Genomic DNA, 64,852 nt, shown 5'->3' on the forward strand with positions numbered 1-64,852 from the left:
TAAATACTAAATAATATATTAACCCCTTTTCCTTATTTTGCCTTAATTAATTTTACTGTCTTAATGTCACGTGAACATTAAGAATGAGATAAATCTATTTTAATATTTTCTTTTTGTTGTTTAGTCCATTTTAATTGTCACACATGACTTCTATTTTTTATTCAATTGATTGAAACTGTGTAATTGAATTAAATAATTAAACTTTAATTGAATAATAAATATTATAAATAATTCATAACATATGTTTGATTTATATAATTTTTCTTATTTTTTAAGAGTAAACTATAAAAATAGTCACTTTTATTCGTCTCAGATTATATTTTAATCATTTATGTTTGAAATGTTATGTTTTAGTCACTTACGTTATCGTTTTGTTGTATAATGGTCACTCTACCGTTAAGCTTCGTTACCTTTCTAAATGCAGTCCTACGTGAAAGTCCAAATGGGTTTCAAATGCCAACTTTAATGTCTTGCATAATAGTCCAAATTAAATTTATTTAATTAAAAACATATTTTCATCCTAGCATCTGGACATCTAAGTTGGTATTTAAAACTCATTTGGACTGTCACGTAGGACTGCCGTTAGGGAGATAACAGAGTTTAACGGTAGAATGACCACTTCGTAATAAAACGACAACGTAAGTGGCTAAAATATAATCTGGAGCAAACAAAAGTAACTATTTTTAAAATTTACCCTTTTTTAATTGTCAAATAAAATTAGATTAATGTTTTATAAAACCATAAAAATATTTACAAACAATAAATAGAAATAAAATTCGGTTATATTAAAAAGGAGGTGTGGAAAAGGTTTTGGAAGGATGGCAGAGAAGAAAAGTAGAAAGGGGGAGAAGTCAATAGTGGTCAACGCAGGTGATGTTGGCGAGATTAGCTCAACTGAGGGTCCATTACCATTGTTGTACTTCTACTCAACGGTTACTTAACTTCTACTATTATACGTCTCCTGCTTTTTCATTGATTTAGTATTGATTTTAAAAAAGTGCTTTTACAAAATATTTTTAAATTTTTTTTTAAAAATTTTAGTTTAAGATTTGAATGTTTAATATTACTGTCAAAAATTATTTTTTTAAAAATAAAATATTCATTTCTATATAATGTATTTAAATAATGTTCAAATTAATTAATATTATTATATTTTAGTAAGAATATAAAAAATAATTTATTATAAATTATTTTTAATATTTTAATATATTAAATATAAATTTTAAATATTTTTAAGCAATAAACATTAAATATTTATAAAATTTAATTAGAATATATAAATTATATTTTAAATAATTAAATATTTGTAATTAGATATTAACATATTTGTATTATTTTAAAAAATATTTTTTTAATTTTTAATTAATGATTTTAACACATTTGTAATTAAGCACCAATAAAAAAATGTGAAGTACCATGTTAGAGGAGGTGAAACAGTAATTAAGCACCGAAAGTTCTTTTGAAAAGCCAAAAAATTCAGCCAAAAGCAGCTTGTTTAGCACAGTTTTTTTTAAAAATGATTTTCAAGCCAAAAGTGTCTTTTTTAAGCAATACGAAACAAGGCCTGATATGGCTCACAAGTAGACCTGATCATAGTCAGGTATCTGTTCAAGGTTGAAAGTCCGCCTGAAAAGGGACTTGGATAAAAAATAAGACCTGTTTTATAAATGGGCTGAGCCTCGGATAGGATTTTTTAGTTCGGACCCAATTCTGCCCTAATCAACCTAAACTTCCTTTTTCGTTGTTGTTTTGCTGCCATTTGCTATTATATTGCTACTATTTTATCATTATTGTTTTGATATTGTGTAACTCATGTTTTATTGTTAATTTTGCTACTATTTTAGATGTATTTGTTTGCTAAGTTATAACTATCTTAGTGTTCTTTAAGTATAAAAACTTTTTTAATGTATTTTCAATTTGTTGGGAAATATTTATTTTAATGTTTTTAGTATATTTAATGTATTATATTTTTTAATTTTGTTTTTATAAAAAATAATATAAAAAATTTAATACGAGCGGGTCAGGTTAAGCTCGGTTTAGTATTTTTATCTAGGATGGACTTAGACAGAATTTTAGTCTCATTTTTCAAGCCAGGCTTGAGCCTAAAAAATGGACCTAAAATTTTACATTGGGTCGAACTTGGCCCAACCCATGTTCAAGTCTACCCATGAGGATATATTGTAGAATAAGATTACAATACTTTGATTGTTAATATTTTAGTTATTTTGTAATTTCAATTTTCGAAATAGTATCAAAATGTCATAATATAGAATACAATCTCATTACGGTTCACCTTAAAATCTAGACCATAATAATTTATTTATTAATATATTAATTATGGTTTCATGCATTATTATAATTATGATTTATAAATTTATTTTGGCATCATATAATACTTATTAACATATATATATATATATTGTAATAAAAAGTACAATATAAAAATTTATCATAATTCTATGGAAATTAAGACTAAAAAATATTGAATGATCTAAACTTGTCAAAAAAAACAAATTCTATAACAAGGATAATTGAGTAAGAAGTGTTTCCAAATAATTTTACATTCCGTCAACTGAACACTTGATCTTACAACCTAACCAAATGAACTAAACAAGTTAATCTCGCATTCCATCCGTAATATGACATTTCCGTAATCCTATTACGAAACGTAATCTAAGATTCGACTAACCGAACACAAAATTTTAAAAACATATTATCGTGGCATTACTCCAAAATCAGCACCAAATCAAAGATAATTCGAGTAGTGAGTAAAGAAATTGAACCGTAGCTACAACGACAATGTGAATAGGATACTGGATCAAGATATCTAGGCTGATTGTAAGACTCTTAGATGCTCTCCTGGGGTGACATGATCTAGTCAAGACTCAAGCAAAATCAAATTTCATTACAGTAAATAAAAACCTACAGATCTTTTTGCTATAGTCTTAATTGCAATGTTGGATCCATAGTTTATAACCAGTTTCATGAGTTTTTGATGCAGAGAATTCATCAAAGTGGCAACTACAAAGCATATGACTCGTGTTATTGATTATTATAAGCGACAGATAAACAAAACTTAAGCTAAGAACGAAGAGAAAGCAACCAAAGAGAAATTTAGAAACTCATATTCACCAATGGGTGCAATGGGATTATTGAGACTTTAATTTGAGTGATAAAATATACTTTTTTCTGAAAGTTTCACTTAGTACAACTACAATTACAAGTACAAATTGTAAGAGACAGCTAATAACTTGTTTAGAGCTTGCTCAGAGGAATATTATCCCATCTAACACTTGCTACTGCCCATTGTGTGATTCAGAGGAAGAGAACAAATCACTGGTTTTTTAGTTGTCTCGAGTGTTGGGCTATTTGGCAGCATTGTGCTTCGTTATGGGAGATCCTGCGGTTGGTCCCAAACAATCCTGTGATATGTTTTTCATGGCATGGATTTGTGCTATTAACCCTAAATGTTGCAACAAGATATGCTCTATGCTATTCTTTGATGTTGTTTGGTCCATTTGGTCTCACAGAAATGAGATGATCTTCAATAATAAAATATGGGATAGGGTTCAAGTTATTGATGTTATATTTGCTAGGGTTGCTTGGTGGTTCAAAGCTAAGTGGCCTGACTCTTAAGGCATCATTCGATGACATTTTACACTTCCCTCTTCTTATTCAATCTCCTATTCGTAAGAAGCTTGCTAGATCATCCAAAAGATGGCACCCTCCGCAGTCTGGTTTCCTTAAATTCAACATTGATGGTGCTGCATCAGGGAGGGATGGCCTCGCTGATATTGGAGGTGTTCTTATTAAAGAACTTGGTGAAGTTTTGATCTCTTTCTCAAGAGCAGTCGGTGAATCTTATTCCATCACGGCAGAACTGCTTGCAATATGAGTCGCGGTTATTTCTTTCACTGAATAGAGATGGTTCATCTCACATAAACTTATCATCGAACCAGATAGCTTGAATTCTGTCAATTAGATAAAAAATCCCGTTTTAACACCCCGTCATTAAAAGGTAACGTGGACTCCACTCTTATATTTAGAAATTCTGATTATACTTGGGATATATAGTTCACATCAATAGGGAAGCCAACAAATTTGCAGGCAAGTTGGTGCACTTAGTGAGAGCATCTTGAGCTTATTTCACCAATTGCTTTGAGCATAACTTGCAATTGAAGGGAGAGTGATTAGAAGCTCGCTTATTTTGTTTTGTGTCTTTCTGACCTTAGTATTTACAAGATGATTTTATGCTTTGCCTTGATTTTTTTTTCTAGAGTTGATTTATCAGTTTATTTTATGTTAAGTTCCATGTTGTTATAATCGCATATTGATTAATATAAGACCTTTTCCTTTCAAAAACATGCGTAAATTATAAGTAGAAATATAAATACATGTTCGGTCAACTATAATAGTATGTAGAATCAATTAATGCACCGTGTAGAAAACTAATCAAATAAAGCCAAACAAGAGAAAAAAAAAACCAATCATCACAAATGCAGATAGTGATAAACCTCAATCTAACCATAAATGTCATTTTCTTTTTTTAGTATAAAATAATAAACGTGTTTTTAAATTTTAAATGAATTTTATTTTCATTTATTGAACTTTAAATTTAAAAAAGAAATTAGAAAACCCTTAATTTTTACTTAAATCTAGTTCTGTTATTATATTTTTAATATTTTATTATTTAAATGATAAAACGGATAAAAAGAATTGGACCTAATTAGGGTTTTAGCATGAAACTTTTTTTTGAAACCGAGAATAAACCACAGACAGACAACGCCATGTGAGAGCCACAGAGACCACGCTGCAAGTTATATAAAACACACAGCCATTGCATGGGAGTAATCTATTTCTTTCAATTTCTCAACATCTCTGTGTGTTTTTTTCTTTCTAAATTCTTCATCTCTCTTAATGAGGATAAAAGGAATCACTGTTTCAAAAAAACAACTATGGAACCATGCATGTCAAAACTGAGAGATAACCTTTGAAGGTCATACTATAATGACTTCCAATGGAACAAAACAGCTGCTAACAGTAGCATTGTTGTTGTTCCCTTTGTCTCGTATAACTATAGAACTGTAACCATTGTAGCTGGTGTTTGTCTTGTTGAAATGATACAAAGTATACGTTGTTTGCTCTAGTGTGCCTTCCCTGTAAACGAACACACTATCGTCTTCTTCCATACATCTCCATTTCCGGCTCCGATCGTGACTCCGGTAAAGCGGCATTCCCCTAGACACGAATAAGAAAGCACAGAAAGTTCGCTTATATTTGCTCCAACTCTTCATTTTTCTCCGAATGTATTCTTATCGAGCTAATATCCAAACATGGGTACAAAGATATAACGATGGCAACATCGAGACAAAAACTTATCGAGCTCGAAATTTATTTAATACCAAGGATTTAATTTGCTAACCATAGATATTCAACCTCAGTTTTCTCATTTTCAGTAATAGAAAAAGACTCTTAAATTTATAAGAAGTTTAACTCTGTATCTCACACGTACTTGGATATGAATGTGGAATAATGAGCCTTCGAACATCCTCAAAAAACATATAAACAAAATAAACTTACCCCTACACGCATACATCACACAAACACCAAAATTCAAGTCACAGAGAAAATATTTGGATTCAAATTCAAGACATGTTAAGATTTCAGAGAAATCCGAATTCAAGAGATATTAAGATTCCAGCTAAATTAACTATATATGTCGGAAAAAAAAAAGTTAATTGGTCAAATAGGTTTTAAGAAAAATTTAGGGAAACAGGCACAGTTGGCAAGAAAGCTCATCCGGCGGAGTGAGATTTCTGCTGCATGTTAGGAAATTGTGTCCAGCTAGATGTGTTTTATTTGAAATTTTCAGAAAATACTTTCAGCTGAACGCACTTTCTCAACATGTCAACAAAAAACTCTTCCAGCTAGATGAGCTTTCACATTCTCTCCACAAAAATGATTTATTTTCCTAAATTTAAAAAAAAAACGACCTATTTATCTATTAACAAATATTTTGTTGTTGTTGCATATATCACATATTTAACCTAAGATTCCAATTTAAGAGAGCTAAAGAATTGAACTATGCCAATTATGTTACTCGGATTTGGGTGTCCGTTGAATACAAATATGATTAGATTTTGTTTATAACATTCAAGCAGCATCATCGACCAAAAACAAATATTAAACTTCAAAGAAATGAACATCATCCTAATACAAATTGCATTGGAAACTATAATCTTTGTCTAGTTGCTTTTATTGTTTTTAGTTAAAATCATCACAGAATTTAAGAATGAATTAACACAATAAATGTGGAGCAAATATTTAAACCTTGATTTCCCAACAAACAAGCTTTAAGAGTGTAAAAAGAAAAAGGCAATCCGTACCTAATGTGGAAGAGTTCAGAAATATCGCACATCTCGAGATAAAAGTAAACGGCGTCTAGGAAAGCGCGGTAAGTGTAAATGTGAAGCCCATCAATCCTTGGGTAAGGCAGTTTCGGTCTAGGCGGCTCCGTCGTCGGCGGTTCACCCAGACAGGACGAAGACTTCGTCGACCACCACCATAAAAAGCCCGGAGACGCCCGATAGACATATTCCTTCCAAACGACCGGCGAAGTTCCGTGGTCCGGCGGGAGGCCGACGAAACCCATGGTGGCCATAATGGGTTCGAGCTCGTCGTGGGTCATGAGGGGCTTGAACGTCTTGGTGTACCAAAGCGCTAGCTTTCTCATGCAGAGTCTCATGCAATCCTCCATTGTTAATGGGTTATTGGGAGAGGATCGAGAAATGAGATTTTCCGGGAAATTTTATTTTTCTGAGGTTTTTGATTGTCGTAAAATGTGAGGGAAGAAAGGGAGCTTGGTTGTTGAATAAGAAAAAGTGTGGATTTTTTTGGAGCGTGAAGTTTTGAAAAAGGTTTCTTAATTTTGACACCTTAATTACAGCTAATTTACCAAATTACATCCATTAAACCTTTGTTGGTAAAAACACCTTTTTGGTCCTTCTCAATATCGATATTGAAGCAAATTGATCCCTCTAAAAGACGTAGAACTATTTAATCCCTATCAAATTTTGAAAATGAGCAACTAAAAATAATTAATCACAACTCTAATATTTTTAGTCAATTGTACATATTTTCTATTGGTATAATAACAACTTTGGTCTTCAAGGTTTACATATTCTATCAATTTGGTCTTGATTTAACAAATTTAACCTGGAATATTTACACCTTGTCAACATTTGTACATAATATATAAACATCAAGGGCTAAATTTACTATCATACCAAAATTGAGAGGGATTAATTGCCCCCATTGTTTTTTGAGAGTGACTAGTTTGTTCAATATTGAAATTGAGAATGATGGAAGAGGTGTTTATACCAATGTTTTTAAAATCGAGCCAGTGGTTTAAACGGCCAGGCCACCAGTTTGCTAGTCTGATTGGTCTAATCAGTCCGATTAAAAACTTATTCAAAATTTTAAAGATTAAAAAAATATCGATTCGTATCGGTTTCGAGTCTAACTGATTCAAAATCACTCTCTTAACCAATACTCTGGTCGATTCCTAATCTAACTAGTTGTAACTAGCTCAAACAAGACTGGTTTGTACCCTCTCCCCCTATTGTCCAATTATGTGATTTCAAACTCGTGAACAAGTTTACTGGAGGCTAATTCTAAGCTTTTTCACGCTCAAGCTTCCAATCGACAGGTTCGCTTTTGTGTTCTTCAATGGTATGTATGTTCAATTTAGCCTAAAATATTTATTTTAATATTTTTAATGTATTTGATATATTTTATTTTTGAATTTTTTATATAAAAAATAATTTAAAAATATTTATTAGAGTTGAGCCGAGTTGAGCTCAAATTTAACATTTTTAATATGAATCTGGTTTAAACAAAATTTTAAATCCATTTTCCAACTTGGGCCGAATCCGAACTTAAAAATCGGAACTAAAATTCTGCTAAAAAGAATTTATTTAAAAAAAGTATATTTAAAAAAAGTATTGTAAAATGGTTATTATTTTAAAAGGTAATTTATAGATGACCGATCACCTAGCTAAAAAGAATGATAGCGATTCCTATGTTCTTAATAAAACCTAATATTTTAAGAATTAAAATTTTCATGTTTTTTCTCAAATATTGCTAAGCTAATTTTTATTCATGGTGTCAACATTGATAATGACATGCTTGTGGCCCCTTTCTCTGCTTGCGGCCTCCGGGTTGAACGGTATGAATCCAACTTTTTTTTCAAAAATTGTAGCCCATGTTGAGTCGGATGTTGCTTCCTATTGCATTTCATGGCTTGATGCTTGTAAGTTTCCGCCTTGTCTCAATGATACTAATGCAAGTCTGATTCTGTGAAGGATAGCATCGTGTAATGTTGTCTATAAAATTCTTGCAAAAACTCTTGTCAATTAGTCGAAGACTATTCTGCCTAAGATTATTTCATCTTTGCAATTTGCAATCAGCCTTTGTTCCTGGACGACTTATCACTGATAGCAGATTTTGAGATCATTAACTATTTGAAGAACAAATGGCATATGAAGTGGGTGAGGTTGCTATAAAGTTGATATTAGTAAGGCATATGATACTGTTAATTGGGATTTCTTCTGCTATGTTATGTCTAAGCTAGGGTTTACTGGTAAATGGATCAATTGAGTGAGGCTATTTGGGTCCTCTAATTAGATATTTGGTTGTTTTCACCGGTAAGCAGATTTGATCACATTGTTCTACCTCGGCTAGATGTTGTTCATTAGCTCTTCTCGGTTGGGCACGTAAAGATAAGTCCCATCCCAGCTCCATCTCCTGCATTCCATGGCGTAATTTTACTGGACAAAAATTATCACCATGGCCTAAACAACCACGTAGGAAGCAAAAAAGGGTTAACTTTGATGAAGAGATCATAATTTTCCTTTTTCCGTTTTAGCGGCTTACGAACATCCAACTGTATCCAAATACGCAGAAAGTTTCAAAAACCCCGAGATAGTTGCTCTGTATCATACTCCAATAATTTTCCTACTATAATCCGTACATAATAAAGAGACAATCGGTTTGCCTTTGAGCTTAAATATTTGATTTAATGTACACTTTAGACTTTAAAGTATATCGTTTTTTTTTTTACTTTAATCTTTAAAGTTTTTTTTAGTCCATTTCAATTTCTAACATTATCAAATGTTCCAGGTTCAGTCCTTAACATTATCAAATGTTTTTATTCAGTCCTTTAAACTTTAAAAAAATCAATTGGAGTATTTAGCTAATCATAAAATCGCCACATGTCATACACTAACATCACAATGACATCATAATCCAGAAAAAAAACTTTAAAAATATTTTAAAAATACAAATTTTTTTATAAAAATACAAAAAATATATATAAAAAATGTATATAATTATCAAAATAAAAATAAAAATATGTTAGAATTTTTAAAAATTGTAAAAAAATATATAAAATATATAAAATATTAGAAAATGTAAAATATTGTAAAAATTGGGCAAAACATTAAAAAAAAGCCCATTTTTTAACAAATTTACCGAAATGGGCCCGGTAATAAAATAATTACCGGATTGACCCAATTTCCCGAAAGCGCGTCCACGTCAGTGCGATGTCAGGGGACGTGGCAGGAACAGTTGCAACAGCTACTTTTTTTACCGTTGGTGACCTCCCAATGGTAAAAAAAAAAACTATAAAACCCCCCTTTCATTTTTTTCACAAATAAATCCTTTCTCTAAAATTCTCTCAATTTCCTCTCAATTTTCTCTCAATTTGCCCTGAAATTTCTCTCAAATCCCTATTTAAAAGAGCTTTAATTTTTTAATTATTTTTAAAAAAATTTAAATTTTATTTTTTTGATTTTTTTTAAATCGTAAAAATTTGTACAAATTTAGCAATGGCCGAAGAATTGATTCGTCTTGATGACAAGCACATATCCGTCAAACAAATGAAAATTGTAAGTGTTAAATTTAATTTTTAAATATTATTTAATATTTTTTATTTATAAATTTTAAATAATTATTAATTTATTATTTGTTATAAAAGTCTGTAGATCGGATATTGCAATGCTATATCCATAATATGCATGGTCCTCCATCACCGTTGGTAGAGAATTACCTGCAGAAAGCGGGTTTTTGGCACATGGCGACGGTAGGCCGGGGATACAAGTTGGACCCGAAACTTATCAGTGCGTTGATTGAGAGGTGGAGACTTTAGACGCACACATTCCATCTTTCATGTGGAGAGTGCACTATCACTTTGGAAGATGTGAATCTGCAATTGGGATTGCCGATGGACGGGTACCCAGTCACCGGGTTTGTTCAATCTGGCGATTGGGGAGCGGTATGCTACGAGCTTTTAGGCGCTATTCCGGAGAATATTATCGGAGGTTAGATCGAGATGAGCTGGTTACGAGACACATTCCCAGATCCGGATGATGATTCAACTGAACTAGAAAGAACCCGATATGCTCGGGCATACATTCTTCAGATAATTTGAGGTTATTTGATGTCAGACTTGTCATGGAACCTCGCACATCTAAGATGGCTACTGAAACTCATTGATTTTAGAGCAGCTGGTGAACTGAGTTGGGGGTCTGCTATTTTAGCCACATTGTACCGGGAGATGTGCAGGGCAACGCGACCAAGTAAAGCGAAAATCGGAGGTTGCCTGTCACTACTGCAGTTATGGGCACGATTTCGCTTTCCATTTTTACGTCCTCGAGTGGACCACTCATATACATTCCCACTCATAACGAGGTAAATTTTATATTAGATTTTACAATTATTACGTAGATTTAAAATATAATAGTATGCTAAAAATTTATTTAATTAGATGGAATCATTCGGCAAGTTATGCTGGATTACCTAGCTCTCTTGAAGATATACGACTTCTATTAGACCAACAGTCGGAAGCACAAGTAAGTATTAAATAAAATTGATATTTCCATCATGAGCTAGTCGATTGGTATTTAGTATTTAGTATTATGTATTATGTATATAACTAATATTTCCATCATGTTCATATAGTTTCAATGGACACCATACGAGGATCTTACAATTCGGGTAGTAATTCCAAATGAGTACTTCCAAAATCCAAAGCTTGGCACGCGAAAGTCGCATTGGTCAACTATGCGACCGTGGAGATGCACCAGTCGGACAGAGTATTACGGCAATTTGGATTCTGACAACTGATTCCCGTGGCACCTGAGGTGTTGGATGACCATCACAAAATCGACCTACGTCAACTGCATACAGATTGGCCGAGATTTTGGTCATACTACATCCAAATGTGGAAAGATTGGTATGATTATATACCAACTCTGGAATCGATCATCGTTCCAGAGTTAGCGTGCGTACCGGAATACATACCATGGTTTAAGATCCATGGCAAGCCGTATTTATTATCGATAGAGGAGAGGCAGCGGAAATTGCGTGTCCAAAGGGAATGACGGGGCCCCTTTAAATCCAAGAAGAATGGACGACAACGCAAACCTATCACCAAGGCCCAGACATTCACCTGGCCCATCATCAACGCCCATACAATCACCAGGCCCAGCAACAGCACCGACACAGTCATCCGACCCAGCAGTTCAACCGACGATACCTACGGTACAGCCTTTTCAGATGATGCCAGATGCATATCCTAGCCCTTTTATGTATCCTAACCTTTATATGTTTCCTTTTTCGAGTCCTATGGCAGGTTGGAGTCCATAGCTCGGTTCATCTCCATTTTCCGTTATGCCGAGTGGACAGCCGATGTATAGGCCAGCATCGCACGATGGATTGCAATAGGGGCCGTCAGGGAGCTCTTCTTTTTACCAATCTCCGTCACCGTATAGGTTTCAAACAGTTTCGCCGTTGGTGATGCAAACACCTCCATAGTCACTATTCTATCAAAGTGGCTCATCGTCCCAACACCGACAACCAAATACTATACCAGAGGAACCAGAATCCCTGCTGGAGCAACCACAACCCTTACTGGAAGCTGGACAAAGGAGGAATTCAGCGCGTAACCGTCGACGGCAGCCATGTGGCACTAAATCTGGCAGGCACGGAGATTATTTTTATTTTAATATATTTGTACAAACATTTTGAATAATTTGATATTATTTGATGTAATAAAATAGAAATTCTTCTATGTTATTTCATGTACTAAAATAGAAATTTATTTTTATATTTTTAATATAATAGAAATTCTTTTAAATAAGGAAATATGTTAAATAGATTTTCTTTTAAATAAGTTAATATTCTAAATATTTGTACCAATTTTTTATTTAAAAAAAATTAATAATACAAATTTTTTTACAATAACGTTCAACTATTGCGATTTGTGCATGATCGACTTGTATGGCCTAGGTTCCTACACCATCCGCACAACTTATGTTGACTGGCCGTTTCTCGAATATCCATATTGGTACGTATTCTAGTCGAGCAAGGTCGACCCTTTGGTTTGCAACGCAATTCTCTATCCGGTAGCAGCTTAAAAGGAGTAAGCGATACAGACGGCTACTTACGTTCATCTGGGACCGGTGGGAATACGTGTCTCCAGACGTTGTACATGTTTTCTAATTTGTACACTTCGTCGACATAGCTCATCGGATCCAGACAGAGATTCTGACAAGCTGTAATTACATGAGCGTATGGATAACGAAGTGCGTCAAACATCACACAGTTGCAAGTCCTATTTCGTAAGTGTACCCGATATTGCCCGCCAATAACACCTTGGTGTGGTCTGTCAAACTCTGTCATGCAAAACCATAAGTTATCTCAGTCGTGACAGACTGTGTACATGGTGTTCGTCCGCGCCTTGGCCTTGTTAATTTCTTACACTACCTTATTGCACCATACATGGCCTCCCTACATCTGGCCTGTATAACTCCCTACTCGCTTTGGAAATAGCGCCGCTAAACGAAAATATGTCTCTCGTACAACCGATGTTATCGGTAGATGGAGCGTTCCTTTTAGAATGGAATTTATGCATTCAGCCAGGTTTGAGGTCATATGACCATATCGTAGGTCGCCGTCGTATGCTTGTGCCCACTGTTCGAAAGGTATGTTGCAAAGATAGTCCGTACCTTCGCCGTTAATTGAACGCAAAACAGTCAACATCTCATGAAAACGATCTTTATTTATTTCATAGCAAATATTACATACAACTCTTTCAATTAGAATAAATTTAAAATGACAAATGAAATTATATTAATAGAGACAAAATACCCATGTTGGTCACTTGTCGTTGTTCACTCTTAGATGGGTATTGCTTATAATAGTTGGAAGCAACGTGCCTTAGGCAATACCAATGTTGTGTGCGCTGCCATAAGCTTCCCTGTCAATCAATTGTGGCTAGTTTGCCGATGCCCCGATCTGAAATAACACAGATATCAGGTTGAGGGAACACATGCCTCATTAACCTAGATAGAAAGAAATCTTAGTCATCAGTTGACTCTCCCGCTGTTATTGCAAACGCAAGTGAAAGAATTCTCTCACTATCATCATGTGCCACTGCTACCAATAGCTGATGGGTATATCTACAGAACATAAAGGTACCATCAATTTGTACCAATGGCTTGCAGTATGGAAATGCGTCTCGACATTGCTTAAAGCTCCAAAACAGGCGTTTGAACACTTGGCATCCACGTAGCAATCGGTCGTTGTAGTACGCATGTTCGGTTTGAAAGTATGTTATGCAACCTAGGACGTATCTCTCTAGCACTTGACACCACTGCCATATTTCATTATATGAAGAATCTCACCCACTATGCATCTTCTCCAACGCCTTCTGCTTAGCTATCCAAGCCTTGCGGTAAGAGGGTATGTACCCCATTTGGCTACAAATATTGGCAATTATCACCGACATTGAAGTCCTGGGATCTGCCTTCACCGTGGGCAGTATCAAGCTAGCTAACATAGCTGAATCCATCTTGGGATGATCTTGTGAAATACCTATAAACGGAGTACATTAAATAATGCAACATTACATAATAACAGTATTATTTAGAAACCTTAAATACTGTACCTGCAGCACATGTATGTGGACTTTTGTACTTTTTAATCTCCCACAACCCTGTCCTTTTCCTTAACGAGGCGTAGATTTTCCATGAGCATGTACTATCTTGCACTGCACACATTGCCTCAAACTTATCAATTTTGGACTTAACGACGTGGTAGTTAACGCCGATATTGATGCTATGTAGTTTCAAAGCACCAATAAAACTATCATTGTTGGAAAACTGATTACCAACTTCAAATTCACCCGAATCCAGTACCGAACTTGTACGATCACGCAACCGATATGGTAGGTCTAGAAACTCTAACGCATCATCTGCAGACAGATCGACATTATGCATATGGGTTGGATGTGAGTATGCCCTGAATCGTGGATCTTTTTCTTCATCTGAACCCCCTTCAACATTTTCAAGTTCGGTTGGAATAGGCCTCCGTTCAGAAAATAATCCAACTTCTGCACCATCGGGTCCGGACTCTCGAGATGGATCCACATCAGAGTCATCTTCTAACCCACCATCATCTGCAACGTACGAGGTCCCCTCACCGGTGGACGTAATAGGGAGTACATCATCCCTTCTTTTGGGCATTTCATAATGTCCTTTGTTGGATGTAGATTGCCAACCAGTAGAAGTTGATGCCGTTCCCCAGTACGTATTTCCAGCATCAAACATCGACCCACTGAGGTGCATGTCCCATCCACCGACAGAGTGTCGTGCAGGGGTTGTGTATTTCACACTGCTACCAAACATGGGTTGCTCCATATTTTGTAACCCACTAACCGAGTGTCGGGCAGGGGTCATGTATACCTTTCGAACACCAGTCGCAAGTGTATTATTTGGCGATGTAAATTGTACATATAACTCAATGTACGGTGCTCCACTAACGAGATGAGTCTGCACCATTGCCTCCAAGCTACGAGCACCTTTTATGTCGAACGAGTCATATGTCACCGGATCAACAAAAGAACAAAATTGATACGTAATAGACAGAACTTTTATTGGCGTCGTTCCGATTATTTTACGCCTAATTTTTTTACGAAGTTCTGTCAAATCTATGTTCTGGTTAAAAACCAGTCGCACTGTATTCTCCGATAAAAAAACAACATCGTTCTCGGTGTGACAAACCTCACTATCATAGTAAATAACAGCACCAATACGTTCACTCATCTTCAATTTCTATCCTTCTTAGCCTTTCTAAATTTTTTTTTGCTGAAAGTAACTTATGCAATCTGAGGGAAAATTTTGCCTTATTTATAGCCTCAAGCCATACACCACTGTAGCAAAAGCGCGTCCACATGGGAGCTTTTTTCAGGAGCTACTGTAGCAAAAGCGCATCCACGTGGGAGCTTCTTTCAGTACTTCTACTGACAAAGCATCCTGCTTAAAACGTTTTTGACACTGTTTGCTCAGAAACATCTACTCGAAATTATTTTTTCAGGAGCTACTGTAGCAAAAGCACGTCCACGTGGGAGCTTTTTTCAGTACTTTTGCTGACAAAGCATCCTGCTTAAAGCGTTTTTACACTGTTTACTCAGAAACGTCTACTCGAAATGATTTTTTCAGGAGCTACTGTAGCAAAAGCGAGTTCAACCCTAATCTGATTTTTAAATTTTTTTTAATTAAATTACTCAAGTAACCCTAAACCTTAATTTAATTGATTTTTTCTTAAAAAATAATAAACACGAGAACTAATCCAATTTTAAAAAATTTATAATTAATTTAATTGACAAACCCTAAACCTTAATCCCTTATTTATTTAATTTTTTCTCTAAAACCCTAAACTTAAAAACACCAAAACCCTAACCCTAACCCTAAACCAATAACTCAAAACCTTATTGCAGGAGACACGGGTAAAATGCGTCCTTGAGGAAGCGTTTTGCCTACTTGGACACAAAGCGCGCCCTTCAGGGAGCGATTTCTGTCCACGTAGGCAAAATGCTTCCTCAAGGACGCGTTTTCCTGCCACGTCCCCTAACATCGCGCTGACGTGGATGCGCTTTCGGGGAAATAAGGCCATTCCGGTAAATAATTATTTACTGGGCCCATTTCGGTAAATTTTTTAAAAAAAATAAACTTTTATATGTAATTTGCCTGTAAAAATTATTAAAAATTTATAAATAGTAAAAATATTGTATCTTGAAATAAAATATATATTCGCTAATCACATTTAAAATATTAAAATTTTTATATAAAAATTGTATGTAGTTAGAAATACAATCAATTTTTATTAAAAAATGCATTTTAAAAATATTTTAATAAAAATGGAATCAATTTTTATTTAACTTTTTTAATGTTTTAAATTACATCAATTTTTAATATTTTTTTGGTGTTACTGATAGTATGTTTATTTGACTCGATTATCTATTTAATGTCTAGAATAAGCTTTCTCCATCTATCACCGTTCACATGCTCTTTTTGTTTTATACTAAAGTTTTTTAGAATGGTCAATTGACAACAAGGCACGTTTGGTTCGCTGTAATGGAATAGAGGCGTAATGGAATAGAGGCGTAATAACAATTCAATTGTTTGATTGAATGTAATGGAATAGAGGCGTAATAGGATTCTTGTGTTTGGTTGAACGGAATGGAGGTGTAATAGCATAAGGGAAAAAACTAAAATGACTAGAATACCCTTAGCAGATTTTTTTTAAGTTGATGATTATTGTTTTGTTATAAAATTTTAATAAGATTATTAATATAAATAATAAATATTTTAATCATATTTTAACATAATTATTATTAAATATAATTTAATTAAAAATATATAATTTAATAAAATTCTTAATATAATTATTCTTATATGAATTTACTAAAATCATAATATATAATAGTATAAAAAATATATAACTTACTTTATTAATTTTAAACCGCAATACATATTTAATGTGCTAAAATATCATTAATGAAACAAATAATTTAATTATTCTACAATTAAAAAAATATTAGAAGTAATAAATAACTTAAGAATTAAATTTTGCATAAACATAAATATTCATATATTTAAGAATTAAACTGAGAGGTTCGTCCATGCGAGATGGCTATGACGGAGGATCTAATAGATCTCACATTAATTTTGAAAGAGGACATTAATATACATGGTTCTGTAGCTTGTTTATTTCCTCATCTTTGTTGCCCAGTGAAATCTTAAACCCTGAAATAGCTGTCTGGGGTGAGATTTTCTCTCTTCGGTACGTGGAATGTTGTTTTATTTTCCCTTGTATACTTTTAAATAATCATATTTCTCTGTTATTTTATATTTGGTCGATTTCTTGTCCCATGATCATCTATTTGCATTTCATGAAATGGTATAATCTATAGAGGATAGTTGCTTCTTCTCATTTCCCTTTCTGTTCGTTGATAGTTACTTAAAAAAAGTGCGGAGATTTATTGTGGCGTTTATGAACTTCTCTAGAACTTCATCTTGCATCTTTGAGCTGCTTAGAGCTAGAGCAATGTGTGATATTGATTATATCTCCTGGCACTGGAATTACAAGTAATTTTAGTACATTGTTACAGTGCCTTAAATGGAAGCCATTACTGAAATGATGAGTAAAATGTGGTTAGTACAACAATTATAAATGAAAATTTGGATTTGCATTTCTTCTTTAACAATTGACCATGCATCTTATGTGAATTTTTGGACTGACCCACAACATAGAAAGCCATACATTATTGTTTACAAGAGAGCTTGAAATATTATTAAAAAGTTGGAAAGAGGTCAACGATTCAAGAGATTAAGAATGTTCAAAACAATGATTAACAACACTGCATTTAATAAATAAACATATCATGGTTAATCCCCTTCAAAGAATTAGGGATCACTTCCAGAACTCTGTTTTCCCCTAGCAACATATGCAAACTCACAAGCTCCAGACAACAAGGGACTGGAGATGTTACCGTTAGCATACTACACGCGTGATTGCAAATTTATGAACATTCAACTACAACAGTCCAGATCCTACCAAAATTTCTAAGCAAATACCTCAGAATCGATTTGCTGAATATTGGGGAAAATTTGTTTCAGGGTAGCATTGTAGTTAGGAGACTGCGCCTGCAATAAAACAGTACAGTTGATCACATATGAGAAAGGTTAGGAGAGAAGAATGACTACTAGGCCAGTATAGAAGATTGAGAAATGTCAAACGATAATCACCAATTGTGCAAATAACTCTATAGCTAAAATGAATGCAATATGCCAAGGGGAGGATGATGATATAGACTTAACTGAACTCAGCCCAGGAAGGTAGAAAACTACTTTAGATGGATGCCACAAAACAGCATGCACCAAAGACATATTTTATCAATAATTAGAGTCTTCATTCAAATATTAAATTGGAAACATAATTGAGAATAGATTACATATATGAAATCAAGAAAACACAACAAGAAAACGGAGCTTCGTATCATATAAAGTAAGAATTAATCATGTTCCAACTACGAATTTGAACCAGACAGAGAACCAAAAATATCAAGATAATCAACCAATTAGCCATAACAAAACATTTGGGATCGTAAGGATGCTGCAATCGCAAAAACCAACAAAAACTATAGTCTCTAAATACTGCAAGTTACAAACCGTACACATGGATTATTTTCAAGGTAGATAGTAGTGAGCTTTTCTCTTGAACCAGAAACACCCTCAGCTATGTCCTCAAGTGATTGATAATAGCACTGACCAAGAAATCGAGTTAGATAGAATAGAAAAACTTTAGGTCCAAACAACATGAGTTTAAAAAGGGGAACCAGTGGAGCATTTTTCAAAATCCAACAAAATAAATACCAAAAAGGGGAAACCCCTCCTCATTTGCAAAATGAGACAAAATATGGAAAACGTTTAAAAGTTTCAAAGAAGAGATTTCACTGGGATGTCCAAAATAAGTACCAGAAAGTTGATTCATCAACAGTACTAACATAAGCTCCACCTTCTATAATTAAGCCTATGGTAGCTCTAGTCAATAATCTTCTTCCCTACAACCATGAAATAAAAAAATATAATATATTATAACATAAAATTCATGCATACAACCAAATAAACTCAATTCAATGTTTTAAACTATCACATGAAATAGAAAATCCGGTTAATTAGTAAGAAGTCAATGCTTTCAAACGTGCTTCCCTTAAGTTGGTCAAGCAAAAGAACCCATTTTGATCCTCCTAATTACAACTTTCCAAAATACAATCATCATTTTGACTCAGATAATATGCATAACTAACTTGCATATATAGCTCTGGCTACCTAATCAGAAACAAAACCAGAAAAAAATGAAAAGAGAATGTGACATATTATTCAAACATTTAAACCTTGCATATATATTACAGAAGTATCTATCATGATTTATAACATACTTGGAACATTGGTGTAATGCCAGAGCCTCCAGCAATCATCCCGAATGCTCTAACTTCACCAGGTTGATATCTGAACCGTCCTTGAAAGAAACAATTCACAGAACAACAACATAAGGAAATGCAAACCACATGTCAAATGAAAGAAACCGTACTGCCAAGACCAGTTTATGCGTTCATATGAAAAAAATTGTATACCTTGGGTCCCTTCACAACAAGATAATCACCAACGCGCAGCTCTCTGAAATGGTGCGACATTCTCCCTTGAGGATACATCTACTTAAAAGCAAAGTCCGCCAATAGATATGAGCACCTGGATAAGTATAATATCACACAAAGTCAACTCCAACCAGCAAGAAGTTTCAGGCAAGTACCTTAATATGTAATTCGAAATAACCAACATCAGAATCCAATGTTGTAGGTGTATATGGTTTAATAACCTCTTCACCTTGGCTATCATTGCCCCTATTAAAATGAAAAGCATCCAACTTATATGATATTCCCGATCAGAAGTGTTTGGAAATTCGACAAAGATAAATCAAAATCGATTCTACAGAAAAGAAAAGAAAAGAAAAACAGGGAAAAAATTTGGAAGAAGAAGCAGAAATCTGGAGAAAAGAAAAGAAATGTGAGAAGAAAAGAAGCGTACTGTACCAGAAAAAGAAGTAGAAATCTGGAAGGGAAAAAATTGAGAAACGTCGGGAGAGGATGAGGGAAAAGAAATTACCTGTGCAAGGAAGCGTGGGAGAATCAGAGCGTTGAGAACGAGGGCAGAAAACGGAAGAGAAAAAAGGGAAAGACGCGGAATGGGTAATCGGCGCTGAGGGGGCGTAATGCCTATTACGCGCAATCAATGTAATGGGGGAGTAACCGATTCGGGGGAATGGGAAAACAACGAATCAAACAGCCGTTTCCTGCTGGGCTCGCTGCATAGGGGGAATACGCATGCATTCCCCCAACCAAACACGCTGTGATAGATTTATGGAGAATGATGACATATTTATATATTTGCGTGCACTTAATTTATAATTGTGATCATAAACATAGAGAATTTTTTTAAAAAAATTGGATTTAAATATTTTAAGGCAATATATACGTACCTTAATATTTAAATATCTACCTCACTTTTTAAAAAAAAATTATTTGCCAATTAAGATATTAGTTTAGTGGCAAATAATTTTTCTTGACATAATAAAAAAAATATTTGAAAAATATTTATCCAAATTTATCACAAATCTACCAATTATAAATGACTTAATTCACAAATTGGTACTTAAACTATACTCTTTTTCCCATCTTGGTACTTAAAATTTTATTTGGTCACAAGTGGTACCTAAACTACTTATTTTTCCAAGTTGGTACTTCTATTGGTCAAACTGTTAAATCTATTTTAAAATGGTTCCAACCCACAATTTTAGTACTTAAATTATATTAATTTTCCCAAGTTGGTATCTAAACTTTTTTGGTTCACAAGTGGTACCTAAACTATTATTATGTTACTCAATTTACACCAAAATGTTATATTCGTTAAAAAAAATTCTAGCCAATAATAAACCACCATATCATATAAACTTAAAAAAATATTTTTTTTATTTTCATTTTTTTCTACTTTTCTTTCTTTTCTTTTATAATGTCTGACAATATTAGTAATGCTTGAAATTTGCCCTTCCGAGGCCGAGACACTGACTATTAATTATATTTTTGAACTTCACCACCTGCATGATCTACCTGATGAGATAAAAAAATTTATTTCATAAATCAAAATTAGTGTACTATTCCGGAGAAAGGGGTTGAACTGATTGATTCTCAATCTGATACAAACCGATTGAACCAAGATAAAAAAAATCAATTGAATCAATTTTCTCTATTTTAAAATATTTATATTTTTATAAATATTTAATAATCTATTTGATCGAATCGGACAAACTAATCAAATCGAAAATTGATGACTTGATTGACAACCACCTTAGTTTGCATTTAAGGTTGAAACTTCTGATAAACCTCTCAAACATTGTCACCCCTCATCTCTGTTTTCCCTTTGTTTTTTTCATTGTCGCCCACATCTCTGTTTTCCCTTTGTTTTTTTTTTCCTTGCAATTTTCATGTTTCTTTGCACGTTTGGTTGCTTCGCCCGCAAAAAAGACAAATTACTTTAAGTTTGAAACAGATCTCAAATTTGTCTCTCTTTTTTTAGTGTGTGTGTTTTTTTTTTGCTTTTTTATAAAATTAACTCTAAAAAGTTAATTACTTAAATGATCTATTTTTTGATAAAATATGAAAATAGCTTAAAATCTACAGTAAAAGTTGGTAGAACCAAAGTGTATGGCGCTATTAACATGCCACGTCAGCAATTTAGATAAAAAAATTAATTTTTTGGTGGAGCCATGTAAAATAATATCACTTATATAAATATCAGAGAAATACTACGATTCTTGAAAAATAGGAGTTTAAATAATTTTAACTTTTTCTAGTGGAGGTCACCGCCTATCTTGTCTATTCTGCTGCCTAGTCAAACACCTTGATTTTTTTATTTGTTTTTCATTTGTTCCTTTTCCTGACTCTTTTATTTGTTTGTCATTTTTCGTTTTTTTTTGTTTTTCATTATTTACTTTTTCAGTTATTTATTTATTTGTCCTTTATTTGTTTTTATTGGTTTTATAATATTTTTAATGTATATTTTAAATGTTTTATAATATTATTTTTTAAAATTTTAAATATAAATTTTAAATTATTTTAAAAAAAATTAAATATAATTTTTTAAATATTATAAAACATTTAAAATATATTATTTTTAAAGATATGACCTTTCAAATTTATTATTTGTTTTATAATATTTTAAATGTATATTTTAAAAATTTTAAAAATTATTTTTTAAAATTACTTTTAAAGATATTCAAACTTTTTAAAAAATTATATTTAAAATTTTAAAAAATAATATTTTATTTGGTGGAGCAATTACAAGTGTAATTTTTTTTAAAATATGTTTTTTAATATAAAAATTTAAAATTTAAAATTTAAAATTTAAAATTTTGTTTTAGCTCCACCTCTTGGTTCTCTAACATATGTAGAATGGTGAAATTGTTGTGTTTAATAGGAGAGTTCAAAAATTCTGTTGAAGATGAATAACGAGATATTTTTGGTGTACGTTCTTTTTTTATGGTGAAATTGTAGAATGTAATGTTGGTTGTATATTTTAAGGTCGGCAAAAGGTAGGATTGCGGTTTAAAAAAAATGTGAAGCTAGCAGAAATGAAAAGGAAGATCAGTGCGAAAATAGTTATCCATTGTGGAAGGGCGATGTCCAGATTATTTTACAAGTTTCCAATCTATACAGATCCGTTGAAATTTTGTAAGACACAACTATTAGATGATAATGACTTGGGCACTATAATGGAAATATGGTGGTCGACTGAAGTGAGAACCCCCAACCAGTTGAGTTATTTGCTGAGTTAGCGGACTCAGAGAATGTTGAGAATGTTAATCCAATAAGTCTACATCGTGGATTTGACGTTGATCTTAATGTCAGATGGACAGACCAATTAGAATGTGAAGGGACATCACGGATACCCAAAAATCTAAATTATGGTGAGAGTTCGTATAACAACCCTACCCCCGGTCCCCGTTTACAAATACATCCGAAGGTGATAATAAGCACATAGGCAGACATTAGAGAAAGGACCAATAATGGTGAAGATTCTGATCAGGACGTTGAAGATTTTAGTAACCCTGATGCTGATGAGGTTTCGGACAATATCGATGATGAAGGCTCGGAGGAGGTTGAAGATGTTCACGACCATTCATTTAGTAATCTGAGTCGTGGTATTGTTTTATGAAATGAACCTGAATGCAACATGTTGAACATAAATCCAGATGCAGCGCATGCATACAAGTTCCCTGAGTACGCCGATATAATATTTACTCATAGGTTGGCGTTAAATTTACAGTTGGAGAAGTTGTTCGTTGGGCAACAATTTGAGAACAAGGCGAACTATGTGGTTGTCATCAAACAGTACATCATGAAGTTGTCGATTGATTATAAGGTTGCCAAGTCTAAACTAACATTATATGTTGGAGAATGTTAGAAAGCTGGCGATAGGTGTGGTTGGCAGGTTCGGGCTGTATTTATACAGAGGACTCAACAGAGGCAAATACAAAAATTAGAAGGGCATCATACATGCACTGTCGCACATATGTATCAAGACCACCGAAAATTGGATGCCAAAAGTATTTGCAACTGTATCATGCCACTAGTGAAAGATAGCCCATTCATTCTTGTGCCGACATTCATTGTGGACATGCAAGCCTGATTCCATTACAAAGTGTCGCACATGAAAACATGGTGGGCAAAACAAATGACCATGCAACAATTGTACGACGACTAGGATGAGTCATATAATGAACTTCAGGGTTGGATTTCAACAATGATGGAGTATGTCCCAGGAACTGTCGTGGACTTGTAAACGTTGCCTTATAGAGGCCCGAATGGACAATTGGAAATGGAGAGAAGAGTTTTTCGTCGACTGGTCAATTTTCACGGTCTGAAGGAAATTAAATGTTGTACCCGATGTTTGCATTTTATGGTCTTTTAGAAATAAAATTTGTATTGTTACAACTTTTAATACTTTAAAAGATATTATAAATTATACAAAAAAAGACTAATACATAAGTTGTGGAATTATAAACCAATACAATAAATATTACATGACACTTGAAATTTACATAACTCAAAATTGAAAAGAACCGGAAGTGATATTGTCATTTGGGGTATAGCAATTTACGAGACTCCGTTGATGGGGTGGACGTTGGGGTGTATTGTATACATCAGGACGATTGGTAGCTGGATCAAACGTGGCCTGAGGCGGGGTGGAGTATAGTTATTACCAAACATATCAAATGATATCGATGGTTTCTCTGGGTGATATAAACCCAAACCGCCCATGTCCGGGTGATATGAACTGCTCTGCGACCCATCATAACAAGCGTCAACCCATTGGTTCAATGTGTTCCAAAGTTAGTCATTAGAGTTGGGCACCGTCATATATTGATCCCCTAGCTCCCCCATAGGTTGACTTCCACGTTTGTAGCTGTGATCTGATACTATTATAAGTTGCCAACGACATAAATAAACACACCATTGAGTCATGTACCACTGCATGTATTCAGTCGAGGGACTGAAGTCAAACATGCAGGAGTGCATCTCAGGTCGCCTGTCGTACCGAGCATTCCATAGTGCTACATAACATTGATGTTCCACGCTCCAATCTGTTGTATGTTCTCCCTCATAGTCTTACTGTGGGCATCAGCAAATTGTTATGGCTCGACCGACACGAATTGTCTACACACAAACTGTCACATAACTCGATCGGCATTGTACCACTCAACGGTTGAGAAGTTGAGCACTAGCGTGTTAATGCACCGTACATTAAGTACCCCCAATTAGCTGCACAATATAGGCTCGAGCAGCACACATCACCTTGTGTTTAGTGGCGGTGCTCGATAACTCTTTAAAATTTACTCTCAACCATGCCAATGTCAAGCATGTGAAATTCTGTTCCCCATCATTAGGAGACCGTCCAAGAAATCTGTGGCATAGTACTAAAGGTTCCAACACTTTGCTTCGGCCTGTGACCACAGCATTGTCAACTCGTAACCCAAGTTGCATAGCGACATCTTCCAATGTGATAGTGCACTCGCTCAACTGTAACACCCCTAACCCTTATCCGTCGTCGAAACAGGGTTACGAAGCATTACCGAAATATACAAATCAAGTAAACATATATTTCATTTTATACAGTATTCATGTCAAAAATCAAACATAAAGTCCCTTATATGAACCATCGAGGTCCAAAATATGCATTAGAAACGAGTAGGGACTAAACCGGGTACTCAGAGAATTTTTCGCAAAATCTTAAAATTTTTTCCTAGGTGCAGGGGTCACACGCCCGTGTGGTTCTCACAGCCAAAGAAAACGTACGTGTCTCAGGCCGTGTAACTCTCTGACTTGGGTCACATGGTCAAGCCACATACCCGTGTACTAGGCCGTGTGTAAATACCTGGGCATTTTCTTTTGAAATTTTAAAGATGCATATGACACACAGCCAGGTCACACGCCCATATATTTCATAAAATTCAGAATTTTTTTCCATGAATTTTACATCTTTTCAATTTAGTCCCTATATCATAATTTCATCAAAATTCTCTTTATAAAAGTTGTTTATCTATCAAGAACCTTTCATTTTCTACCATAAAACTTCATAATTCATCTATGTTCATCCATGGAAAAACCCTAGTTCTTTAATAAATTTACAAATTAGTCCCCGAGATAGCTAGATTAAGCTATTATGATCTCGAAAATATAAAAATTATTAAAAACGGAACAAGAAAACATACCTAATTGGTCAAAGTAAGCTTGCTTAAGCTACTTTCTCTTAGCTAGGGTTTCCATGGAAATAATTTGGGAAAGATGATGAAAAAGATGATATTTTTATTATTTAATTTATTATCATCTTTTATTTTTTAACTTTCCAATTTCATCATTTTCTTTATGTTATTTTCCATAGATGAATCATCATCATTAACCACAAAGCATTTTTAAATGGTCTATTTACCATATAAAGACCTCCACTTTAAAGTTCTGTAGTTATTTAATCCCTTTAGCTATTAGAACTCAACTTTTGCACTTTGTGCAATTTGGTCCTTTATCAAATTAAACATGTAATCGGTAAAATTTCTTTACGAAATTTTTATACGATATTACTATCATACTATAGACCATAAAATAATATAAAAATAATTTTTCTTCCGAAATCAGATTTTTGGTCCCGAAACTATTGTTCTGATTTTACCGAAAACGGGTTGTTACAACTCTCTCCATTAAGAATTTTTGTCCTCGAAAATCCTACCAGTAAAGAGATTCAGATATTGCTTTCTCATAGTTTCCTCCGGTTCCCAGGTAGCTTCTTCTATATCGTGTCATTGTCGGAAAACTTTTACTAAAGCTACCTTTATTTCTCAGTCCTTTCACTTCAAATGCCAGAATTTTGATCAGTTCTTCATTATAAGTCATGTCAGATTGAATTTTAATATCCATTGGAGAAATAACATGTGATGAATCTGATCGATATCGTCGTAACATAACATATGAAAAACATTATGAATTCTGTCAAATTCTGGCAGTAATGCTAATCTATACGCAACAGGTCCGATCCTTTCAATAATTTCATACTGCCCAATATATCGAGGACTCAATTTGCCTTTATGACCAAACCAGAAAATTTTCTTCTAAGGCGAAACTTTCAAGAATACCTTGTCGTTAATTTGAAACTCTATTTATTTTCGTTTTAAATCCACATAGAATTTCTGACGATCAAATACTGCTTTTAAATTGTCTCGGATCACTTTCACCTTTCTTCAGTTTTACGAATCAGATCAACTCCATATATCTTTTCTCACTGAGTTCAGTCTAATACAATGGAGTTCTACATTTACGACTATACAGAGCCTCGTACAGTGCTATTTTATACTTAACTGATAACTATTATTGTATGTGAATTCGACTAACGGCAATTATTTCTTTTCCAATTGCCTTCGAATTCTGAAACATAGCACCGAATATATCTTCAAAAATATGAATCACACGTTCAGATTGACCATCCATCTGAGGATGAAATACGATACTAAAATGTAACTGCTTACCCAGAGCTTCTTGTAATTTGTTCCAAAATCAGGATATGAACCGTGAATCTTTATCAGAAATAATAGAAACTGGCACACCATGTAATCTAGCAATCTCAGAACCATATAATTCAGACAATCTATTAAGTGAGAAATTCATTCATACTAGGAATAAATATGCAGACTTTGTCAAAAGATCGATGATTACCCAATAGCATATTTTTTTTTCAGAGGTAGAGGTAATCCCGATACAAAATCTATAGTAACTTTATCCTATTTCTATTTCGGTATCGTCACTGACTGTAACAGTCTCGAAGGTATCAGTACCTAATGTTCAACTTTAACTTACTGACATATCAAACAGTTAAATACAATTTCAGAAATATCACATTTCATTCCGGACTATCAGTACATCTGTTTTAAATCGTTATGCATTTTATTATTCCCCAGATGAACAGATATAGTACCACAGTGAGCATTCGTGTAAAATTTGCTGTACAAGCTATGAATCCTTCAGTACACAGGCTATACCTCGAAATAACAGACAATCATCGGGTCCTATTTGAAATTCTAAATCAGAAGTTAATTCACACTATACTCGTTTAATTTGTAACTCATTATCACTTTTCTAAGCTTTACTGAACTGTTGTAGCAACATCAATTAGCTTTAAGCTCAGCTAAAATTGAGCCATTGTCAGACAATTACAATGTAACACCCCGAACCCGAGACCGACACCGGAGTCGGACACGAGATGTTAACAAACTTTGAAAAATTTTTCCAGACACTGCCCAGTCTGAGTACTAGTCGCTTCAAAAATCATATCTTGAGTTTCACAACTCGAAAATCAGTTTTGTGATTTTTCCCTGAAACTAGACTCATGTCCCCACCTATGTATTTTTTTCTAGAATTTTTGGTCGGGCCAATTAGTACAGTTTATTAGTCAAAGTCTCCCATGTTACAGGGGTCGACTACACTGACCTTTTCCCATTACGACTTGGATATCTCTCTGCACAGAGCTTCAATACTGATGCTGTTTGTTTCTATGGAAACTAGACTCAGAGAGGAATCCATACATATATGGTATGACCCCTAATTATCTCTGGTCAATTTATAGTGAATTTCCAAAGTCGGAACAGGGAATCCAGAAACTGTTCTGGCCCTGTTCCACAAGAACCTGAATATCTCTTACTGTACTGTTCATATGATTGTTTCGTTACTTTCATATGAAAGTAGATTCATCAAGGTTCGATTACATAATTTATTCACTATTTAATTCCACTCCTACGAATTCTTGTGATTTTTCCAATCCACACCACTGCTGCTGTCAGCCTCTGTTTTCAAAGTAAACCTTACCTATTTTCGGGGTTTCATGGACCAACTAGGGCCTTGTCATACATATGCCCACATATGATCATACTTAGCCATTCCAATGGCTGATCATTTGCTCAACACTTCCATTCCAACTATAGTTACATCATGAAACCATCTATACATTCATAAACACGAATGGTCTAATGCCATACTCCACTTCTACAAGCCATTTTCGCATGGCTGTACACTTATACATTTCATAAAGTACTCGAAAACAACAATGGGTAGTCCTATACATGCCATATCAAAATTCAACCAAAATAGTACCCAAAAGAGCCTTTGATAGTGTGGGCGACTTCGACTTCAAGATCCCGAGTCCGATAGCTGGAGAACCAAAAATCTATAAAACAGAGGAGCAGTGTAACGAGTAAGCAATTTATGCTTAGTAAGTTTTGAGCAAGGAATTCCAGCATAAACAAAGAATAACACACATTTAGCTAAACGGAATATTTCACAATACGCAATTTACCGATATCAAACTTGCTTCACAACATTAACAACCCTTATGTACATACACAATAGACTAACTTAGCCGAAGGCCGGTAGCTCGTTTATCAACTGAGCGAACATTTATTTGTAAGGGCTCGATTAAATTCAACACATACGTAACATATCCCCATATTGGGATGTTTTTCGAGTATTCGCTGGAATTTTACAGCAAGCTCATTCATTACCAAATCACGTACCTTCGGGATTTAACCGGATATAGCTCCTCGTTCAAATGCCTTCGGGACATAGCCCGGTTTTAGTAACTCACACAATGCCTTCGGGACATAACCCGGATTTAATAACTCGCACGAATGCCTTCGGGACTTAACCCGGATTTAGTATCTCGCACAAAGGCCTTCGGGGCTTAACCCGGAATTTGTATCTCGCACAAATGCCTTCGGATCTTAGTCCGGATATATTCACTTAGCACAAAGCCTTCGGGACTTAGCCCGGACAGCATTCAATTAATCATGCACATCTAACAATAATTCATGGCACATTCATATTTCATTTTCATTTGCGAAACTCAAACACAAGGCACATATCGTCCTTGCACATTCGGCTCAATAGCCTCACATAGAGCATGATTTAATCACATCGTAATTTAAGCTCTCTTACTCAAGAACTTACCTCGGGTGTTGTCGAACGATTCCGCTAGCTATTCAACCACTTTTTCCTTCCCTTTATCGGATTTATTTCCCCTTTGCTCTTGAGCTTAATTAAACAAATAAATTGATTTCATCATTTAGGCATCAAAAAGATGAACACAAGGCACTTAGCCCATATTTATACATTAGACATTAAAGTCTCATACATGCAAAAATCATGCATCAACACAACATATTAGCTAATTTCTTTCCCCTTGGCCGAATATGCATGTCTATTTTTGGGGTCGATTTCAACACTTAATGCACACATATACACACTAGTAAAGCATCCTCCCCCTTTTCATCAATTTAACACATGCATTGCTCATTAACATGCAAAGTTACATTCGGCCTTAGCACACATCTTGCTAGCCGATTCTTCTCCATTTAGCAGCCAATGCACATATGTGCTCACACAAAAATGCTAAAAAGGAGGTTCAAGAATCATCAAGCCATCATCACATGCATCATTAACAAGCTTCATATTTTGCATGCAATGGCATTAACACAACCTCCACCTAGGCCGAATCTTAACTCATCCTCATGCCTCATCACCACAACATCAAACACCAACCAAGAATGATGCATCCATGGTCAAGTGCCATTTCCATCACATAGCAAGATTTAGACCATGGGCTAGGTAGAACTCAAGCTAACAACTAAAACATGCATGCATCTCATGGAACATCATCAAACATACCTTAGCCTAGCTACATGCATGGCCGAATCTCTTCACCTTTCTTCTTCTTTCCTCCTTAAAATTTTTGGCCAAGGATGAACCAAAGGATGAGAAATTTTTTTCTTTGTTTTTCTTTCTAATTTAGGCTAAATGAAGGTGAGAAAAGGATGAACAAAGATCTTCTCCTCTCTTTTCTTTAGCTCACGGCAATGGGGGGGAAAAGAATCAACTACACACCTTTTTTTTGTGTATTCATCATACTCCTTTTCATTATTTAATTTCCATGCCTATTATTTTATTTTTTCCACCCATGATGCACCAACAAAACATGTCTATGACATGTCTTGGCCATCAAACTTGGTCTACCATGCTTGTCATGGCCGGCCACTACTAGTAGGGGGGAATTTGACATGCAAGTCCCCCCTTTGTCCTCATGCACTAATAGGTCCTCACACATTGACCTATCACATTTTAGAATTTTCTCACATAAGTCCTATTGACTAAATTCACATGAAATCAACCAAATTGAAGCTTGAAATTTTCACACATTCATAATTACATATTCTAGACAATAAGTATCACATTCAAACATTTCGGTGACTCGGTTTAGCGGTCCCGAAACCACTTCCCGACTAGGGTCAACTTTGGGCTGTCACATACAATCAGGTATCCATGGCTCGCAAGGCAAACAGAGACTTTCTACTCAGAGTATCTACAACCACATTCGCTTTTCCCGAGTGATATTCAATTGTCAAATCATAATATTTCAACAGTTCAAGTCATCTTCGCTATCTCAAATTCAAATCTTTTTGCGAATCAGATAATTTAAACTTTTATGATCAATAAATATATGATATTTTTCACCAAACAGATAATGTCGGCAAATTTTTAGTGCAAATACAATAGTTACAAATTCTAAACCATGTATCGGGTAATTCTTTTTATGTGGTTTTTAACTGTCTAGAAACACAGGCTATTATTGCCTTCCTGCATCAAAACATAGTCTAAACCATTCAATGAGGAATCACTATAAATCACAAATTTCTTACCCGATTCAGGCTGAACCAGAACTAGTGCTTCGATCAATAGAATTTTCATCTGGTCAAAACTTTACTGACATTTATCAGACCATTCAAATTTTACATCTTTCTGTAATAACTGTACCACTGACGTGGCTATCATAAAAAACCCTTTCACGAAAATTAAAAAGGGGTCATTTAATAAAGCTATTTCAATTATTAACACTGAAGCTTTGAATCATTCCAAAGCCACAATCATCAGATAGATTAAAAACCATAGTGCCATAATAAGACCGATGTTTTAACAGTATAGATGGAACAATACCTCAACATCAATAGTACTCTCCAAATAGAAGAGAAAAATTGAAAGTAGTGTCAATAACAACCAGTACAGTAATACAACTTTTATAATATGAGATCCATATTACTGAACTCTTATGATCGAGTCAAGATTTATAACAGTAATAAATGTAATTACCTCCGACCAATGAATATCTTTCATAGATAAATCATGTTTACTAGATAAGACTAGACCATAAAAATAACAAGAAAACCGAGATAATGAAATCCAAAATGTGAAGCTGTATTGAATTTTCGAGAATAAAAACCACATTGAATAATAAAAAATTGATGATATCCCAAAGAAAATCCAGAAGAGAAATATTGCACATACGCACTAGAAACAGCTGTGATAGAAACAATATAAATTGCATATTTGCATTTCAGAGCTTCAACCAGTAGAAGTAGAAAATAGTATCTTATGAATCTTATCATCAAGTCTTCTCTCAAACATAATTGATTAGAAAACCAAAGAAAAATAGAGTAATACCGCTCATAAATCAACCAGACTTACAATAATTCCGTCTATTGTTATAATTAGTCAATCTTTCTATATGATAAGTGTCGTATCTGAACATGAACAATGTCATATGTCTCTGAGAATAACAGAACATATAGAATACCCAGAGGAGATCGTTGTAAGATACCCGATTATAACAGCTGTATTCAAATATCTTTGCAACTTCATCACTATTCCACTGACTACTAAAGTCATCAATAATCTCACATTATTTATTTCACTGAAGGAACCAATTTAGAAGAAATTTCTGGTTAATCCATTCTATAGATACCATATCTGAATAAGTCAATTACTCATGAATAACTTATTCCTTAACAGTGACATTGCGTATCCTAAATAATCTTCAGAATAATTTGATATCTCTTTTAAAACCGTCTTTACTTGCTAACCCATTCTCAGTTCTGACCACATTATTTATCATTTAACCACTGAACTCTTCGGTTTCATACTTGTGAATTTAATCAATATAAATCTTGTGAATTTCATTGTATAAAACTGTACTGGTGAGGGGATGGAGGTTGTAAAGCCTCAAATTTTGACTTTCATATATACACACGTATAACATGACATTTATCGTCAACATGTTCATTACAAACATTTATTCATACCTTTATGAGTCTCTACTCATCATAAACAACCTTTTTAATCAGATACTTGAGTATCGGTTTCAACATTATCGAAATTAGCTCGGTTGGAAAGCATCTATGTCTATTAGTAAAATAATTTTCATCTGATAACCGACTAAACCGTAGCTCTGATACCAATAAATATAACACCCTTAACCTGTATCCGTCGCGAAATAGGGTTACAAAGCATTACCGGAATATATAGATCAAGTAAACAGATATTTCATTTTATACAATATTCATGTCAGAAATCAAACATAAAGTCCCTTATATAAACTCTCGAGGTCCAAAACATACATTAGAAACGAGTCGAGACTAAACCGGGTACTCAGAAAATTTTTTGCAAAATCTCAAAATTTTTCCTAGGTGTAGGGGTCACATGCCCATGTGGTCAGGCCGTGTAGTTCTCACGGCCAAGGGACATGCCCGTGTCTCAGGTTGTGTAACTCTCTTACTTGGGTCACACAGCCAAGCCACACACCCATGTGTAAATACCTGGGCATTCTGTTTTGAAATTTTAAAGATGTAGGGGACACACGGCTAGGTCACACGCCCCATGTATTTCATAAAATTCAAAATTTTTTTCATGAATTTTACATCTTTTCAATTTAGTCCCTAAATCATAATTTCATCAAAATTTTCATTACAAAAGTTGTTTATCTATCAAAAACCTTTAATTTTCTACCATAAAACTTCATAATTAATCTATGTTCATCCATGGAAAACCTTATTTCTTTGATAACTTTACAAATTAATCCCCGAGATAGCTAGATTAAGCTATTACGATCTCGGAAATATAAAAATAATTAAAAACAGAACAAGAAAACATACCTAATTGATCAAAGTAAGCTTGCTTGGGCTACTTTCTCTTAGATAGGGTTTCCATGGAAATAATTTGGGAAAGATGATAAAAAATATGATATTTTCATTAATTAATTAATTATCATCTTTTATTTTTTTTCACTTTTCAATTTCATTATTTTCTTTATTTTATTTTCCATGGATGAATCATCATCCTTAACCACTAAGCATTTTTAAATGATCTATTTACCATATAAGGACCTCCACTTTAAAGTTCTATAGTTATTTAATCCCTTTAGCTATTAGAACTCAATTTTTTCACTTTGTGCAATTTGGTCCTTTATCAAATTAAACATGTAATTGGTAAATTTTCTTTATGAAATTTTTATACGATATTACTATATACTATAGACCATAAAATAATATAAAAATAATTTTTCTTTCGAAATCGGATTTGTGGTTCCAAAACCGCTGTTCTAATTTTACCGAAAACGGGCTATTACACACACGACATAATGAAGGTGTGAGTCTCCGTACACCATCGCTCAACCAAGGTGAATATTAAGTTTGCTATCAAGCCAAACCTTCAAATCAATGCGACGTCCCCAAATCTTGCCAACTATAAGTATGGCATGATTCGCTTGTCCAGATCGTACTTGGGAAAATGAAACTGTGACCTCAAAACCCGATACCCATCCTATATAGTAAAATTTTTATAAAAATATGATAAATCAATTATCTATATAATTTAAACATAAAATTATATATTGAAGAGTAAAACTAAAAGGTTGAGAAAACAAAAACATCACACTTATACTATACCAACATAGCCATTCTAAGTATTTTTTTTTATTTAAGTTAAATTAAATGAGTAATAAAATATTAATAGTAGAATGAAGATTTGTCATAAAATATTAATAATAACACGTAGAGATCAAATGTGATAATTATGTCCTAATCATTGTTAAGCATTAAAACAAAAGGCAACCATATAACTACAAAAAGTAAATCAAACAAAAAAAAACAATAATGTCCTAAAAGAACATAGGTGGTATGAGTAAATATAAAAATAAAAAAGACTTATTCTTTTTGAATCGATATCTATAATAATTGATAGAGTTTTACATATAATATAAACCAGACATATTCAAATTTAAAAATTTATCTTATATACGAGAAGTTTTATAACAAACATATATATTCACTCGTTAAAGATAAATTTAATCGTAACTCTAATAATTTCGAGCTTGGTTCAATCTGATTTCAACACTTATAATATGATATACAGATTAGTTGAAGCCAAATTAATATATATTCCTAGTTTTCTCGTGTGAATGTGATTTTTAGTTTTTATTTAGGTGGTGTCAATTTAATGGAAGACAAATGTAACTTTTTTGTACCCACAAATGGAACCAAGCACAGCAATAATGCAAAATTAAGTAGAAAGGCTGTCATATTAAAAAAGTTAATATATAAATTTATGAATGTGTCATAAATTAAAAAAAAATTATTATTAACACGTAGAGATCAATTTCATGCAAAAAGGAGTTAAAAAGGGTTAATAACAACCAAATAGAAATCAGTTTCATTCAATCAAAACAATTTAAACAAAGTAGCGCTTAGCAAGAAAAAACGAGAAACTAAAACGAATTTTTTATTTAATTTATAATTAATTTTACTATTTTGTTGATCCTCAATGAAGTATGATTCGTATTTGCTCTAGAAGACATTATCTGCATAATTTTTTAAAAAATTACATAAATTAAATATAGTTAATTATTATATTACAATAACTATAAAATACAAAATACAAACTATAAATAACTTGCTAATTTTTTTTTCTCTTTTCTTCCTTCTCTTCTTCTCTTCTTTTTTTAACTAACAAGCTTTATAAACCTAATAAGTAGTCACATCATTGATGTCACTGATATGATGTGACCAGTCATAATATATATTTTTAATTTTTTAATATATATTTGAAAAAAAAGCCATAGTTTTTTTCCTCAATTTTTTAATTTTTTTAATCTTTTGGTCCTCCATTTTTTATTTCTATAAAAAAATGTCCCTTTAATTTTCTTGATTTCACATTAAAAAAATTATTACATGCTTTTTTTTATAAAACTAACTCAAAAAATTAATTAATTACATAAATTACCTTTTTTTTGATAAAATATGTAAATAACCTAAAATCTACCATAAATATACAAATATACATAAAATATTATAAGACAAATAATAATAAACAAATAAAAAACAAAATAAATAAATAAATAATAAATAAAGGACAAATAAAAAAACTGAAAAAGTAAATAAAGTAAAACAAAAAAATGAAAAAGGACAAACAAATAAAAGAACAAATAAAAAACAAATAAAAAAAGCAGGGTGATGGAATCTAGTGACGCCAAATTATTTGGCTCCACCAGGAAAAGGTAATATTGTTTAAAGCTCTCTATTTTTTTAAAAATCACAGTATTTCTCTAATAATTATACATGTGACGTCATTCTATATGACTCTACCAAAAATTTGATTTTTTTATCCAGATTACTGATGTGGCATGTTGGTAGTGCCAAACACTTTGGCTCTACCAACTTTTATTTTAAATTTTAGGTTATTTTCGTATTTGATCAAAAAATAAATCAGTTAAGTAATTTCTTTTTTTTTTTGAGTTAGTTTTATAAAAAAAAGTCTTCTTTTTTTTGTTTCTTTCTTCCATTTCTGCCTACCATTGTTTCTTTGCTTTTTTTATAAAACTAACTTAAAAATTTTAATTAATTATGTAAATGACCTATTTTTTTAATTAAACAAGTAAATAACCTAAAATCTATAGTGAAAGTTGATGGATCCAAAGAGTTTGGCGCCACCAACATGCCATGTCAACAACCAGGATAAAAAAATTAATTTTTTGGTGGAATCATATAAAATGACACTACCTGTATAAATATCAAGAAAATATTATAACTTTTGAAAAACGGAGAGCTTTAAAAACTTTTTTTTTTAGTGAAGCCAAATAACATGGCGTCACCAATTTCCAAATTACCTACATCATCTGAAGTTTTTTTTTAATTTTTTTTAAAATTTTAAATATATTAAAAAAAATTTGTCTACACCTATTAAAATATATATTAAAATTTTAAAATTGATTATATTTAACATTTTTTCAACATACTTAAAATTTTAATATATTTAAAATTCTTTAAGTTTTTAAAATTTTAAATATATTAAAAAGTATTTTTTATTTTACGTATTAAAAAATATATTAAATATATTAAAATTTTAATATATTTTTAAAAAATATATTGAATATATTAAAAAATTTAATATATTACAATTTGAAAATTTGAAAATTGTTTATGCTTAACATTTTTTTAATATATTTAATTTTTTAAATATATTATTAAAATTTATTATACTTAACATTTTTTAATATATTTAAATTTTTTTAAGTTTTTTTAAATTTTAAATATATTAACAAAATCTTTTTTTATCTTTACCTATTAAAAATATATATTAAGTATATTAAAATTTTAAATATGATAAAAAAAATATTAAAATTTTAAAATTGGTTATACTTAACATTTTTTAAATATATTTAAAATTGTAAAAAATTTTAAAAAAAATCACATTGCAAAAAAGGATGACGGACAACTTTAAAACTGGTTGCATCAATTTATTTGGCTCCACCAAAAAAATGAATTTTTTTAAAGTCCTCATTTTTTCATAAATTGTAGTATTTTTTTAATATTTATACATGTGACACCATTCTACATGATTCTACTAAAAATTTAATTTTTTATCTCGGTTACTGAGGTGGCATGTTGGTAGTGCCAAACTCTTTGGCTCCACATGCCACCAACTTTCACTATAGATTTTAGATCATTTGTGTGTTTAATAAAAAAAAGTCATTTATGTAATTAATTAAATTTTTTGAGTTAATTTTATAAAAAAAAAACTTGTTTCTTTGTTTCTTTTCTGTAAATTCCACTTTCAGCAAATTTTAAAAACAGCATTGACAGCTTTGTGCTTTTATTAAGACAAGCTTTCCACATCTCCTTTCATGAGATAATTTTTTTACAATATAGGTGGATATGAATGGGCGATTGGGTGCGGTGCAGTGTGTTTAGCTTACTTTTTCTCCTATGTTATAGTATCGCTACAGTATCTAATCTCACTGTCACTGTTATTTTTACACTAATAACAACTCACTGTACATCCATTCTCACTTATAGATTATAATAATAAGTTCAGTGTCAACGTAGTGAGCTACCACAAAATTACCCATAATATATAAACATACAACAAGTAATCTCAGTTCACTACTGCCAGTGATTGAATCATTGAAATCAATGGAAAAAGCTTGCAACTCCCATTACCATAATCAATCTCTCCTGCTTCTTCCACTGTTCCCTTCATTGCTTGTTGCAGGTCTGGCATATCCAACCCAAGATGAGCAATCCCAAATCATATCGAGATTCCAACAATACCTTCAAATCAACACAACCCAACCTTCCCCAGACTATCAAAGCTCGACCCAGTTCCTTCTATCCCAAGCCAATTCCCTTTCTTTAGAATCCCAAGTCATAGAATTCGTCAAAGGCAAACCAGTAATTCTCCTCAAATGGCCAGGCTCCGACCTTTCCCTTCCTTCTATCCTCTTAAACTCTCACACGGACGTGGTTCCATTCGAACCTTCGAAATGGACCCATCCGCCTCTTGGGGCTTACATCGATGAAGGAGGTAATATTTTTGGTAGAGGCTCACAGGATATGAAAAGCGTTGGGATGCAATACCTTGAGGCCATTCGTAGGTTGAAGCTTTCTGGGTTTCAGCCAAAACGGTCTCTTTACTTATCGTTTGTACCTGATGAAGAGATTGGTGGCTATGATGGTGCTAAGAAGCTAGCTTACTCTGATGTTTTCAAGGATATGAATGTTGAAATAGTGCTTGATGAAGGTAATGAATGGATAATAAATTGGAAAATATATAATAGTTGGGTCTTTGAAGCTTATGTGTTTGATAATATGTGTTTTTGAAAAACAGGATTACCTTCTACCGACGAGAATTATAGGCTATTCTATGCGGAGATGGCTCCATGGTGGCTGGTGATAAAGAGTAACGGTGCCCCTGGACATGGGGCAAAGCTCTATGACAATAGTGCAATGGAGAACCTTTTGAAGAGCATTGAGAGCATAAGGAGGTTCCGGGCTTCACAATTCGATTTGCTTAAGGCTGGATTGAAGTCTAAAGGGGATGTCATTTCGGTTAACATGGTCTTTCTCAAGGCTGGCACACCTTCTCCCACTGTAAGTCCACAAGTTTGGATCATCAGTTGCTGAAGGAACCTTTATAAGATTATGTTTTTCAGTTAGAATATATTGCTGTGTGCTCAAGCTAGAGTTTTTTTCCTTGATAGTTTAGCTTCGTATTTCGGTTTCGCAACCGCATATTGTTGTAGTGAAATCCATAACTGGAATCGCAAGTTTTCTGAGTAGAGCTGGTTTTGGTACATTAAAACCTTAATAACTGTGATGATTTACAAAGCTGAAGCTTGGATTGTTTCATCGACGATATCTTACAATGTGCACTACTAACCTTTGTCTGATAGTCCCTCAGAGCACTGGACTTGCTAAAGGAAAGAATCAAACTTTTATGCTAAAAATGCTCAATCATTTAAAGCATTGTCTGTTGGGCCTTTTCGCCTGTATTTCTTTCACACCATTGTGATCTTTCTGTCAATCTTGTGTGTCATGATGAGCCATACATACTCTTTAATTACATCCTCTAACTTGTACATATTCTTTATTATCGGTCTGCTAGGGTTTCGTCATGAACTTGCAGCCATCTGAAGCAGAAGCTGGTTTTGATATTCGAGCACCACCAACAGCTGACATAGAATCCTTGGAGAAACGGATAGAAGAGGAATGGGCACCTGCTTCAAGAAACATGACATTTGAGGTAGAGACACTGAAACATTTGTCTCTTGGAAAAACAAACCGGTATTGGGCAATAATATCTGTTAGTGTAAAACTTAATGGGATACTGCCCCCCCCCCTTTGAACAGAAGTAGAGACACTGATCCATTTTTATCAATGTGACATCTTATTTGCCGCTGTCTAAATACTATTGGTGCATTCCTTTAGAAACAGAGGTGATAAAAAAAAGTTTAGGACAAGAAAAGGATTACAAAGCTAACCACTTTTACTAGTGTCACATGGTGGTTTGCCATTTGCATTGCATGAAGTTGTTTTCTGAACTAATTATTACTGTTTCCAGTTTAAGCAAAAGGTTACTCCACATGATGATCTTGGAAGGCCACTCATAACTGCCACTGATGATTCTAATCCATGGTGGACTCTAATAGAAGAAGCTATCAATAAAGCTAATGGAAAGATTGGGAAGCCGGAGATTCTTTCCGGTGCAACAGATGCTCGCTATTTCCGGCAACTAGGCCTTACAGCTATTGGCTTTTCACCAATGACCAACACCCCTTTTTTGCTTCACGACCATAATGAGGTCCATCTTTTAATATTATTGTCATATGCTGATGATGTGTATGCTTGTATGCATATGCCTTTTGCTTTCTGATGCTTGTTTTCTTTCTCTCTTTTCTTTTGAGTGTGGGTTAAGACTTAGGAGTGCTGTATCATAGAAAATTGATTTGGCTGAATGATGCATGTATTACAATTGCAAATAGGATTGAACCTGAAGTAGTGGTAGCCACGAATGGTTCTTTCTCAAGAATTCTAAAAGATATGCAATTGGAACTTTGTTGCATTGTGTTACTCAGACTTGGGTGTATGCCAAATACGAGTACGTGTTGGAGATGAACATATTCAATTCAGTTTAAGATTTTTCATGTACTTGGAAGGTCCTTAGGGTCATATCTCATTATTCATGTTTAGGTATGCATCAAACATAAGTATCGGAGAGGAGTATTTTCAAGAAAAAGAGTAGCCAACATAACTTCCATTTTATTATTCTGATTAGTGGAGCATTGTCTTTGATCTTCTGCCAGGCATGTGAATATGATGAATATGCCCTTTGGCAACTTAGGATGCTAATGCTAGGAAATTGCAGCTTTGTAATCTGATTGTTGTGTTTTCTACCTTATTGCAGTTTCTAAACAAAGCGGAGTACTTTAAAGGAATTAATGTTTATGAGTCCATTATTGAAGCTTATACATCATATATCCCACCTGGAAGAGATGGAGTTTCGAGAGATGAGTTGTAAGGAGCCAAAGAGGCACATCTTCACGTTCTTAGCTTCCCTTGCTTCCTTGTTTGTACCATTTCACAGAGGAGGTTGAGGATGTTCCCAGTAATGTATCAATAAAGGAAGCACTTTCACCACTTATCTATGCTGAAGAGAGCTGACTCATCATGTAACTGCTTGGATTACCAGTTAATTGAATGAGCCTTACTGTTATGCGTTCATGTTTCCTTGTCATAGTATATAATTTTCCTAGTTCTAAATTGTCGAAGTTCTGCTCGGTGGTTAAACAATGTCTATGATGAAATGACATTTAATAAATCACTAGAATACGATCTTAGAAGAGCATTTGATGTTTGATCCTCATAATATTCTTCATTCTTTTGCATAGTTGAAGCTCAATAGCTACATTGAAGATTACAAACAAAAAAGAATGCTAGTAATTCTTGTGATCAAGTTACAAAGACTCTTAACTATTTCACTCTTTGGATGCTCCATTGCTCTTCTTCCCCTTCCCCTTCCCCTCCCCTTTTCCTTTCTTTTCGTTTTTACTGTGAAGGATTACTCTATGCTTTCAAGAAAGCGTATACCGATAAACAAACCGTAACTGGAGAATCTTCCTTAAAAGGAAACTTGTCCCTGTATTTGTAGTTTGAACGAAATTCGAACTCATGACCGTATGGCATCACTTGCTACCAATAGTCGCCACAGGAACATACTCCGTTCTGAAAATGATGGTAACGAATAGGATCTCTGATTACGATAACTCGACATTCCATCTTTGCGACAAGTTTTGCGAAGGTATGACAGTCTCCGCAGATTCTAAGGTTTTTCCTAATCCTAATAACACTGCCACTTGACAAACTCATTAAACCAAATACAATTGCCAACTTCTCACTATGATACCAAAGTGAGTCATCTCTTTGTTCCCCCTCAAGATCTTGCAGAACAAAATTAGTGTCTGGAACATAACCGATTCCCATTAGTTTGTGAATCAACTGATTTAGCCGCCTGTTGATTTCGTTAATCTTCGGATGAGCAGTATCCCCTACAATAAAAGCATGAATTTGTTTATTCACTTCAATCCAGCTGCAACCTGGCTCCTTTGTAATGCCTTTCTCTCTCATTTGCCTCCTAATTTCAGAGACATCTTCCCATCTCTGACAATTTGCATAAATATTGGACAACAATACATATGTCCCTGCATCTTCAGGATCGAGTTTTAGAACTTGTTTACCTGCGTATATCGCTAAATCCACATTATGGTGAACCCTGCATGCACCAAGCAAAGTTCTCCATGTCACAGCATCTGGTTCACATTCCATTTCCTGAACCAATCTCACTGCTTCATCAACCTTACCGGCCCTTCCAAGAAGATCAATAATGCAACCATAGTGTTCCCTTCCAGGATCAATCCCATAAAGTCTCTTCATTGATCGAAAATAATACAACCCATCATCCACAAGTCCGGCATGACTACAAGCAAAAAGAACCCCAAGGATGGTGATATAATTTGGTTTGATACCTGAAGCTTTCATTAAATCAAAGAGCTTTAATGCCTCTTGGCTGAACCCATTTTGAGCTAACCCTGCAATCATTGTACTCCATGAAATCACATCCTTATGAACCATCCGTTCGAAAACCGACTTGGCATCCTCTAGGCTACCACTCTTACAATACATATCCAAAAGTGCATTATTGAGTATCAAATCCACATCAAACTTCAACACATGAACATGGACTTGCCTCCCTACTTCTAAAAGAGCTAAACCAGTACATGCTCTCAAAACGCTTGTTAGTGTCGCTTGATCAGCTGTAAAGCCAGCTCTTTTCATCCTCTTAAACTGATCCAAAGCTTCATCCCCATCATTATTCTGCGCCAACCCTCCAATAATGGAGTTCCAAACAACCAAGTCCTTAGTTTCCATTTCATTGAATACGCAAATTGCACCTTTTAACTCATCTAACTTTGAATAAACATCAATAAGAGCACTCCTAACAAAAACATCAGATTCTAACCCAAGCTTAATCATACCACAATGAAGCTGCCTAACGTTGAATAGCCCATTACAGGCTCTCAAAACCGAGGAGAAAGTAAACATATTAGGCAACACCCCTTCTCTAAGCATTAAAACGAAGAATTCCAACGCCTTGTCACTTAGCTTGGCATTAGCATAAGCAGATATCATCGTCGTCCACGAAACAACATTTCTTTCAGGCATTTGGTCGAACAATGCTTGCGCTTCATCTAATAATTTAAACTTAACATACATACTGATCAGAATGTTGATGAGAAACGTTTTTGGCTGATACCCATTTGAGAAAACGTGCTTGTGAACGAGTTTCCCTTGTTCAACAGCGTTGCGAGCTAGGCAGCACTTGATCAACTCAGAGTAGGTGATAGAATCAGCATAAATCCCGTGTCTTTCCATGGCAGCCATGGCATTCATAGCCTTAGGAAGGTCCCTTTGGTAGCAGAAGTTCACGAATTCATTTAGAAGAGTCGGTGAAGGCGGGTTTCTGGGTTTACCATGGGAGGAGGCAAGAGGAGTTAGAGAATAAGGACGTGATGATGAAGAAAGCGAAGTTCCTATGTGTTTTAGCTTTGCTGATACGGTTCTCATTGCTTCGTTTTAGCAGTTTCCCATTCTCTTTCTTCAAGAATTTCGATGGCTAACATACACGTTGAAATTCCTTTCGTGTCTCCATGTATTTCCTCAGCCCTGCAAATGACGAGAAATACAAGAGCAAAGAGAGGACTGAGAGCCTCTATGAAGAAGGAATCAATGGCGGGCTGTGTTCTAATAATTTTCTGAACATTTTATACTAGTTCAAAATGGGCCGGGGTTTGACGGTTTCGGCAGCCATATTTATTATTTAAAACTGGTTAAATTCTGCCAGTAGTCCTTGTACTTTTTAAATTTTCAGATCTCATCAAAGAGTATCTATTAAATTCAACTATTCTAAAGTTCGATGTGTTAAACATATTATCATATGTGTAATACCATGTTAGCTTATTATTTCCACATATTACTCACTAAAAATTCAATTAATTGATTAAAGATTGTCATTTTGCATTAAGATTGAAATTTTAAAATTCGAAAAGTATAGAAACTTAGAATGATTCAATTGGAGAAAATGGACTAAATTTATAATTGCACGCATAGTACAAGACTAGTAATTGAATTTAACCAAATAGATCTATTGTCACTGTTTGGGTTAGGACTAAATTTTAAATTTTGAAAAGTACAGCAACTAAAAGTGATCAATTCAAAAAGCATAAAGACTAAAATTGATCAAATAAAAGTATAGAGACTAAATTTACAATTTTTGCAAAGTACAAGGACTAATATTATAATTTAACCTTTAAAAATTAATAAAAATAGAATTTACTTTTTAAAGAAATTTGATGCAAAATACACTAATTTTTTATAATTTGAAAAATATTCATTTATCCACTCGCCTTTCAAGAAAATCACATAAACCCGTTCACTTTCTAAAATATAATTATATTATTTATTTATTTATTTTTATTTAATTCCATTTTCTCAGTTTTTACCTTGTTATTTATTTTATTTAAAAGTAAATATTTACAACATGATAAAAAAAAGTTTTTTATTTAAATAATAGAAAAAAATTAATTACTAAAATGGAATTGCCTTGCTATTATTTAGGCAGAAGTAACTGTGATACCACAGTGCCGTTTGAGCAATCGGCGACACCACACTTCCCTAGCAGCAGTCATTTACACAATGATTAGATCTAAAATATATACATATTTTTGGTGCCATATGAGCAATTGGCGGCACCGGTATGTTATTACCAAAAAAATACGGTGTATTTTATATTGTTTGACCCAAAAAAAATAAATTAGTTTGTATTTTTTTTATTTTTTAATCATCAGCTTAATAAATAAACAATATAAAAATAACGAAAATTACAAAATAAAAGAGAGATGAATTAAAATAAAAAATTTGAAAATAATATATTTATTAATTAAAAATATTAATTAAAAATAATAAAAAAGCTTGAAATAACATGAAATAAATTTTATATATATAAATGCTTATAAGAAGAATCAAACTTAGAACTCAAGGATATAATCACAAATATTTAATCATCTAACCAAAAGAGATAATGTGGTAAAAAATATTAATTAAAAATAATAAAAACTTAAAACAACATGAAATAAAAAAAAGACAAATGTGAGTAGGAGAGGAATCAAACTCGGGACTCAAAGACAAAAACGCTAACATTTAACCATCTGACCAAAATAGTTAAGTTGTCAATATTTAGTGAAAGCGTGGTTGAAAGCGCTCCTTGTGGGACGTGTTTTCACTAGCACGACGGTGAAAACACATCTTACTTTCCTTTCTCTCTCTAGAAACAACATACATCAATAAATTTTAAAAATTCCAGCACACTTCCTCAATTTTTTTTAGCATATACATATAAACCACCCTATTTTAATACTGTAAAATTAATATATATTATTTTCCGACCACATATTTTATAATCATGGGTGAAGCCAGAAATTTTTTTTAGCAAGGTCAAAATTAAATTGTATATTTTTAAGGTAGTAAAAATGCAATTTCACCATTTTAATATTTATATCTTTATAATTTTTAATAGATTAAATCAAATTTTTATCATTTGTAGTAGAGTCAAAGTGCAATTTTACCTTTACTAATTTAAATTTTTATAAATTTTAAAGATAACTAAATGGAGAATTTTCCATTTTAAGAGGGTCGGCCCTGCCTACCTCAGCTACACTCGTGTTTATAATCTAGATCAAATATATTCTAGTTATTATTTCAAAGATGCATTATAATAATTAATTCTAATTATAGTTATTCAAGGCTAATGTTTATGATTCTACTCATATACTCAAAATTAGGGGTGAGTAAAATCGGATTTGATTCAAAAAATTCGATAAGAAAATTTAAGTTTTGAATTAAATAGTTCGAGTTATTTGAATTAATCGGATCAAATCGAATAAAAAATCAAAATTTTCAGTTAACTCGAATATGAATTACACAATTCGAGTTATCCGAAAATCTGAATAAGGAAAGACAAAACTATGTCATTTTGATAAATATTTTCATTTTGTGAAGTTAGAAGGAAAAGCTACTTCGTTTGGGATCTTCGGAAAGTTGATCATTATGAGCGTTACGATGAATTTGATGATTGGGAAATCTAACAGCAAAAAGAAGGAGATTCATTAGCTCGTTATTTAGTCCGAATCAGTGAAATGACAGAATCTATAAAAATAATTCAACAGGCCCTGGAAGGAATTCTGGGTGGTCCCTATGAGAATTTAGAAATCCGATGCTTTGATCAAGAAAGGGATTCAGAATGGAATGTTTTTGTTTTGATAAATGTTTACCCATTAACTTAAAAGGCAAAACTATTATATTGTTTATGTATTAAATAATATATACTTTGTCTAATAGTTAAATAATTGGTGCATGTAAACGTAACATTGAGTATAAATAATAAGATTCGTCAATACTCGAAATTTTTTTATTGGATACGATTCGACTTGACTCGATTGAATGCTCACCCCTCTCAAAATAATAATAACAAAGTATTTAAAACGAAATTACGAGGAATTTTTATTATAAGCAAAGGGACATTGGGCAGCAAATTTTGTGAACATAGAAAAATAAAAAAAGCTTAAAAAGAGGAAGAAATCAAAGTTGAAGATCAGTTTTTCTTGGTGGGATAAGAAGCCATTTTGTTGATACCACAAAGGCCTTCAGCTTTGCCGGTGTTCCTCTTCATCCGTATGAACCCTTTTTCTCCCCATTTGGCTCCCCACGAGTTCTTCACTATTATGTAATCTGACCCCTTTGTTGTTCCGTACCCTACGGCTGCCACCCCATGATCCAGCTCTGTTCCACATGGCCCGTTGAATACACCCTAACATTTTTGTCAATAAAAAGGTCAATTTCTTGTTTTGGTCCCTCTCTTAGGACAATAGTTTTTATGTATTTTTCTTAAAAACACATTTTTTTAAACCATGTTCATCGTATATTTTTCTTTTCTTTTTTATTTTGTTGTTGGGATGAGCGAAGGTTTTATTCATGATTTCACCTCTGAACTGTATTTGTTTTCCTATTTTAGTACTTAACGAAAACAATACTTCAAAGTAATAAAGTCAGACAAAAAAAAATTGAAGTACCGAAATCAGAAAACATGTATAATTTAGAAGCCAAAATCGTGAGATAACCATCAAATTATGCCAAATTAAAGTATAAAAATTAAATTTCAAATTTAACCAAAATTTAGGGACTAAAACTGCAATTTGACCTTGATAAAAATAAAAGGTGAATAAATAAGTATTTAACTTACCCCACTGTAGAACTGGAAATCTCTGCCGGAAGCTTCAATGGCGACACTGAGCGGTTGATGAGCCAAAGCTTTCAACAGACTTTGCTCGTCGTTTTCAGGGACGTCATGGTAACCAGTGATGGTCACCACTTCCATTTCTTCCTTCTTTTCTTCGCAGGTGCCTTCTTCCATTAGGTAAGGGTAGTCTTGTTCTTTATGGAGTCCGCCATTGGCGATGATGAACTGGAATGCGTAATCCATCAGACCTCCGTTGCACCCATTGTTGAACGATGTGTCGCAGTCGATCAGCTCTTGCTCCGATAACGACGTTAAGTTGCCGGTCACAATCTTGTTTATGCCCTCCACTGCTGCTACTGTTGAAAATGCCCAACAGCTACCTGCATATTCATGCTTTCCAATGTTACCATCAATTTTTCCAACTCCATAAATATATATATTAGATTGACGGTAAAAGAAATTATATAATAAATTTATAAAAATATATAAAATTCAAATATTATTTGCTATTCTCTTTTATATTATAGAGATACGTGGAATCGATACTATTTTTTTTATGTTCTTGACTAATTATATTTTAATAAAAGTATGGTAAATTATTTATTTTAAACCCTTGAAAATTTTAAAATTAAAATTTAATCCTTAAAACCAAAACTTTGATAATTTTATATTTTCATGCATGCATACCGCAAGAGCCTTGGTTCTTGACCGGAGTGACAGCTCCTTTATTTCGCCAATCAACGGATTTGGGCAACTCAACCACATCGCCATAACTAAAGTCTTTAGTCGACTGGGATTTTCGTCTAACATCTGGTCTGAGTCCCAAATACATTTTCTTGAACTCATCATGACTCAAATCAGCGAACTCATTCAACCCCAGCCAGTAGCTACTGATTTCCTTGTTCCTCTTATCGATGTGTTTAAGATTATCCTTAAAAACCTCGAACCTCATTAGCTTCTCCTCGATGGACTCGTAGATTTTTCCGTGCTTCGATATCCATGACTCGAAGAGCTCGATGAGTTTATCGGCAGAACCCAAATCTTCCGGCGAATAGCCCACGATGGAGAAATCGTGACCCAGAGCTGAAACTACGAAAATGGACGCAATGAGTAGGGTTTGAGTAGAGAACTTGGAAAGCAAAGAGATAGCCATTGTTGATGAGCACTGGAAGAAGAAGAAGAAGAAGAGATGGGTGGATGTTGAGGAGGGGGCATTGGGGTTATTTATATATGGATTTGTTTATGTTTTTTAAAGCTTTGAATGTTGCTTTCAAGTGAAGGTGGAGAAAATGAACAATGGAGGGGTAGAAAACTGAGTCTTTACGATTGGATCTTTATTGACTGACTTTTGTTCTAAGCATACTCATTAGGGTTTAAGTTTCTTCCAAGATTACATTATTCTTTTTATCATATTAATTTAATGTAAAAAAAATTTCTAAGAATTTGTTTTTACCTGTTGAGTATAAAAGTAGTTATTGTTATGATGACTTCTATGCTCAGTTTTAATCCAAGTTTTTTGTTTTCTGACTCTCTTTGAGGTAAAAAATAAAAATTTGAGACTAAAATCGAATATAGACACTTCAAAGTAAATAACATTTGGAGTCAGACCCAAAAAAAACAATCTTTCCTATCAAAAGAAGTAATTTTATTTTCAAACCTCGAACCAATCTAATATAGGAGATACATTTAGTCAGAAAACTGGGGCAAAGAAGCAATTATTGCATATACATGTGCCATTTCAAAAGTTTGTATATATTTCAATAGAAAGACAAAATGATGGCTTTTCAATTGATATTTTAGATTTATACAAGGTGGTGATTATTTGTCTAAATTAAAAATATAGAGAGAAAAAGAATGGTATGAAACTATGATTTCACGTCATTTTTATCTCTTTTTAATAGGAGAATAACAATTTCATATAATCTCTTCCCTCTATATATATCTGGTCATTTTGAGAAAAGGTATACAAAATTTAAGATATAAACATAATCAAAACTTGTTATAGTATAATATTGATAACAAAAACTATTGATTTTGGTTGAGAGCTATAAGTAATATATCTCAAGGTTTTGGTTTCAACTTTGAATACCTGAATAAAAGAAATCATGACCGCTGAAAAACTGTGTAAGAGATTAGAATCTATGATGTCTAAAATACATAGGTCAAGTGGGTAAATGTAGTATTACTTGAGCTAACTTAATAGGCCGGTTGGGGCAATTCATTTAGTATAGATTTTGTAAAATTACATAAGTGAATTTACAAAAAATTTATAATTTATTTTTAGTTTTTTAACTTAAGTTTCTAGCTTCTATCCCTATTCGGAGGCTTCAATTGCATTGTCGTTCACTAGATCCGTAATATTGAGCACTCTTGTCAACATTTAAAAAAAGAATATATATTATTATCAATGCCACCAAATTTGAGAGTATAAAAAATACAGACGACATTGTCTCTAGACTTGAGTATGAGTTGGATCGATGTTAAATTGTATATTCATTTTTTAGGTTCGGATTTGGCCCAAAAAAATAAGTTTAAAATTTTGTCTAAGTTCAGTCAAGATAAAAAAATGCTAAACTCGAGTCTAATCTGATCTACCCATATTAAATTTTTTTATATTACAAAATTAAAAATATAATACATCAAATACACTAAAAATATTAAAATAGTTGTTTTCCACCAAATTGAAAATACATTAAAAAATCTTTATACAGCATTAAGATGGTTGCAACTTAGCAAGCAAATGCCTCTAAAATAATAGTAAAAATTAACAAAACAAAAATTATATAATATCCAAACAATAACAACAAAATAGTAACAATATAATAACAAAAACAACAGCAAAACAATAACAAACAACAATAAAAAAAATTTAGACAAATTCAATCCAAACTCGGACTAAAATTCTTACTCAAGACCCGGCCGTTTAAAAAATAAACCTTACTCTTTTGTTCAAATCCTCCAATTTTTTTATACTTACTAAACCTCCAACATTTCAAACGGGTGGCTAACGATCAAGTCTAATTGTCTCTTTAAATACTCACCTCATTGCTTTAACAAAAACCATTCTAATATACAATATATTAGTATTATTCTTTTATAATATGTAATTTATTTTATATAAATTTAGATATATAACAATTCAAATAAACATTAACAAATATGTTAAATTATTTATGGGCTATTTCGTCGTCTGTTTATGTTTAAGAACTTAATAAATATATAATTATTATAAATAAATAAAAACAATATTTTAAAAAATCAAAAAACATAATCAGACAAAATATGTTCAGATTATTTATAAATATAAACGAATCTTAAACGAATTAAAGTATATATATTAACTTAAAAAGATTTAAATGATGTTCTCAATACTATCAAATCATAATCATTTAAAAATATATTTAATATGTCAATAATTTATATTAATATAAATGACTAAAGATCATTAATTTTACAAATAATTATAAAAGTTCTAAACACCAGCTTAAACCCCTCAACTATGTAACTGCTGAAAAACAAATAAAGGTTAAACAATGAATAGAAAATCTGGGTACTTACCACCTTTAACAATGTTGAACTAAATGAACCATAATTTCAACAAAACTTATCTATGACTATTTCCACTTTGGCTATGAGATTATAAGGTAATAATATAACTATGTTGCTCGGATTCTTGCTTGAAGTAACTGCACCCGACCCATGTTAAGCACATATCTATATCCAGCATTCACGCTTGAGTCCAAGTAGCATAGTGATTGAAGAAGTGGGAACAAATATGAAATGAAATGAAATGAAATAACCTCAGTGCACAAGACTTTACAATGTCAGCCCAACATAGCGCAGGAAGTCACTATCTTTGCAGCTTCCCAGCGGAGTGCAAGTATACTGATACCGATACAACACTGCAATAACAAGAGAAATACAGAAATTATACATAATTGCTACATGTTTTGATCCAGACGAAATGCTATACTCCCTATATGTATGTGCAGGACCAATTATCAAGCGGTGATGCTCTGAATTATGCTAGATGCCAGATTTGAAGCTTGAATACAAGAGAGACTATCTATTGTATGGATATTAAAATGTGGCCAGAGACAACTTACGTAGCACCGAGGAAGAAAGCAAGGGTAAGATTGAAGCCGAACAGAAGCACTGAAACAACGGCAGTGAGAAGCATTGCCACTGAAGTAGAATAGACCTGCACCACATTGAACAGACAATGGAACTTCAACTGAAGGATTCAAAATGGTTGCTAATATGCTATGAATGTACCATTTGATCCCTTTTATCACTTCTCTGAATAGGCTGACGTTTACTTTATGTTAAAAAGTTAATTTGCATAAGGTTTGATCCATCGAAATAATTTTAGTTTCAAGTGTGGTTAAATAATTCACTGGACACTTGGAGTATATCATTAGGAAGCCACAAAGTCATTCCTTAGCTTCAATTTCTTTCGAGGAGGCTTCTAGTATGCAGCTAAAGATTCTTAACATATTATTAAACCGCATACCACTTAGCTTGGGTTGCAGCAACGTTGTAAATAGTATAATCAAAAGACAGAAGATGACATTCTTGCTCATTAAAATAAAGCACCATACTTAGAGGTTTCAGCAGCAAGAAAACTGGATATTACATATAGTGGAAGCAGAGGAATAAACAAGTAACCCAATCAACTTAAGAAAGACAAGCAACTTCCTTCGTTATGCCATGCAAATGCATGAACATTACTGATAACCATGACATGCCTAACAAGTTTCTTTAAAAAATCAGAGAGATCGATGTAAATGCAGACAAATCAATGATTGACTAACATGAAATTTTGGGTCATATCTTACCTTCACAATATTGTCTGCATATTTCATTACCATTGATACAGCAATTCCACTGCAAATGAAACAAATATAAGCATATTTCAGAAAGCAAAATATGGAAATTAAAAGGTCTTTAAAATAGTACGTCACTAGGAAAAGGAAAATTATCATACAAATCTAAGCTCTCATTGCAAAATGAAGATATACTTTGGCAGAAACCAGAGATTCTTCTTAGATCTACCTATAGTTAATTTGTTGAACATCAGAACTTCCATTTCTTGAAATATTGAAGGGGCAGATCAGAAGCGAAGAGTTAGTCACCCCTTGATTGCTAGTAGTGTAGCTCATTGCCTATTAAATATATTATTCCGAGTTCTGATAGTTATAAAATTGCAATCTGAACATTTTCTTGAGGTTCACAGTGTTCTCCAATAACAAACAAACTTTAATTCCATATATCGATCTGAAAAGATTGCAACATCTTCCTAAATACAATGTCAACAGCAAAACTGGAAATGGAATCAGAAACTAGCTGCTAGCAAGCTTCCTTGAGCCAGAAAGGAGAATGTAATACCTTAGTGCATGATTAAGGATCATGAGAGTGGTAATTATCGAGTATCCATGGAAGAAGCCCCTGAGCAAACAAAACAAATTTCAAAATATAACTGAAAGAACTACCACGGAACTATGAAGTTATTAAAACAGAAGTCTATTTTAAGATGATTGTTCATTTTGTAAGACATATATCATATGCATCTACAAGTAATGAGTCGCATACATGCACATGCACGATGACATGCAGAGTAAATAATAATGTTTCTAAGATAAGAGACAGCAACAAATTTAAAGGCTCAGATTACTTGTTCATGACAGCATCAAAATCTTGTATCAGTATTGCTATAGCACTGAAGGTCATTCCGAAAATATACAACCAGAAATTCTGCACATTTATATTCCTTGATGGGCGCTTCTTAATTATAGCCTGCCAGCAGAAGTAAATAATCAACATGAATTTCTATGTCACAGTCAAGAATTTTGCTAGTTGAACTCAGCAGAAACTCTGTATGTTTTTAACTGAATTAAGACTTTTTCATTGATAGAGAAGAATTATAAATCAATTAATTCAACCAGAATCAGAACGGTCAACATTGGCAAAACACCTTAACTATCATCCAAAAACAATTTTCAGCTTAGAAAAGAAGAAATGGAACAAGTATCTAAAAAAGCTTACCTCGGTGTACACTCCAGCAAATCCACTCAAAAGGGCCATCACCTGCAAAGGAAATAAAGATAATTGATTAACAATTTTGATTCTGAAGCAATAAATCAGTTTCACTTTTATCCTTTATTGGACTAAAAGACAAATATTTTGGCAACTTACAATTGCCATTATCCAACCTGGCAGAGATGTTTGAAGTACATGATCAGAACTGCAAAATGTAATGCAAATTGAATAAGGCACGGCCAAGTGATAAATCTTATAAATATTTCAAATTGAGAACAGCATGTCCCCATTCAAATACTCTACTCATAACCATATAAAGTATACAAGAACAAATGGTTCAATCATTAGAAAGCAATTTTAGGCATTCATCGTCCAAGTAAACCATCAGAAAACAGCAGTAAGACAATCTCCAAGGGCAATAAGTTTCCATCAAAGTAACAAGCATGTGCTCAGAAAAAAACTGTGGATCCATCCAATCAAGGGAACAATTAGAAAGGTTTTATGATTCTTACCGAGAATTCAGTTGTGCTGTGGTGCAGCCAGCACATAGAAGAATAAAAGCTGCCCATTGAATATCACTTAACCTGAATCAAAGTAAATAAGAGCAAAATCAATGGAATCCAAAATGTTCAGAATATATGTTTAGTTAAGCATATTTTCCACTTGAATGTATATTGAGGTTTATTTCATAGAACTTATCATAACTGAGAAGTTCCATTGCCATGCTAAGCTATACTGAACAATCAGCAGATGTTATCCATCAACTCTTTTCTATGAAAAACATTAACATGCATGGTTTTAAGAAGCTTACTTTTTCTTAAGGATGATACGATACAAAACACCAGTACTGATAATATTCAGGTTCTTTAGTATCTGATAACCCGGTGCATCAACATAGGCAAAGATATAATACTGCAACATAAAATTGAAAAGCACATACAATTACAATGTGGAAAATAAGAACTTCGTAACATTACTCACAAGAAAAACAAACAATAAAAGAAATCCACCTGCAGCAAATTCTTGACAAGATAAAGTAAAGCAGGAATGGGATAAACAATAACTTCATCAAGGGTTGTACTCAACCTGGTTCAATGAAAATGAAGGAAAAAAATATGTCAATCATCTCCATAGTCCATATTAATAAAAAAAATAGATTCAAGCAATCTCAAGTAAACTTACCTGTTATCTTCTGTAACACCTTCACTTTTCCATATTCTTGCCAGGGCTGCAAGTGACAAAGCACATTTCAAAGTCTCCACCTGTTTCCCAAAATAAAAGTTGAAGGTCAATCCCATGAGCATCATGTCAAGTGGAAACACAAGATGACCATTCCACTCACCAAAAAGTTGGCTGTGGTAACACTGTACTCGTACTTCCCAGCTCTCTTTGACCAGACAATAAGTATTGCTTGTGAACTTGTAAGAAAAGTCAATGCAACTGTAACAACTGTCCTACTCAAGAGAAAAAAGAAACCATCAGAACTTATATTTTCTGTTTACTTGTTTTTTCTTGCTTGAAGCTAATATTAGTAAAAACAAAATAGATAAGCAGATCTTACTTGCGTTTCCACTTGGCCTGTTCCCTTGGAGGAACATTACTTACAGAAGCTGCATATCAGTGGAAATCATAACAGAAACGAAAAAAACAAAGTCAGGATAAAATTCGTAAAATTGAAATTGCACAGCAATCGAATTGCACTTTAACCAAAACATACCAACCCCCGAAAACCCTATGCCTCGTAGATTCTCAATGTCATTACTTACTGTTCCTCCATCATTATCCTACAAGTCAAAATTCATTCAAAACCATAATAAAAGATCGGATTAAGCCTCTTAATCTTGAACAAATTCCACATATCAGCAAGTAAACAAAATTTCTTTATTTTTACGAGATCAAAAATTAACGAGATCGAAAAACTAAATTTACTATAATCGGAAACACTTTAAATTAACATTTCTACACTCCAGTAAACAAAACAAAACAATCACATCAAAATTTTGAGGAATTCAAGGAGAAAAATAGCCACTAGATTCTCATAATAAACTAAAGGAAAAAAATAAAGTATAATGCCGTTAAATAAAACAAACTAGAATTGTAGCCAAAATCAACCTAAAAATATCAGTGACGACGGATTCAATTTGGCATCCAGATATGATAATGAAGAACGTTGCAAGGTACGATTGATGAGAAAAAAAATATAAAGAAAAAAAAAGAATACCTCATCTTTGATTTTGCGATACTCCATTTTCGAATCAGCTCGTAGCAGATCTCACTGTTTTTTTTTTGCTAAGGACTGTTTTGTTTTTGGGTGAAGGGAAACTAAGGAAAAGAACAATGGCCAGATTTGAACCGTACTTTGAGTTCAGTTCATGGGCTTTTTTGATTTGTATTCTAAAGGCAAATGATGAGATTCAGCCCATTATTTTCAGCCCATTATTTAAGGGTGCTTCTAGATAAACGATGGTTATGATGTGGTAAAATAATTTACCTTACAATTATAGTAATTAATTTTACTACTATTGTTGTTTTTAACCTTGCCGGAGACAAACACACCGTCCATCTAAAGGCTATCTAAAATAAAATCGAGCTGCAATTGAGTACTTTTGAAAATAAAGCTGGATTAAGGGGCAGTTGTGAAAAATCAAAGCTATTTGAGGCTATTGTTTGGCAGCTCCTTTTTAGAAAATTATTTTAGTGAAATATTTGATATTTTGTGTATAAAATCTCATGTAATAATTAAAGGTGAATAATGCTTTAAAAAATTTAAAGGTGTATAATTGATTTATTTAGTCAATTGAACCGATTTTTAATACATAACCAACCGACCTACCGACCTTCAACAATAGTTAGGTCAACTCATCTTGGTTTTAATTGATTTAACTAAACTACATTGACATTAATCAAGTGTATCAGTGAAATTATCTATACTATACTTAAAACCTTTTATTAAATTAGTTTAATGAGTTATTCGAAAATCATACTTTTTTATATATATATAAAATGGGTAAAAATCCATGCATAGTAAAAAATATCATGATTTTCTTAATCAAAATTTCATTTGGTTTTTACATAAATTTTTAATAGATATAAATTATGAATATATTAAAAATAAATTAAATTTATAAATATAATTCAAAAATTTTAATCAAAGACATTGCTAATAATAGCTTGGTAGTATAATTTACAAAGTTTACGATTGGTCATGCTATAATTTATATTAAACCAATAGCATTTCAGTAAAAATGTTCAACACAGAACTTTGAATAACCATCAATTTCTTGTGGGTCAGAAAAAAGTCCCTCAACACCATAGCCTAGTTTGCTTCAAAGCTTTATCACCAACCATCTTCTTCTTTGCTTTGCTGTACAATCTGCAAAACACCAAGCAAAACCTTCAGTTTTCTGGATTGGGCAATTACCTATTAGCAAATGGTTAAAAACTCCAGCTACCAAATACGAGGAAAAAATTTGACAACCCTACGGATTTATAGTTGCCAGTGTGATGGTATCTAAATGCACAGCTATATAATGCAACACTAACACGAAAATATCGAATCGGTTCATTATCATTCTATACAAGTTATCGACTTCTCTATTTGTGTATTACTCCGATCTATATCGTATATAGATTAAACCGCAAGCTGTTTCTTTCACTTGAGCTTCAACTATCCGGAAACAGAAAAAAAAAATGATGCTTCTGGAAACCAGAAAGAGGATATAACGAGACAGTTCGAAGATACCTGTACATGATGTGCGCAGCTGGAAATTATTGAGAATCGTGTGAATTTCTCATGCTAATATTCAGACTGTTTCGCATGGTTTGTCTACCGATCCATCCATTGCCTTTTTTCATCATGTCAACAAATTCACCATAATCAATTCTTCCGTCCTGAAATAAGGCAGAAAGTTGTAAAATTTGACACTTCGTCAACAAAATTTGCACAAACACCACTTTTTAGGCTAATGTAAACAAAGATCAATGAATAAATTAGCTATGCCAATCCAGTCATGCTGGCGAAATGACATACATTATCTTGATCAACTTCTCTAATAATATCCTCGAAGAAAACATCTGTCAAGTTATACTCAGCCCAAGCTTGTTGAAGCTCATCAACCGTAATATAGCCGCTTCTATCCTTGTCGAAGTATTGGAACGCAGCAACGAGATGTTCCTCATGCTCTAGTTTATTAAGGTGAACTGTTGCAGCTATAAATTCTCCGTAATCAATGGTCCCACTATTGTCGATATCAGCCTGAGAACAAATAAAACAAGCTCAGATTGTTAGTAACTTATGGCAAAAGAACATGAAACTAATATTTAGATATCTGCTTCATAACAAACTTACGGCATCCATAAGGGCCCTTATCTCTGCATCTTTCAAGGTTGAACCATATCTTCGCAAACCAGCTTTGAGTTCATCGAATGTGATTGCACCACTGTTATCAGTATCCATTGATTTAAACATTTCTCTCAAACCAGCAATCTCCTCCTCTGATAGACTTTCGGCTATTACCTGATTGCACAGATACATTAACTCTAAACCCCAGCATGTTTAAATCGAATATGAAGCTCAATGTGCTTGAAACTAAACTCTTATGATATTAAGTGCAAAGATGAGCCAGAAATATAAAGAAAACGCCATTGTACACAGATGCAGCCTTGAGAATCTTACCCGTAAAGCCAGCTTCTTTAGTTTATTCATCGCCGAGAATTGTTTAAGACGAGAAAGTATAGCTGGATCCAGTGCCTTATCGGGGGCAACCCCATTTTCACAAATCCAAGGATGACCTAATCAAATAAAAGGAGGCAAAAGATATCACAATTTGATCTTTTATTTACTTATCAAGTATGAAATGATACTACGTACATAATACTTTGTGAGCAGTGAGCCGCTCTGAAGGTTGAGAGCATAACATCTTCCGGATTAGGTCCTTTGCGCTATCAGATATTAGGGGCCATGGTTCTGAATCGAAGTCAATAAACCCTTTCAACACGGCATCGAATATTCCTTGCTGTGTTTCTGAAGAACATAAGAAGAAAAACTTATAAGTATAGATTTCCTTGAAAACTCGTAATAATACAATACCACGAAACATCATAAATACCGCCCCAAAATGGTGGAATGCCACTTAGCAATATATAGAGTATAACTCCTGCAGTCCATACGTCAGCTTCTGGTCCATAATGTTTTTGGAGTACTTCAGGAGCGACATAATATGGGCTTCCGACCACATCAGTAAAAACTTGTCCTAAAGTAGCAAACAACACATTATGTCAATCAACTCAATTCTAGCTAAAGGGGCTTAATTACTCCATGTTAATCAACACATTGTGTTTAACAGGCGTTCACAATATAGAATATACCGCATAATGTCGTACTTGTATGCATTCAGTAGAAATATAAGATTGCAAAACTCAGAATATTTCATTTCGTACCTGGTTTAAAGAATACAGAGAGTCCGAAATCAATCGCCTTGAGAGAGAAATCATCGTCCTTGTTAACTAACAAGAAATTCTCCGGCTTTAAATCCCTATGCATAACCCCGAGGGAATGACAAGCCTCAACGACCCCAACAATGATCCTAGTCAATTCAGCTGCCTTCCTCTCGGTGTAATGCCCCCTCTGGATAATCCGGTCAAACAACTCCCCTCCAGAGCAAAGCTCCATCACGATATGCACATACAAGGAATCCTCGTACGTGCCTTTAATCGTCACAATATTATTATGACCGGCTAAATGATACATTATCTGAATCTCCCTCCTAACATCATCCACATCCTCTTTGGCAACCAACTTCCTCTTCGATATCGACTTACAAGCGTACTCGATCCCCGTGGAAAGCTCTGTACACAAATACGTAGTCCCGAACTGTCCTTGTCCTAACTTAGGACCTAAAGTGTAAAGGTCACGAATGTTGGGAGTCTTATGACCCATAACAAAATAGGTCTGGTTATCATTACCAAGTTTCATGATGCTTTCTTGTTCGCTGGCACTAATAGAAGCCGAATGATTATCGTTTTCGCCGGTTTCTTCGCCGGATTCTCGGGGAATTAATGGCTTAGAAGGGGGATTATTATTATTGTTATTAGAACTAGAACGATGTGAAGAAGTGTTGTAACCCTTATAAAGATTACCCTTGGAAGGTCCACGGCATGTATTGCCCATCAAACAAACAAAGTTTCCCCCACAACAACACTGTTTTCCTCATCCAAGCATATATATATATAAATAATCATCAAAATCCCACACTGCAACAATAAAAATGGAATATAAAATAAGAAAATTTGGGACGAACCCATCATCGGGAACTTCATTACCATCATAAAAAATGAGCTTTAAATCTAAACATTGAAACAATCCCACATCGGATCAGAGCTTCAAACATGCAAAGTTACCATCTTTCTAACATAACATCAATCAAAAAGGAAACATAAGAACAGAAATCCAGAAAAATAAAATATGAAAGAGAAAATCAAGCTAGAAACATGTAAAAACACAACACAAGAATCAAAATTAAAAAGAAAAGGAAAAAAAGAATTCAGAGATAGGAAGAATTACCAGTTTGGAGTAAAAGAAAAAGAGAAAAAGAGATGACAGAAGGAGAGACGAAGAAGGAAATGGCTATGGTGGGGTGATGGATTGCTTTTAATGTTTGAATTTTGATTCCGTTTTTCATGTTTGTTTATTTTTGGGTTGCTGTTTTAAGAAACATCGGTTCAGCTGACTGACTGGATGTTTAGTTTTATTTTTTATTTTTTATTTTTATGTTTAGACATTAATTCGATATATAAAAAATTAATATTTTGTTTTTGTGGAATTTCTTTTAGGTAAAAGTACTTTCTCGGTCCCTCTTAATCTTGATATTAAGCAAATTGGTTCCCTTTAAAAAATTTGGAACAATTTAATCTATGTCAATTTCGAAAACGAGTAATTAAAGACAATTTATCACAACATTAATGTTTTCCATATAATTTTGGTTGGTATAATAATAAATTTAGCTCTCGATTTTTATATATTTTGCATAAATTAGAGGTAATATCCGTTTGATTTGGTCGGATTTTTTGGATTTTATGAACCATCTATCGTAATTTGGTTCAGTTTGGTTTGATTCTCAGTTTTTTTATATTAATTTTTGGTTTAAGATTTTTAGACTTATTTTGAAAATTTGAGTTTTATTTTATGGCTTTTAATATTATTTGACAAAATTTCAAATATTTTTCATAAATATTTCTAAAAAAACCAATAATTTTTCAAGAACTCTTAATTATTTTCACTATTTTAAATAAAAATATTTATTTCTATATCATAAAAATTAAAATTAATTATATAGTAAATAAAAAATAGAATTCAATTTGGTTTCGAGTAACCGCAGTTTTTTAACTTGTATTCTATAAGCCGTCCAAACACCTCAATTCGAATCAATTTTCGATTTTCCTTACTTAACCCTAGCATAAATATTGACAAAACGTATAGATGCTGCGGATTAAATTTTAAATGCGTGTTATAATATGTAAAAAGCTTAATATTTTTAATGAATATAAAAATAAATAAATATTTGTATTTGTAGGTTTAATCTTTTTTTTCCTTTTTCTTTTTAATGTGATTTATATTGGTTTGGTTTTACTTTAAAATTATCTAGATTTGTATTTGCAATTATATTATACTTATATTTATAATATTAAAAATTTTCAAGAAAAATAACTAATTTTTTTTTTTGGTGAATAAAACCTAACCTAACTTCCTAACACTAACATATAGCTACCCTACCATTCCAATAATTACTTAAGGAGCACCCATAATCAAAATTACGTTCTCTATTTTGATCTCAGTCATGTGCTATACTGTATTGTATCGACTAACATACGAATGTCTTAATAGCTTCTAAAAAGCTCCAAGATAGACCTTGAAAACTTAAAAAAAAAATTCTATTTTTCCATATGTGACAAGCCATCTGACCAAAAAGAGCAGGCTAAAGAACCCCATTATTCACTATCCACCTTGAATTCCTCAAATTTATCCTAATCCAGTTTGAAAGATTACCTAAGTACTTCCAAACATTTTTAACAATCGGGTAATTTCTAAGGACATGCAAAATAACTTCTGTCTCATGGTGGCAGGTTGGGTATGACATATTTTATCCAATACCCCTATGTACACGTTCCAGATACATGCATACTATACCAACTATGATAACAATGAAGTTTTCTTTATTTATAAATGAATAAAAAAATTATCTCATGATTAATTTTTTTACATTTTTAAATACAAAAATATATGACAATTTATACTTATTTATATCTCATAATAATTAAAAATTTAAAAAATCTCATAATAATTAACTTGTATATTGTATCATGTTTATATATAAATTTTTTATATAGTTAATAATATTTATTATATTTTTTGTACTTTACATAATAAAATATATGTTATTATGATAAAAAATACAAAAATACGATTTTATTTAAGTTTACTTTTTGGTCATTCAACTTCAAAATGTTACAAAATGGTCATTGAATTATTCGAAAGTTTTTATTTAAGTTACTAAACTATTAGACAGTTTTTATCAAAATCACTGGGTTGTTAAGATTTTTTTTTTAAAGTTTGGCTAGGGAGCTCTAATCAACGATTTGACGATTGGTATAGTGGATCAATACCATTGGCGAGTAAAACAACATACATTAGATCTAAGTTAATTTGACAGTTAATGTCAAAGACCATATAAGAAATATGTTTAGATTTTAGTTCACAAATTCAAGGCGTTCGAAGTTATTTTCATGAAAAAAGATTTCACTGTAGAAGAGAAGATAAATAAGAGCTTTTAATTGGTGCAGACGGAGCATGCAAAAGCCACACAATAATGATTTAAAGATCCTGGCGATTTAAAAAAAACGGTTGAATAATTCAATTACTATTTTATAACTTTTTAAAGTTAAATGATCAAAACATAAATTTACTAATAGTTTAGTGACTTTAGATGCAATTTACCCTAAAAATAAAACCTATAACTAAAATTATTTAAAAAAAAACACTAACCTTAATAAAGTTACGTGGATTTTGATCGATCTTATCAGTTTAGACCGTTGACTCGTATATCCTTGCTAAATCTACAAATGAAGTTTCCTTGCAACGACAACTTGTGGTTGACTAATAGATCCTCTGTATTCTACTCATTGTTTCGTTGACTATAACCCATGCCAAACGATATATATTGACATCAATTTCCAACATCTCTTTTCAGGTTTCTAAGCATTTCCCTTCAAAAAAGTCAACGGCTCAAAATCTTCACTAACATAAAAGAAAAGTAATTTATTAATAATATTAAATAAGTAATTTAATTTTTATTCCCAATTGTGTAATCAATAATATATATTTATGTTTAAGTGTTAGAGAAATAAAGCTAGATTGATCATGAAGTGTTTGGGTTGAAGTTTGATCTGGACTTTGGATAGATTTGCGAGAGGAAAGTGAACAATGGGAGCGAGAGTTGGCATTCCAAATCGCTCTCAATGTATAAATTAGTGAGGGCTCAAGAACAATAGAGGACGATTTGGGTAAATAAAGTTGAATAATGACTAAATGAAAAAGGTAATGAGAAGAGGAAATACCTAATATTATACCCGTGGGAGCTAACCAGGGCGCAACCCTAAAATGAAAAATTGAAACTTTAGCCCTCAAAATTCATAAAATCTTAAGGTAATATATGATAAAATTATAGTCTGGCCTCCCAAAAATGCTAGAATTTCAAATGTGTCCTTTTGAAAACCGTAAAGATATAAGTTAATACAATAATAAAATTACATTTTAACTCTCATAACAATACATAACTTAATCTCACCCCCTAAACAAAAATTTTGCTTCGCCCCCAAAACTTAACCTAAGGTCCAAGGAAGTATGGGAATTGGTTAATTTCTTTTGTCTTTAACTGGACACCTAAGGAGGAGAATGTGCGCTCCTGACACTATAGGCTAGTTTAACATTGCTTCTTAGAACACTTTTGGGCCAAAAACTACTTTTGAGATAAAATCATTGCTACACATAATGCTTTTGAGCTTTTAAAACTACTTTTGAGACCAAAAAAAAAAGATTTGTAAAAGCACTTTTTTGGCCAAAAGTAAAAAATTTTAACTTTTGCTCAAAAGTAATTTTTGGCCTAAAAGTACTTCTGAGGAACAATACTGAGCTGACTCTACGTCAATCATTAATGTAAACTTCTAAAACCTTCAATGAACATGGGGATTGGCTAATTCCTTTTTGTCTTTAGTTAACTTCCATGACATGTCAATATCATAGGCTTCCACTTCGATTCTACACACCTATGATCTCTTCATTTAATCTTCTTGTTGATACACGAGATTACCTTCTCTGTGTGGAGCTCCTTCATTAGCTTAAATCACATCCAACTTATGAAAGTCTTGACACTTTCCTCTCGTATTTCAAAGAAACATCTTAGCTTTTAAGGGTTAAGAAATACTTTAATACCAGTGACACCTTTATCCAGACCATCTCTTACTTGAAAGGCCTTAGCTTTGAATGAGGTGATTGTTACGGTGTTCAACTACTATAGACTTGTTCTAGGACCCATCGTCAGTGGCAACAAACCAATGTTTTTAGAATCGGATTCAAGAAAAAAAAACTCGATTCAGCCATTGATTTAACCATTTTTAACTAATTCAATCAGTTCGTACCAGTTCACACCATTTTTTTACTTAATAAAAGATGAGCTCAATTTTCATGATCAACTTCAAACTGAATTATATATTCAAGTTCATATTAATTAAATAAAAAATTTGGATTAACTTTACAACTTACTTAAATACTTAAATTTAATTAATTCAAACTCGACTCGATAATAACAAAAACCGAATAACGTGGGTGTATACTCATGTAAATTACACCAATTAAAGGGAAAATGTAAGCCTCCCTTTGTATTGGGCTTTGGATTTCTCCTATAAATTGAGCTTTCCTTGTTAGCCTAGGCCCAACTATATTTTTGGTACGTTTTCTTTATGTAATGTTTTTTTTCTTTGTATAATAATTAATAGTCTAGGCCTACTTTGATCAATGGTGGCTGTGATGTGCAAGCTTCGCTTTTGGGTTGTTTGAGAGTACAATTGTCCAAAGTCTAGGGTCGGAAGAGATTTTAAAAAAATAATTTTTTAACTTTTAATATGGGGAAAAAATATTTTCGGACTAAAATTAATTAATTAAATGCATAGGCCTTTCAATTTTTTATCATAAATACTTCATCTATTGGGACCCCAAAATTCTTTTAGTGTTTATTATATTACATTTTATAATTCTTTTAAAAGGGCTTCAATTTATTATTTCTACTTGGGTTTAAAAATGTCAAGAATGAACTTCATGGTGCGGTGGAATATTTTATCTAATTTCATTGTTATCGTTGTTTTTAACCTTACCAGAAGTAAACACACCACCATCCGAACTAAGCCTAAGTAATTATTTGTGTATATTTCCTCTTATATCAGCTAATTATATTTAAGTAGTTTAATACTTTTATAATTTTTTATATGTTCATAATTTGTGTAACATAAATTTTAGTACGTTTGTGTATTTATATCATATTTATATAATTTTTTGTCCTTTTCGTATAATGTTTTTAGTTTCTTGGCATAATTATAAACTTCAATATTTACAATTTTTTTATTTTAATTCTTATTAATTTTTTAAGTTAATTTTCATCGTTAATCTTAAAAAAATTAAATTATTTTTTAATATAAATATTT

At 32.9% G+C, this 64,852-nt stretch overlaps 6 protein-coding genes and 1 long non-coding RNA gene across 14 annotated transcripts; 1 reads left to right on the forward strand and 6 right to left on the reverse strand.

Annotated features, from left to right (window-relative positions):
* Positions 1 to 4,837: 4,837 nt before the first annotated feature.
* Positions 4,838 to 6,897, reverse strand: LOC107898898 (uncharacterized). Its single transcript, XM_016824470.2, has 2 exons — positions 6,387 to 6,897; positions 4,838 to 5,238 (listed from the first exon to the last, which is right to left on the reverse strand). Exons 1-2 carry the CDS (start codon positions 6,755 to 6,757, stop codon positions 4,998 to 5,000), a joined length of 612 nt encoding a protein of 203 aa, XP_016679959.1. The 5' UTR covers positions 6,758 to 6,897; the 3' UTR covers positions 4,838 to 4,997.
* A 10,771-nt stretch (positions 6,898 to 17,668) lies between these two features.
* Positions 17,669 to 20,317, reverse strand: LOC107944839 (uncharacterized). 7 transcript variants are annotated; one of them, XR_001696349.2, is made up of 7 exons: positions 20,067 to 20,317; positions 19,788 to 19,804; positions 19,538 to 19,652; positions 19,343 to 19,422; positions 18,879 to 18,964; positions 18,578 to 18,667; positions 17,669 to 18,047 (listed from the first exon to the last, which is right to left on the reverse strand). It is a non-coding gene; the product is annotated as an uncharacterized lncRNA (long non-coding RNA). The 7 variants fall into 7 exon arrangements; XR_001696347.2 differs by having other exon boundaries at positions 19,780 to 19,804; XR_001696345.2 differs by having other exon boundaries at positions 19,538 to 19,615; positions 19,714 to 19,804.
* Positions 20,318 to 37,561: 17,244 nt separating this feature from the next.
* On the forward strand, positions 37,562 to 41,059 carry LOC121215950 (aminoacylase-1). The gene is made up of 5 exons (XM_041090897.1): positions 37,562 to 38,455; positions 38,543 to 38,805; positions 39,320 to 39,457; positions 39,776 to 40,015; positions 40,619 to 41,059. The coding sequence occupies exons 1-5, from the start codon at positions 37,849 to 37,851 to the stop codon at positions 40,730 to 40,732; spliced, it is 1,362 nt and encodes a 453-aa protein (XP_040946831.1). The 5' UTR covers positions 37,562 to 37,848; the 3' UTR covers positions 40,733 to 41,059.
* Positions 41,060 to 41,066: 7 nt separating this feature from the next.
* Positions 41,067 to 43,501, reverse strand: LOC107898900 (pentatricopeptide repeat-containing protein At2g03880, mitochondrial). The gene has a single exon (XM_016824471.2). It carries the CDS (start codon positions 43,333 to 43,335, stop codon positions 41,404 to 41,406), a length of 1,932 nt encoding a protein of 643 aa, XP_016679960.2. The 5' UTR covers positions 43,336 to 43,501; the 3' UTR covers positions 41,067 to 41,403.
* Positions 43,502 to 46,301: 2,800 nt separating this feature from the next.
* On the reverse strand, positions 46,302 to 48,379 carry LOC107898902 (cysteine protease XCP1). The gene is made up of 3 exons (XM_016824473.2): positions 47,750 to 48,379; positions 47,066 to 47,442; positions 46,302 to 46,633 (listed from the first exon to the last, which is right to left on the reverse strand). Exons 1-3 carry the CDS (start codon positions 48,213 to 48,215, stop codon positions 46,418 to 46,420), a joined length of 1,059 nt encoding a protein of 352 aa, XP_016679962.1. The 5' UTR covers positions 48,216 to 48,379; the 3' UTR covers positions 46,302 to 46,417.
* A 2,079-nt stretch (positions 48,380 to 50,458) lies between these two features.
* LOC121215951 (CMP-sialic acid transporter 4) lies at positions 50,459 to 55,470 on the reverse strand. 2 transcript variants are annotated; one of them, XM_041090898.1, is made up of 15 exons: positions 55,323 to 55,470; positions 54,819 to 54,885; positions 54,663 to 54,711; positions 54,444 to 54,555; positions 54,284 to 54,363; positions 54,112 to 54,187; positions 53,913 to 54,013; positions 53,614 to 53,685; positions 53,258 to 53,306; positions 53,108 to 53,149; positions 52,737 to 52,858; positions 52,451 to 52,510; positions 51,901 to 51,949; positions 51,169 to 51,263; positions 50,459 to 50,964 (listed from the first exon to the last, which is right to left on the reverse strand). In XM_041090898.1, the coding sequence occupies exons 1-15, from the start codon at positions 55,347 to 55,349 to the stop codon at positions 50,913 to 50,915; spliced, it is 1,053 nt and encodes a 350-aa protein (XP_040946832.1). In that variant the 5' UTR covers positions 55,350 to 55,470; the 3' UTR covers positions 50,459 to 50,912. The 2 variants fall into 2 exon arrangements, with proteins under 2 accessions (XP_040946832.1, XP_040946833.1); XM_041090899.1 differs by having other exon boundaries at positions 54,444 to 54,550; positions 55,323 to 55,392.
* A 773-nt stretch (positions 55,471 to 56,243) lies between these two features.
* LOC107898904 (calcium-dependent protein kinase 26) lies at positions 56,244 to 59,823 on the reverse strand. The gene is made up of 9 exons (XM_016824475.2): positions 59,664 to 59,823; positions 58,541 to 59,353; positions 58,210 to 58,353; positions 57,972 to 58,124; positions 57,777 to 57,892; positions 57,450 to 57,617; positions 57,132 to 57,356; positions 56,844 to 56,992; positions 56,244 to 56,474 (listed from the first exon to the last, which is right to left on the reverse strand). The coding sequence occupies exons 2-8, from the start codon at positions 59,268 to 59,270 to the stop codon at positions 56,870 to 56,872; spliced, it is 1,659 nt and encodes a 552-aa protein (XP_016679964.1). The 5' UTR covers positions 59,271 to 59,353; positions 59,664 to 59,823; the 3' UTR covers positions 56,244 to 56,474; positions 56,844 to 56,869.
* Positions 59,824 to 64,852: the final 5,029 nt, after the last annotated feature.

This window comes from Gossypium hirsutum, chromosome D04, assembly GCF_007990345.1.
Source record: "Gossypium hirsutum isolate 1008001.06 chromosome D04, Gossypium_hirsutum_v2.1, whole genome shotgun sequence".
NCBI lineage: Eukaryota > Viridiplantae > Streptophyta > Magnoliopsida > Malvales > Malvaceae > Gossypium > Gossypium hirsutum.

Excerpts from the sequence above, each read along its gene's own strand:
- LOC121215951 (XM_041090898.1), bottom strand. The coding sequence starts at position 55,349 with ATGGAGTATCGCAAAATCAAAGATGAG. Across the intron at positions 54,014-54,111 it reads TTGTCAAGAATTTGCTGCAG|TATTATATCTTTGCCTATGT; the intron begins GTGGATTTCTTT and ends TTTATGTTGCAG. Across the intron at positions 52,859-53,107 it reads TTGCTGGAGTGTACACCGAG|GCTATAATTAAGAAGCGCCC; the intron begins GTAAGCTTTTTT and ends TTCTGCTGGCAG.
- LOC107898898 (XM_016824470.2), bottom strand. The coding sequence starts at position 6,757 with ATGGAGGATTGCATGAGACTCTGCATGAGAAAGCTAGCGCTTTGGTAC. Across the intron at positions 5,239-6,386 it reads TCTGAACTCTTCCACATTAG|GGGAATGCCGCTTTACCGGA; the intron begins GTACGGATTGCC and ends ATTCGTGTCTAG.
- LOC121215950 (XM_041090897.1), top strand. The coding sequence starts at position 37,849 with ATGGAAAAAGCTTGCAACTCCCATTACCATAATCAATCTCTCCTGCTT. Across the intron at positions 38,456-38,542 it reads TGAAATAGTGCTTGATGAAG|GATTACCTTCTACCGACGAG; the intron begins GTAATGAATGGA and ends TTTGAAAAACAG. Across the intron at positions 39,458-39,775 it reads CAAGAAACATGACATTTGAG|TTTAAGCAAAAGGTTACTCC; the intron begins GTAGAGACACTG and ends TACTGTTTCCAG.
- LOC107898900 (XM_016824471.2), bottom strand. The coding sequence starts at position 43,335 with ATGAGAACCGTATCAGCAAAGCTAAAACACATAGGAACTTCGCTTTCT.
- LOC107898904 (XM_016824475.2), bottom strand. The coding sequence starts at position 59,270 with ATGGGCAATACATGCCGTGGACCTTCCAAGGGTAATCTTTATAAGGGT. Across the intron at positions 58,125-58,209 it reads CATTCCACCATTTTGGGGCG|AAACACAGCAAGGAATATTC; the intron begins GTATTTATGATG and ends TATGTTCTTCAG. Across the intron at positions 57,893-57,971 it reads CACTGCTCACAAAGTATTAT|GTCATCCTTGGATTTGTGAA; the intron begins GTACGTAGTATC and ends TTATTTGATTAG.
- LOC107898902 (XM_016824473.2), bottom strand. The coding sequence starts at position 48,215 with ATGGCTATCTCTTTGCTTTCCAAGTTCTCTACTCAAACCCTACTCATT. Across the intron at positions 47,443-47,749 it reads CAAGAACCAAGGCTCTTGCG|GTAGCTGTTGGGCATTTTCA; the intron begins GTATGCATGCAT and ends ATGAATATGCAG. Across the intron at positions 46,634-47,065 it reads ATTTCCAGTTCTACAGTGGG|GGTGTATTCAACGGGCCATG; the intron begins GTAAGTTAAATA and ends CAAAAATGTTAG.